Raw genomic sequence first — 72,089 nt, 5'->3', positions numbered from 1 at the left:
CGGCGAGAAGTACAACGGCAAGACCCATCCGTCGGAGTTCCTCAGCATCTACACCATCGCGATGCAAGCTGTCGGAGCTCGCGATGACAAGGTGCTTGCCAATTACTTCCCGTTAGCACTGAAGCCCAACGCCATGTCTTGGTTGATGCACTTGCAGGCGGATTCCATTTCTTCTTGGTCAGATCTGTGCCATGAGTTCGTTGGTGCCTTCACCGGAGGCCACCAAGCTCATGGCCAGGCCAGTGATTTGCACATCATCCCCTAGAAGGAAGGGGAAACCCTGCGCAAGTACATCCAGAGGTTCAGCCGGGTGCAGTACAACATCCCCGACGTTCATCCCGCCGCCATGATTAGCGCATTCGCAAGATGCGCGAAGAGCTGGCAATGAACAAGGTAAAGGATGTGGCCGAACTTTACGTTCTGGCCGACAGATGCGCCCGGGCCGAAGAGGGAAGGAAATACCCCAGCAAGGATGCCGGCGCGGAAACCGACTCTACTGATGAAGACACCGCTGCCCCGACGAAGAAGGGCCGGCGTCGCAACAGGAAACGCAAGGGCAAGACCGTGCTTGCCGTCGAGGGATCCGACAGCATGGGCGCCGCCAAGAAGGCCAAGGCAGACGACCCCGGCAAGGAAATTGCCGGGTGCACCGCTAGCCGGGCCTTGGCGGCTGCCGACAAGCCGGGGGGCTCCGACAAGCAGTATTGCAAGATCCACCGCACCAAGGGCCACGACCTCCAGAACTGCCGACAAGTCGAGCTGCTTGCTGAGAAGCACAAGGCCGAGTATGAGAGGCGGGGCAAGGATAAGGGCCAAGATGGTGCCGAAGGATCCGGCAAGAAGCGTGGCGACCAAGGAGGCCGCCGCGGCAAGGACAACCAGCAAGAGAGGCCCGCTCGGGGCCACGACAAGAATCAGGAAGATGATGATCATGACGAGGACGACGAGTCCGGAGAGCAAGAGTTTTAGAAGGCTACAAAGGCCATGTGCGTCGATGGTGGTGCCTCGCTGCATACTTCTCACCGCCAGCTCAAACAGTAGGCACGTGAGATCACTGCAGCAGAGCCCTCGTTCGACGCTCAGAAGCCGCTGAAGTGGTCCAGCACGCCCCTCATCTTTGACGCCGAGGACCACCCTGACTGCACAAGGTGAACAAGATATTGGTTGACGACGGGGCCGGCCTGAACTTGATCTCGCCTGTCGTGGTCAAAAGGCTGCAAATTCTTGATGGAGACCTCGAGGAAACGGGTACGTTTCAAGGGTTCAACCCGGGGAGGAGCCAGCCGAAGGGGAAGGTCATGTTGCATGTGACGTTTGGAGGCGATCTGAACTACAGGACGGAGAAGATTGTCTTCGACGTAGCCGAGATCCCCTTGCCCTACAACGGGATCCTCGCCCGCCCGACACTAGCCAAGTTCATGGCGGCGGCGCACTACGCCTACAACATGCTGAAGATGCCTGGGCCGATGAACATCATCACCGTCCGCTCCGACAAGAAGGACGCGCTGATCTGCGCCGACCTACTCTGCCGGGAAGCAGTTGCAGCAGCTGCCACCAACGCACTTGCTCCTGTCGCTGAAGCCCCAGGAGGGAAGAAGAAGACCGGCAAGACCTCTCGCACCCACTCCGGCAAGCGCACCTCTTCGGAGTGTTGTGCTACCGTCGAGAACGTGCCAGAGAGCTCCACCGGCAAGAGCAAGAAATCTAGAGCTGCGCCACCAGAGACCAAGAAGGTGTCCGTCAGGGAGGATGGCACGGGAGGGGCTTTTACCATAAGCTCCAGCCTCGACAGCAAATAGGAAGGCGCGCTCATCACTTTCCTGCAGGCGAATGTCGATGTGTTTGCGTGGCAAGCATCTGACATCCCCGGCGTTCCCAGGGAAGTGATTGAGCACCATCTTGCTGTCTGTCCCCATGCGTGACCCGTCAAGCAGAAGGTCAGGAAGCAAGCTCTGGAACGGCAGGAGTTCATCACAGAGGAGATCAGGAAGTTGGAAGCAGCAGGCTTGGTGAGGGGAGTGCTCCACCCGACGTGGTTGGCGAATCCGGTGGTGGTGCGCAAGGCAAACGGGAAGTGGAGGCTGTGTATTGATTACATAGATATCAATAAGGCTTGTCCTAAGGACCCCTTCCTGTTGCCGCGCATCGACCAGATTGTTCACTCCATGGCCGGCTGTGATCTGTTATCATTCCTCGACGCCTACTCGGGCTACCACCAGATCTTCATGACAAGATAAGATGAAGAGAAGGCAGCATTCATCACCCCATGTGGTACGTACTCCTTTTTACGGATGCCTTTCGGGTTGAAGAGTGCTGGCTCAACATTTGCAAGGGCAGTCCAAATTGGTTTTGAACCCCAGCTACATAGAAATATGGATGCCTATATGGATGACATAGTGGTCAAAACCAAGGATAGGGCAACTCTTGTACAAGACTTAGAAGAGACATTGCCAACCTGCGCAAGATCAACCTCAAGCTGAACCCTAAGAAGTGTGTCTTCGGTGTCCCGTCCCGCAAACTTCTCGGGTTCTTTGTGTCGCAGCGTGGGATCGAGGCAAACCCAGACAAGATCAAGGCTATCGAGCAGATTGAGGCGCCCAAGCGGATCAAGGATGTGTGTCGGCTCACTGGCTGTGTTGCCGCCATGAGCCGATTCATCTCCAAGTCTGCCGAGCGCGCCCTTCTCTTTTTCAAGATCCTGAAGAAGGCGGGCCCAATGGAGTGGACCCCAGAGGCCGAAGCGGAGCTGCAAGACCTGAAGAGATACATTTCCTCTACACCGATACTAGTTGCGCCTAAACCACAAGAGCCGTTGCTGCTGTACTTGGCGGCGACGAATCAAGTGGTCACTGCCACACTAGTGGCGCAGAGGGAGGTTGATGAAGAAGCAGTGGCGACGGCGGGGCCGGTGGACAGCAAGTCAGAGACTCCCCCGACAAGGCCTGGTACCGGCGAGGCAAGGCTCCCAGAAGAGTCTGACACCGTCAGGGCAGGGCCCGTGCAGCCAAGTGAAGTGGTGCAGAAGAAGAAGATGATGCAGCACCCGGTTTACTTTGTCAGCTCCCACTTGTAGGGGGCTAGGTCAACATACTCCGGTGTGCAGAAATTGATCTTCGGCCTCCTTATGGCCTCGAGGAAGCTGCGTCATTACTTCCAAGCCCACGAGATCACTGTCGTCACCCGCCTCCCGTTGCAACAGATACTGCACAACCTAGATGCAACCGGAAGGATTGTGGAGTGGGCCTTGGAGTTATCAAGCTTTGGTTTGAAGTTTGAAAGTACCTCGACAATCCACAATAGAGTCTTGGCAGAGTTCATTGCGGAATGGACCTCAATGCCCGACGAAGAAATCCAGGAGACCGCTCTCCCCGGCTAGGAAGCAAGCCGTGACTGGATCATGTACTTTGATGGGGCTTTCTCGCTGCAAGGCGCCGGTGCCGGCGTGCTGCTTGTTGCACCCACCGGAGAGCACCTCAAGTAAGTGATCCAGATGCAATTTCCCAGGGAGATGTCCACAAACAACACTACTGAGTACGAGGGGCTGCTTGCCGGTCTCAGGATCGCGGGAGACCTCGCGGTGAAAAAGCTCATCCTCCGGCGTGATTCACAGCTCGTCGTCAAACAAGTCAACAAGGATTATCAGAGCCCGTTGATGGAGGCCTACGTAGATGAGGTGAGGAAGCAGGAGGAGCGCTTTGACGGTATACAAGCGGAGCACGTTCCCCGAGCGGAGAACGACATTGCTGACTACCTGTCAAAGCGCGCTGCATTCAAGCTACCTGTGGAACCATGTACCTTTTTTGCTTCGGTTGACTCAACCATCCGTCGAACCATCAACGCAGCAGAACATGCGGAGGAAATCAGGCCCCGGCAAGTACTTTCCCGCTGAGCCCCCAGGGGCCGCCGACAAAGGTGTTGCCGTGGACACTGAGCCTGCCGAGGAGCGACCGACTCCGGCAGGCCGTCAAGCCCTGGCCGTAGCGAGACGGCCGCTCCGATGGCCGAAGAGATGCCTTTGGTCCTTGTCATCGAGCCCCAGGCTCCGGCATGGGCACAACATACCGTCTGATTCCTCCAAACAGAGGAACTTCCTGAGGAACAGGAAGAAGCAGAAAAAGTAGCCCGTCGGTCTGCCTTGTACCAGTTCATCGATGACGTCCTATACAGGAAGAGACCGAACGGTGCGAAATTGAAGTGCATTCCCTGGGAGGAAGGACTGGAGCTGTTGGCGGAGATATGCGGAGGCATATGTGGCTCCCACATAGGGTCGAGGGCCCTTGCCGGCAAGGCATTCCGGCAGGGTTTCTTCTAGCCCACTGCCCTCCAGGATGCAACGGCATTAGTAACCAAGTGTGAAGCGTGTCAGTTCCATTCAAAGAAGCTTCATCAACCGGCTCAAGCCCTTCAAACAATCCCTCTCTCCTGGCCATTTTCGGTCTGGGGGCTCGACATACTGGGTCCTTTCCCCCGTGTTATCGGGGGCTTTGAGTACTTGTACGTTGCAATCGACAAGTTCACAAAGTGGCTTGAGGTGGAAGCAGTGAGGAAGGTGACAGCACAGTCAGCCGTCAAGTTCTTCAAGGGACTAGTCTGCCGTTTTGGTGTGCCAAACAGAGTCATCACCGACAACGGCTCGCAATTCAAAAGCCACACCTTCATGCAATACATCCAAGACCTCGGCAGCAAGGTCTGTTTTGCCTCCGTGGCACACCCACGGAGCAACGGCCAAGCGGAAGGGCAAATGCTGAAGTGTCGCGAGGCCTGAGGACAAAGACTTTTGACAAGCTGCACAAGAGCGGAAGGCACTGGATTGATGAGTTGTCGGCGGTTCTTTGGTCGATCAGGACGACGCCAAACCGAGCCACCGGCTAGACACCCTTTGCCCTGGTATACGGGGCAGAAGCAGTTCTCCGCACGGAACTCATATACGGGTCACCCAGAGTGCTCGCTTACGACGAGCTTGAGCAAGAGCAATTGCGGCAAGATGATGCAACGGTCCTTGAGGAAGATCGTCTTCGGGCGGCTGTGAGAGTAGCACGCTACTAGCAAGCCTTGCGCCGCTACCATAGCCGCAAGGTTCATGCCCGAAGCTTTGAGGAAGGCGACCTTGTTCTTTGGCACGTTCAGTCGGCCAAGAATTCCAACAAGTTGACGCCGAAGTGGGAAGGCCCTTATCGGGTAATACGAGTCACGAGGCCTGGCGCGGTCCGCCTGGAGACCGAAGATGCTGTCCCAGTGAGGAACTCCTGGAACATCGAGCATCTTCGCAAGTTTTACCCATAAGGCGCGGCTTGCCGGGCTTCCCGGCAAGCCACCTTTTGTACAAGCCTTGCCGGCAAGGCATGTAACCCTCTGTACAAAGCCAGGCGCAGACCCTGAGCATAAATAAATGAAGCAATGGCACCCTAAGTTATAGCATTCATGCTAGGTTGAGTCTCTCCCTCGGTTAGGGTTGATAGTGCTTAGCGGTGACTAACCCCTAGCCTAGAGGTCGAGTGTGCCTCTTTCTGTCCTCTTTGGTTCGCAGGGCACGTGGACACTTCTCCTGAGCCGCTTGGGAGAAATAGGATGGACCGGCGCTCCGGCCGATTGCCGGGGGCTGAAGACACAAGGATCCAACCACGGCAAGCCCAGGTTGCCGGGGGCTGCGGATTCAGATAAGTCTTTCATCCCCTGTTATGCACTTCTGTATGGAACTGGGACATGTGAAACCTCGCTTATGATCTTAAAACCACCGTGCTCCCCCTTTCCTATACCCGAGAGCTACCTCCTAGGTCGGAATTTGGTAGTAGTCGCGGTGGCGAGGAGATGAACAAGGGGCCATACTGTACTACGCCCCTACCTCCGCCAAGAGCGCGAGAATGGTCGACTGGAGTGGGGAAACGGCAAGGCCTATTGCCAGGCAACAATGTTTATCTTAAAAATAACAAGGATTTGTCCTTGGCATGAGCCTCGCTCATGCATAAAGAACCCGGCAAACACCCTTTTTCATTAAAAACATCCCATACAGGTACAGTTCATACGGAATGAAAAACATGAGCAAGGGGGTTACAAGCTTTAAATCTAACAAGTGCCAGCAGGCTTACAAACTAAAAAGAGATAAGGTGCCCGTGATCCGTTTCTTGTCCCTCTCCTCAGAAGGTGAAACAAGACAGCAGGATGGCGAAAGGAGCGCCTAGGCGAGGTGCGAGAAGCAGAAGGCACCAATAGAGCATCCCGGTGTCGGTGAAGGAGCTGGAAGATGAGGCAACGGCCCGACAATACGTGACGAAGGTGTCGGTGCCCGCGTACTCCGAGTTGACGGCCGCCGCCCGCCTTCTTCGCCTTCTCCGGCCCCCTCCTACGCCAGCCACCCAAGGAGGCGATGGGGGACGCGCCGATGGAGAGCTTGACGAGGAAGGCCCATGGTAGGGCGCGAGGCCAAGGGAGGGGCGACACGATCAGTCGAAGTTGGGGTCGGCATCCTGCCACCCTACTCCCTCGTCATCATTGTCGCTGTCCTCCTCATCACTCCCGCTCGAGGAGGAATCTTCACCGTCGGAGGAGCTCTCCACGTAGCACTTCAGGCGGGTTCCAAGATCTCTGAAGACCTTGACGGAGAGCAGGCCGCCCTCCATTAACTTGAAGTAGAGGACGAGCCCCACCGTCAGGCTATGGATGCGAGCAAATGTCTTCCATCCGCGATGAAGATACATAACATGAGGAGCAGGGAACTCGATGTCGACCCGCCCCTCCCCCCTCCTTATAAAGAGGCGGGGTCGAGGCTCGGCCGCCCCACTCAGCCAATCTAGCCGTCGGAGGCGCAGGGAATCAGGATCGACCCGCTGCCCCAATCAGTGACGGCCCGGTTTCCCGCCTCCACCGCCCGCCACTTGCATGAAGGACGCGTGGCGAGCGAGCAGGGTCGAAAGGACGGGTGAGGCGACCGTTCCCCACCCTGTTATCGGGGGGCGTGGGCGCCTTGAAGACTGCGACCCGAGTCCATCCAGTAAATGAGCCGCACCTCCACGCCTCCCTCTTTTCATGGGGAAGGCGCGAGCCGCCTCTTTACCACGATGTGACGCATGCATGCGGAAACCGCATCGCGCATGACCCCCATGTCACGCACGCCCCTCCACGTCGCGCGTTCAACGCGGGTCGTGGGGATGCGCAGCGGACGGAAGAGTTACTGCGGTGGAAATCCGCCCCGCTTGCCCGCGCACCGTTTTGGGCCTGGCCCACAAACGTGTCGCGCTTATGTGTGGCCCAGGCCCGGGGGCTCTTGTTGGTGTACAAAAGTAGGGGCACCCCTTTGTTCCCCTTTACTTGTGCACGGGCAGTCGGAGCCACGGGCCACGGCCACACTAAGTAGGGCAGAGGAGGGGAGCCAGAGAGAAGCCAAAGCACAAGACGGCCAAGGCAACGCTAAGACAAGTACCACAAAGGACAGAAGGGCGAAGCAGGCTCCCCGGCAAGACCCTTGCCGGGGCAACCTCGGTAGCCCCGGCAAGATCCTTGCCGGGGCGGCATGCCTGACGCCAACAGAGTGAGCCACCCTTGAGCCCACGGGTGCACTCATCGTATGCACGCAAATTCCTTGGCTCATTGCCCGTAACTCTCTCACGGACCACTCTGTCGTCTCGGAGCTCTTCCCCCTCTCTCTCAAACTCTCCATCTACCTGGGTCACACATACACATGCATATCTCACTCGCACTCGATAGGCCCATCTAAAACTCTATCTCTCTCCCTCGTTCTCTCTCCATCTCACACGCACACACACAGACAATCTCATGCCTAGATAGCCAAGTATGATGGTCTCTCACTCAATTGTAGGCACACGCAGTCCCCCCTATATGTATATGACTAGCTAATCTTAGTCTCCATCACAAACATGGGCATGGCATATCTCGATTTCTCTCGGGGCATCTTCCTATCGCGCATGCACCTCCCTCGATCTCCCACCCATATAGTCCCCTCACGATCTCGAGGGGGTCTCTCTATCACAAACACACCCTCTCGCCCTCCCCATGCGTCCATGTTCTCCATGTGTCCCTCTCGACCTTTGTTCCTTGTTGGCCAGACCTCTATTGGAGATGTGCTATAGGGGTGTCTCTCTCCGTTGCAAACAATCACACACTAGCTATCTTTTTGTATCTCCTCGCCTCGCTTTTCTATCTCGGAGATGCATGCGTGATATGTTCGCCTAAGAAACGAAAAAACACACACTCTCTCTCTAATTTGTCGTTTGTTGTCACTTTCTCTTTCACACACATACTCTTTTTGCACACTTACTCATTCTCCTTCACACGCACTTGATCCCTCTCGACTTAGGCACTCTCCTCGGTCCATATAGCATATTGATTTATTGAAAAGTCAAACATCACAAAGTTTGACCATGTACGTGGAGAAAAACAATTACATCTGGAACGGCAAACATATACCATTAGATTCACCATGAGATGTAGTTTCGCATGATGTATCTTTGGTATTGAAGATATAAATAACATTTGTGTAAACCTGATCAAAGTTTCCAAAGTTTGACTTCTAAAAAAATTACATGCACTGCATTATCGAGCGGATGGAAAATCTCTTTCCCCATCTCAGTTATCTGACACACCACTCAACCTTATCGGGGCTCCTTAATCTCTCTCAAACTTTATATCTCCCTGGTTCACACATACACATGTCTCGCTCGCGCTATACATATAGACCCATCCAACACTCTCCGCCCTTGTTCTCTCTCTATGTGACACGCACCCCCCTAATAAGTACCATAATCCCTCACTCCATCATAGGCGCAAGCACTCCCCCCTAAGTATGATTATCTCTCACTAGCCATTAGGAACACACGTATTGTCTCCTTCCATCCATACATCTATCTCGATATCTCTCGGGGTATCTTCTATCGCGCACACACCTTATCACTCGATCTCCCACCCATGTAGTCCCATCACGATCTCTAGGGGATCTCTCTATGACAAACATACACTCTCTCCTCCCCATGTCTGCATTTTCTCCGTACGTCTCTCTCGACCTCTCTTCCTTGTTTGTCAGACCCCTCTTGGCCACGTGCTAGGTGTCTTGCTCCCTCGGTTGCAAACAACCACACACTATCTCCTCAGCTTGCTTCCGTTGTCGAAGATGCATGTGTGATATGTTTGCATAAGACACACACGTTTCTTCTCGACTTTTATCGAGTGTTGTCCATGTCTCTTTCACACACGCACACACACTTTTTTCACTCACTCTTTCTATTTCACTCTCTCTCTCTCTCTCTCTAGTTAGGGACTCTCTCACGTCCATAAGCATATGGATGTTTTGAAAAGTCAAACCTCAGAAAAATTTGACCAGGTATATGTGGAGAAAAACATTTACATCTGGAAAGATCATTAGATTCATCACAACATGTACTTACTTCATACTATCATTTATCTTTGGTGTTGTAGATATAAGTAATTTCTTTATAAACTTGGTCAAAGTTTCAAAAGTTTGACTTTTAGAAAAATGTTGGAACTACATTATCGAACGGAGGGAGTAGCTCTTTCTCTCTCTCTCTCTCTCTCTCTCTCTCTCTCTCTCTGCTATCTCTCACGGGCCTCCCCTCTCACACGAACAGTCTATACCGACGGATTATACGCTCACTGTGTCAGCGTATAGCTCCGTGTATTGTTTTATTGACCGGTCAACCAGTCCACATGCTGCCTTGTCAGCTTGTGTTCTGTATCTTCGTGTGCTGGCCCATGTGGCAGTGGGTGAAAATAAGTAAACTAGAGGCCCATCTGACACACGGTGAAGTAAACAAAGTTGAAACCACTCAAGGTAGCACCCCGCACGCTAGTAAATTGAGGGCGCATTGAGGACACACTTCTTCCGCGTGGAGGACGCACTCGCGCACAATTCACCACTGCACGGCGGCATACACAGAAGGATGCACTCGCGAACACCCAACACACAACACACACCAGCACATGTGTACACCGGTGTCGCCGCCGGTTGAGATGGACGGCTAGGCAGCCAACAAGCGGAGGCGGCTCGAGCCAAAACCGCATCCGGCGAGCCTGGACTTCATCAGCAGCCTCCCCGACGACATGCTGCTCGTCATCATCGGCCTCCTCCCCACCAAATCTGCCGTGCGGACTGCCCTGCTCTCCCAGCGGTGGCGCCCCCTCTGGCGCCGCGTCCCCCTCAACCTCACCGTCGACAGCTGCCTCTGCGACGGGGATTGCAAACGCATGGCCGTAGTCTCCAAGATCCTTTCATCGCACCCTGGGCCAGCCAGATGCCTTGACATCCGCATGTTCAGTACCAACTGCAAGGTCCAACCCAAGTTCGACTAGTGGTTCTTATCCCCCGCCCTAGATCATCTCGAGGAGCTCAGCTTTGAACTGGTCGATGTCGCTCTCTGCCGCCGTCCATGCTCCGCATCGCGCCAACGCTGCGCCGCGCTAGCTTCAGCTCATGCTATCTTCCCCAGATTAATGCCGCGCCCGCCTCCTTCTCCCTCAACTCAAGCAGCTCGACCTCTTCGACGTTGTCATCTCGAAAAAGGCTATGGAGCACCTACTCCGCAGTTGAACTGCGCTCGAGTACCTTCGTCTTGAGCAGATCCACGGGTTCATTAGCCTCCACATCGCCTCCACGAATCTCCGATGGATTTATGTGTCTTGCTGGCCCCGCAACAAGACATCAATTGGGTAGAGATCACTCCAGCTATTCCACGCTATGGTCATTGAGAATGCGTCTTTCCTTGAGATATTGCTTGTATCGGATCTAGAAGGTCCAACAAAAATTAGGGTCATTGACACGCCGAAATTGACAGCGTTGGTGCACTCGTCTGCCAAATTCTCCGAGCTCTTTATTGGATCCGTAATCGTTCAAGTACAGCACTCATCTTCTTCTCCGTCTTCTTGAAATTCACATTTTTAAATTTCTTCTTGATGTATTTATGACCGTCTTTCAGAAAATGATTCCCATAAGCTTGACCCAGTCTATGCGCACAGTGAAGATCTTAGCAATAAAATCTATCGGCCCCAATCTGGATCAAGTTGTTGGATTCCTTACATGCTTTCCGTGCACGGAGAAGCTACTGATCGAGGTGAAACTACTTACCTATTAGTAAACGGTAATCACAACGTAGCTCAAATTTTTCATAATTTTCCCAAATTACGATGACAAGTGTAGTGTTCAAAACTACATCTACGCACTGCACCGAAAGAAATGTTTTTAGTATTTTTCTCACGTGATCACCTGCATCGTTTTTTTGTTGTTCTACTATAGTATCCTAGGCTAGTCATAGTGGAAAGTAACTTAGACTACTCCAGTAACTCTATGGTTACCCTAAGAGCTAGGACTACCTCCATCCTGGTTTACTCTTCCTATTTTGTAGTATCAAAATTTGACCATAGATTTAACTGACAAAATGTTAATGCATGTCACTAAGAACTATATCGTTGGATTCGTATTTGAACATAATTTCAAATGGTGTAATTTTTAGTGACATGCATTGGCATTTTCTTACATAAATATATGGTCAAAATTTTATACTAAATAAGAGGTAGTACAAAAGTGGGCTATAACGGCCCTCCACTATGTAGGCCAAAACACGTGCCAAATTCACTTGTGATGCATTTGGCATCGATGCCCCTCCATTGCTCACCTAGTGCCCCAATCTGGATCACCTACTCTGATCCGATGCCAAGTTAACTCACGCAATGAAAAAACACTTGCGTGGGAGAGAGAGAGGACTGAGGCAATAAAAAACACTTGTTTGGGAGAGTGAGAGGCTGGTGGTTGGTTTGATTGATTTGTTTATACATGTGGGTCTGTGTGCACAGCGGTGCCAATTCTCTCACATCGCGAGAGCGGTGCCAAAATATTTTGATTTGACATCGATGCGTACTATGGCATCGGCCACATAGTGGAAGCCAACAAATGCCCAAGCTCTTCACGTACTCCTAGGTAAATGAGAGGAAAGAGAAAGAGAGAGAGAGAGAGAGAGAGTGAAAAAATATCACTAGCCAGCCAACCCTATCGTATGAGCGAATGATATTGGTACCTCTTGATGACACGGCAATCTTATACAGCCAGCTGCTCTAATATGTTCTCTTCTTCTGCAGATAAAAAAAGACCCGAAAGTGAAAAATGTGTTGCACTATAACAATCTCATCGAATGCCTTGATCTCCATCTTACAGAAATTGATTTGATCAACTACCGAGGCAGCACATCTGAGATTAAATTGGCCAGATTCTTTGTTCTGGAGGCAAGTGTGCTCAAGGTAATGAGGTGTGGCATTCTCCGGCGCAACAATGAATGGCGTGCTGATCACCGCAAGCGCCTAAGCCTAAATGACAAAGTCCCCGCAGAAGCTGAATTTGTTTTTGAAACATCAAGTGGCCAGAGACTCGAAAACTTATTTGCCCATTAGTGACTTGTCAGGGCGGTGGATTTTAGTTTGTACGATAATGCTGCATCCACCTAAAGTAACGAAAGTTCTTACGTAAACTTCCTAGTAATTCCCTCTTCGTAGGTGCAACATTACTCCTAACATTTGTAATATCAGTTTGAAACTTGTAATATTGCCGTGTCCTATTCCTGCATTTTCAAAATCCTGCGAATCAAAGAGGTCCTGAGTTGGTGATGATGTTGTGCCTGCCATCTTTCACCAATAGCCGTCGGATCTAGATCTGACGCATACAAACCAAACTTCTCCAGTTTTGCAAAAAGATGCCCGCACTTGTTCCCTATTTACAAACAACTCCTTGTCTCTCACAATCAGCCTTATCTCCTCCCCACCACATCTAGAAGGCCATGGAAAAATCTGGCGCGATGGCCGCTGCCGGCGCTGTCCACCCCCCAATCTTGGTGTTCCGTGCAATGCAAGAGCATCTACGCATGGGAAATTATGTCGAACACGACTAGTTGTAAGCAGGCTAGGTCTACAGACATGATGATAGTGACTGCAGATGGTGAGGATGACTATGGTCTACCGAACACGGCGCCTATACTCAGGTGTCATCTCCGGCGTAGGGTCTTGTCACTTCACTGTGAGGAGAAGCACGTAATAATTTGACCAACGGGTAGTACAGTGCTACTACATTGGTAGTACTACTACTAGTACTAGCACCACCGTCTGGATTTAGTAGTACTACCACGTCCATCTGGATTTAGTATTTGACTAGCAATATCTAGTAATGCATGTCACAAAAAATGTACTACTCCCTCTGTAAATAAATACATGGTGTATTGTTTTATTCCTATCAGCGACATAACTTAATGTGTTTTTGCTACTTAATAGGATTATATGCAATGAACTAACCACTGCATGTGATGTTTGGTAGTCTCAAGTCATTGAAAGCATGCACGGGCACGGAGGGGGACGCAACTTCATTGACTTACTGCACCTGCCTTTGGGTGTATGACACGTGGGCCCAACGGGTGGCTGGCCAACCTGTCATACAGCCAAAGGCGGGTGCAGTAGAGGGGCGAGGAGTAGGTGGCCAACACGCACGTGAATTCAACGAGTCTGCACTTCTCATATAAAGGCTCCCGCCAGTCCAATCTATGAAATTCTATGCACCTACGCACCCAAGGGCAAGAGTGATCACTCCAACCGCAAGATCAGTTGACTAGTAGCTAGACCCATGGAGGCGATGAGTGCGAGCATCAGCCGGCTGTGCCAGATGGTCCACGACGCCGGCCTGCGGCCCGGCACCAAGGAACATCTCCAGGTAGTGCTTGAGGCCGCCAGGGCGAGGGGCCGCTTGGACGACAGCTTCGTCTCCTTGTTCGACGAGGTCCTCGTCGGCTTCCTCGACAAGTTCACCGTCGTCAAGAAGCTCGCGGACGACCTTGACGTACGCCTCCAGCCCACGCGCCCAGGCTCTGCGATGCCTACCACCCTCAACGGCCTCTATGGTGACAACCTCTTCGACACACTGGTTGCCCTGCGACTGCCCGCCGTCGCGCCGGAGAATGTGCACCTCGAGGTCGTGCTTCCCGCGCAGCGCCTGGCGCAACAAGACACCATCGACATAATCACCCACATCTATGCGCAAGTCGTCCACAAGGACTACTACATGCAAGACGAGGACGATAGGACGCTGGCCTTCTTGGAGTGCAGGGCAACCTTGGAGGGCATTGTTCAGAAGCACGTTGAGCTTGCCACCAACGCCGCTGCTCCTCACATGTCGGTTGGTGACCCGGTGCACTAGGGCGTGAGGATGTCGTCGATGGATCCGTATGTATCTTTATCTTTCCGTCAAATCCATGTAGTAGTATATGGTACTACTAGTAATTATCTTACCTTTCGCATCAACTTCATAATTTTCCTACGTACTCCATGCATGAACCGCGCCAGAACCAAACTTCTCATTACTCTAGGGAAAATCGTTATTTCTATCTATGTGCCGCGCCATGGAGCAGAACCAAATTTTACAAGTTACAAGTTCAAAAGGAAAAGCCTGCCGTGTTCGCGTCGCACCCCCACACGGTTGGTCCGGCACGCCGCTCAAGGGGGAATGCGTGTTGTGTTGCATTTTCACTTACAAGTGGGACCGCAGTTGAGCAAACCGACTATCGGCAAACCCCCACCCCGCCCACCGTGCAATGGCTGAGAAAACAGGAGGGAGAAGAGATGGTTGTAGCACGGACTCCAAGAAAATTGGTGTCGGATGGGACTCGTTTGGGTGGCGTGTGCCGTACTTCTAGACATGAATGCTAGTTATGGCCCATGCCACCCCACTATATCAAGGTGCTGGTTACGTAGAACAAATTTCCTGGAGTCCGTGCTCAGCCCTCCTCTATCTCTCTTCTCAGCCAGCCAGTAGACGTGCGGAGCACATCGACTGTTTGCTCATATGTGGTCCCACATGTCAGTGAAAGCGCAAGAGGACCCACTGAACCTGCACATCTTTCACCTCGACGTGCTGGTGATGAAAAACAAACCCAATAAAGATCTTCGGTGGCCGCTTTTGGAGTTACTCAAGAGTAGTAAGATTCTATTTACAGTTTAACCCAAGATGCACATCACGTGGCTTCAACTACCACTCTATTTTCTTGCATGACACGACCTGGATGCTGGATGTCCCACGTGTCGGCAAAAGGAGGAAGAACTCGACCAAATCTTCGGTTGTGCTCTCGGATTAGACTAGTTGTGCTAACTTAAAATTTTATTGTGTAGAATGGATGCAAGTTTTGGTATTGGGAAGAAGAGTACAACAATATATTGGTAGAGCGCAATTTAGTAGATGTTCTAGCACTTTCAGCTAGCATAGAGGCTAGAGATGAGACTAGTGCACTTGTTGATAGAATAGAGGCTAGACACGTCTACTTCTTTACACTCGAAGAAGAAAGAAGCACGCAAGATCAAGCCTCCGCAGATCAACAATGAATGTATCAAGAAGGCACTAATCCAACTTACAGGAGCAGTTATGGAAGTTGGATATCTTCTAAAATGTATTCTTGTGGTTCTTGTTTTTCTAGTCAAAATTTTGGTGATGTATTTCCATGTACCAAAAAATCAATGATGAAAAAAAGATATGTGTTTGCAAAGAAAAATGTACGCGGTCGGGATGCGTCCACGCGTTTGGCACACGGCCACCGCATCCAAGAAATGGCCCGGACATGACCCCATTTCCCTACCCAAACGGACAGAATCCGGGCAAAACGGAGGTCCGTTTGGGGTCGTGCGTTGGAGTTGGCCTTACAAGTGGGACCGCAGTTGAGGAAACCGACTATCGGCAAACCCCCACCTCGCCCGCCGCGTGATGGCTGAGTTAGAGAAACGACGAGGTTGAAGAGATTGCAGTAGCACGGACTCCAGGAAATATGGTGTCAGATGGAAGTCGTTCTGGTGGCGTGTGCCGTACTCCTGGACGTGAATGCTTGTTCTGGCCCATGCCACCCTACTACTCCTACTACTTATAGTAGTAGTATCGAGGATTCGAGGTGCTCGTTACGTACAACGAACACATTAACATATGGCCCACCTCACACTGTGGCCAAATTTCCTGGAGTCTGTGCTAGGTTAAAAAGTGTTCTTTGTGAGGATGGGTGGCTGGTCTCAAGTTTAAAACTTGTTGTATTACGTACGTAGACGTAGAGATAGTGCAGCATGTGAAGCTAGTACAAATAGTGTACTATTGTTGATTGGCCTCATCCGATAACCTGTTGCAATGCACGTACAATTATGTATTCGGAAAATATATTTTTGCCTCGTCGCAACACCCACTCAGAGAAGCGACTCGAAAGCCATTCATAAATTTAGTATGTTTATCACAGGCATATCATTTTATTACATACAACAGGTCATCAACCCACAATGACAACGAGGATACATTACAAATACTAAAGTTTTCATCACACAACAAATAACAAGCAATGAAATGAACTTCAACTCAACCAATCCTCGGCGTTGGAAACGCTTGCTTTGAACCACAAGCGATTCTCTGGGAAGAGCCAGCTACTGCCAATCTCAAGACCAACGCAGGACTGATCATCCAGGCTGAAGCGGCCTACTATATCACGACCAGGGTAGGGAACCACCGCAATGTCCGACGTATAGATACAGTTGCTTCTCATAAATGGTAGTAACATTGTGTCAACAGCAGTTGGGTCGCCTTTCAGCATCAGTGGATAGTTTTGTCCAAGGAAGAGCGTGTTTGCTCCAAGACTATCAATACTGTACCAGGGAGAAGGTGTTGGCGCTAGCACACTAGTATCCATCCTGAATACCATGCAACGGGTGTTGGAATAGGTCCGAAGAGTGCGACCATGGGAGACAACACCTGCTCCCTCAGTAGTAACATCAGCAGTGGGCTGTATACAGACAAGAAGTGGTGATCCATTGGAATTAGTTGCCAGCCGCCAGTGAGCATATGGGCCCTGCTCGTGATCATCACCATCGTCATCTCCCCCTTGGTTATAAAAATTTTCAAGTATAGGTGGTGGAATGTTCACAGGACCTTGGAAACACAAGAAGAAGGTTAACTAGTAGAGAAGGGAAACTTGCTAAGTCGCATGCATGTGGATGGAATAATTATAATTACGGTGGAAGACAAACATACCGAAACTACGAGGATCCCATGCAAAAACAGTGCCACGAGTGGTGGCAGCAAACACAAGACCCTCGTATTCAATTGCATCACAGTACACATCCGTGTATAGAAACTGATTTTTGAGCAATATCCATCCAGTCGAACCACGAAGGACGACAACAAACTTGTCGAAGATAGCAACAACTTGATAGTTCTTGTAATTCCAAGAGCGGTTGGGAACTCGAGAAATTGCTATCTTCCATAGACGACAGTCACCATGATCATATTTGAACGTACGTAGATCATCCATGTGCTCAACCTCAGGGCACTCGGAGATTTTTGGAAGTGGAATCCGCTGATGAGTGTACACATTCACAAGTTCCCACTCGCAATTGTACCCAATATAAACAACCCAATCTCCATTTGCGCCTGCCCAAGCCTTGCCCTCAAGCGATGGCATCTTAACATCATATGTATCATTATCAAGCGGCATCAACTTGCACAAGGCGAGGCTTCCCTCTTCCCCGCGCTAGTAGCAGGGTCACGGCGAAGAAGATAGGGGAGATCAAACCGCTCCTGGACCCTTGGGTTCCTTGTAATGATGTTATTAGTTGAGTCGAGAATGTTCTTGAACGAACCTGCCATGCTAGCCGAGGTGATGACGTCGCATCGATCAATGAGTTCCCCCACTACGTCATCTTTCAGATCGGGGCAAGAATAACGGGGTCGTTTCCGGCTTGTTCCCTCCATGGAGAAGACGATCGAACAATGGCAGAAGGAAGGGTGATGGCAAATGGAGGAGGGAGGAAGAGTGTGCGACAGCAGTTCCAAATCGAGAGGGAAAGGCGAAGAGTCGGTGGACGGTTGCTAGTTTGCCACGGTACACGAAGAGGCACCCCAGCCTACACGTCCTTTCGGAAATTGTACAAAAGGACTCGCCGTCATCTCACTGACATGTTGGAACGGGACCACATGTCAACGAAACATGGTGTGTAATTTCTCGTGCAAAATGTGATCTGGCCGCGTTGGCCCAAAGTGCCGCATTATTTCTCGACTTTATTTTTTTAATGGCGTGCCGTTCAGTTTTGAAGCACGACTAACTGGTACTGTTTGCAGAGAAAATATAAACTACTCCACCTCTAGTACTAGTAGTATAAAAAAGATATATAGGCTGGAGCTTCAGAGCTTTCTTGCAAATGGCTGCCCACTTGCTTCTTACACTATCACCCTCTCTCCAGATCCAAAAAAGACGGTCTCTCTCTCCCTCCTCACCGGTGGTCACAGATCCGCCGGGGAAGAAAAGGACGTGCAGCGTTGACGCACTCGTCGTCAGCGAGCGAGGTCACGCACTGACAACAAGGCCGTCCTCTCAGACCTAGTGCCCGCACGGGATGGCCTCCGTCCGCTGTCGTAGTGCGTGTAGAGGACGGCGACCACGAGCGAAGCCACTTCCCGCCGACCCTCAGGTATGCTACCTCTTTTCGAACCATACCCTTGTTCGATTGCCACATCTGCCACGTCGCTGCACGTGGATCTTTTTCCACTCCACCATCTTCCCAATTTCCTGTCCTCTGCTCTGCTGGTCACTCAGACAAAAACCTTAATTTGCACTATTAAAGGAAACCCTACTTCATGCAGACTAATCCATGTCTGGGTTGAATATGGAAAGGAAGGGAGACTGTACTGTCCAAGAGAGTACGCATCGAACCCGCATCTAGGTTGAAAAGGGGAAAATCAGTAGCTAAGGAACGAGTCTCGTGTATCTTGGTTGAAGAAGGGTAGAAAGGCATGACAACGCAATAGAGAATGACCAGGTTGATCGGTTTGTTGTCCTCACATAGGAAAAAGGTAGCTAAAGAGAACAAAAATGGGACGTAATCCACATATGCTGCCTGGATATTTGTTGCTCTGGGCAACCATACCTCCCTCACCACTCTATGCGTCCGTGGAGGTACATCGTACTGGTGCGCCCACTGTCCGAATGGGCCTACCATGTCCCTTAAACCAAACACATCCTTATTGTCACTTTTTTGCTGTTAGTATAACGCCAGCAGTCAAGTCAAGCAATGCTACTGCTAAAGTGATGCCACATTTAACTAACGTCGCACTCACTCTAATGCCACCGATATTTTTTTTACGAAAAGCCAGGGCCACTGCTTTTCATTGCGTATAGAAGAAATAAACAGTTACAAAAACAAGATTAGAGAAGGTGGATTGGAGTTAGAGATACATCAGAAGTACATCAGTCTGGTACTAGGGGGTGCTCTACAAGAGCCATTGCACGCTTACGCCCAGCGTCAACCCAGTCTTTTGCTTTGACCTGAATCTTCAGAAACAGTTGTGTGGGCTGACAAGAAATATTTCTGAATGTTCTATCATTTCTTTCTTTCCAGAGGTTCCACCAAACCAGGGCCAAAATTGATCTCCAAGATTTCGCTCTTTCCTTACCCATGGAAGCATTTGTTCGCTGCCACCAGCTAACTAGGGAATCGTCATGAACTGCCGCCATAGTCGGGCTCATGTTCAGCTTGCAGAGTGTCAGGTGCCAAACTTCCTTCGCAAAAGAGCAAGAAGTAAGCAGGTGGGCAGAAGTTTCAGGCTCTTGTAGACATAGCAGACACGGCGGATTATGGGTCCACCCTCGCTTAGCAAGGTTATCCGCCGTTAGACATCGATCTTGAGCAGCCAGCCAGACGAAGAACTGACATTTGGGAGGGGCATCCGAGCTCTAGGCCAGCTTCGCATAAGATGGCCTAATGTTGGCAGTAAGAGTGGCAGCGTACGCCGAGCTGGAGGAAAACTGACAATCGTTTGTCCATCTCCAGGTTAGTGAATAATCTTGAGCCTGAGTGAGTTGGATCGGCTGCAACTCGTTCCAAAGGTTCATGAATTGCGCGATGGCCTCTTGAGTTAACCACCAATAAATTTAAGCAATGCCATTTAATGTCACTGGATTATTTCAGGGTTAGCTATTGATTGTGGATGTATTAAAGATTTTTCAGCTAAGGCATTCTAATGCTGTTGCGCAGCCAGTATACCAACGATGAAACTTGTTACTACCTTCAGATTTTTGCACTGTTAATGCTTATAGATTACATACCTCACTTTCATGAGATAAGTTAATTATTTTTGTACAGTGTCACCAAAATGCCAAGGCACTGATGTCATTTTATTTTGGTTAAACTGCATAAAAAATTATGAAGACAAGAGGAAAGGTGAAGAGTGGGCACCTCCTGCTCCGGCTATTCTCTTGATACGTTCGATCAAGTTTTTATGTTTGATCGATTATCAAGATTGGGATAGCAATTTTTAAGCTCCCCCCGAGTTCGAAATGATATTTACCTTGGAGGTACATGGTTTGCAATTTTTTTATACTGTCATTAGTTAATAATGCTAGTTACCTTCAGACTTTTGTATTTGGTTTAATGCTCATGCACAGCTAGTATACCAATGCTGAAACTTGTTACCTTTACATTTTGTATTGTTAATTCTTATAGAAATCTTCTAGTGCTAGAGTTTATTGAAATCTATTCAGTAAAACCATTGTACTGTACCCTGTAATAAAATAACTACTCTACTATTGCACTAGCCACTGGATTAGAGTATATTTGTAGTATTCGAATGGTGTTGCATTAGCGTATGGACATAAATAAAGTGTGGCAAGCTTTCCCAGATATGTGCTCAAGAAAACTACTACCTGTTTTTCTAAATACTAGACATTTGGGTACTTTAAATTGAACCGCGAAAACATCTTATATTAAGGAACAGAGGGTGTAGAGTTCACTCAAATTATCCCGGTAAAGCTAGTCACACCTTTGTTAAAATTAATTTTCATTATGTTATCGGAGGAGGTCTGTAAGTTTGTCTCTAATGCATGTCAACTACATACCTGACATCATGATGTAATGTTAAGTCATTTCCTGTTGTCACAATGTCACTGAATTGTCAAGGCGGTGATGGCATTTTATTTTAGTTGAACTGCACAAAATATGCTTAAAAGAAGAGGAAAGGTCAGGAATTGATCATTCTTTCAGAAAGAACTATATATTCCTTTCTGACATCAGTCGTTGTTGCCTTATTTATTCCTTCAAACAGGTGGTTAGAAACAGTCTTGCAACCTTTTCCCATTAAGAAATTGGAATGCTTATATTTGTGAGTCTATGCTTCAACTAGTGCCACTTTTATAGTAATCACACTTTCAATATCTATGCAAACAGGGATGCTGGATTTTAGTGGAACTGCACAAAAAGTCCAACTGGTTCAACATTAGGAGCATGTTTTCTTCCAAACCTTTATATCCAATTGGTGGCACTATGAGCTGTTCATTAAGAAGGTACATGGTTTGCTACTATCTTGCTACTCTTTTTGTACAGTCATTAGATAGTAATACTAGTGGTTTGCATGTGAATTTATTGGCAGGGTGGACCTACATTGGAGGTGCATGACAGGATTCAATGATTGGATGCTCAATTTCGGTTGTATCAATTTCACCTCTTCCATCACTGCGAACATGGATATCCTTGGTCTGATGAAGAATAGGCGCTGTATTTCTGCTCTAAACAAGCAAATCAATTCAGTATGAAATTGTCCAGGGCAAAACATGACTGTATCAAATTGTCCAGTGCAAAACATGACAGATGCTAAGCGGAAGAGACATGTTTAAACCAAAAATACAAGGTGGGGTATATGTTTACTAGCTGCTTGATATTTGTGCAGACAAAGATGTCTGCCCGTTGCTATTTGGCAAACACACAAAGTGACCGCAATTTTGGTTGAACTTCACAAGAGAATAGTATAGTCACTGCATGCAGTGCCATTTGAAAATAGACACAGAAAGATTGGATAGTCACTTCATGGACTGCAGAAAAGTAGTATTGTACTATTTATTGGCCAACACTAGGTGCTTCATTGCTTTGGCCTGATTATACAATGGGTATCATTTTGCCTAAGTTAAAGTTTGTATTCTGAAAATAGTCTCGCCGTGTGATCGAGAGAAGACCAAAGCATATTGCAGTAGATGTTCCTCCATCATGTGTGGTTCATTCTCATGGTTCGAGCTGTTGGTGAAACCACTTATGTTTGCAAGAGGAATTGTAGACTTCACAAACAAATTTTTCTTTCAGTCTGTACTGAATGTTGGCCAAGAGAAGCATCCATGTTAGTAGGAAGAACAAATGTTTTTTCTAGATCTTTGCTTTTGGAGCTACATATTTGTATATGATCTGTGGATCATTGAGATGCATTAACATGTTGATCTTATGTATGGGAATCGTACTAGTTGGTTTTAGTTGTGACTGATCTTTGCTTTTGGAGCTACATATTTGTATATGATCTGTGAATCATTGAGATGCATTAACAGTTCCTTATATCTGTTCACTCAGTGTTTACAAGTTACTGATCGATCACTAGCTAGCCTAGTAATGCGCTCCTGGTAGTTTTAGTTGCGATGCAAGATCCGAAGTGGCAGTTTTTTGAATAAAAATGCCTACCTCTGAAGAAATAGACAAGCTGCTCTGAAGAAATTGCCATGCGAATCTGAAGAAACTGCCAGTGAAAACGTTCGCAAATGCCTTATCTCCCAGCTAAAGTTCATCAACTAATGCCCTCTGCTGCGACTCGTTGCATGCTGCTCCGCGTACTGGTTGCGAGCGATTTTGAGTGCCTGCATGCAGCCGGCCGTAATTAAGGCAGCTAACTGATGCGAAAAAAGATGCGCTTTAATTGTGGCGGGCGTTTTAAATCTGTGGAATCATTATTGACAAGGAGGGAGATGATTCAAGTGCACTCGTTTGACCGTCATGCCGGCGTGCGACCCAGCACGGACGGGACGGGACGGCACAGTTAGAATTTCAGTTTCTCTAGTTTTCCAAGGCAAGCTGGCACACTAAGCCATGCCTGCTTAATTATGCATTGAATTCCGATGACCGTCGCGCTACCTTCCGCCTATAATTACTGTTTCCCGACCTTCTATGGTGGCACCGTGACCCAACTCGCCCTATCCTCGTAAGCCCCCACCGGCCGGACATCGCTCGCCACTTATCCTCGCTCTTGCCACGTCCGCCATGCCCCCGCCCGTCCGCGATAAGCGAGGCCGGAGGCGGTCACCGCTGGAACTAGTGTTTGATTTTTCACCGGAAGGCAGTTGAAGGGAGGAGGCATTCTATCGGTCTTTAGATGGCAATGCGGAGATCGAGGACTTGTTGGAGCGCGACCGCCTGGCGGAGGATCAGGAGTTGTTGGAGCGCGACCGCTTGGCGGAGGAGCAGCGTACCGATGCTCTGAGTCGCGAGCAGAGCGCCCGCAACTGGGCCGACTACGTGGAGGCCGGCGCCCAGCAAATAGCCCTGGAGGCTGTCGGGCACGCACGCGTTGGCGACGCCGATTTTTACTACCAGCTCGTCAAGTGGGTTTCCCGCTTAGAAGCCGAAGCTTCGGTGGACCACGTCGGCATGTAAAGGGCCAACGCGCGCGAGGGATGCGCCCTATCGCACCCCTGGCAAGTCTAAAGCGAGGCGGAGGACGCCGGTGCCGGCGTTTAGCGTGTACCGCAGATGGCGGCCGGCATCGTCTAGTTAGCTAAGAGTAAGTTAGTACTTGTACGCTACTAGAGTATTAGTGGGAGTAGATAGTTAACTTGGCTATGATGGTTGTCAACGCGGATATTTAGTACTCTATATGTGGATCAGACCTGTTACATTGCTCTGAATGTTGAACTTTCCGTTTGAACGTATGGAATGGGTTGTTATTTTTTTAAATGGGTTGTATTTGTCCTCCACGGGTTTAGAGGCAGACTTGTGGGCCTACCAAGTTTACGCATACACAATCAGGAGATGATTGTACGTGGAGAGGATGATAGCAGGGACCCGCCAAGGTCATGGCAGTACGCAAGCAAGTGCCTCCTTATTTAGAGCCAATAAAAAAACGGCTCCTCCTAATGGATTTCTGACATCTGGGTCCCATGCCATTGTCAACGTAGTCAATAAACGAGAGAATTGCACAACGAGCGGATGACACCAGGGACCCAGCAGCTCGCCCAGTTATTTTTGTTTTGGATTAATTTGATAAATGCCACTCCAAATCTGGTGTTTCTGTGAAATGCCACAGCAATTTCCAAACTTTGAAAAATGCCATTTCATGCCATTTCCAGTGGCATTTTTCGAAGTCTGGAGTGGCGTTTTTCAAAGTTTGCAAATTGCAGTGGCGTTTTCCAAAGTTTGCAAAAATTGCAGTGGCATTTCTCAAAGTTTAGAAATTGCAGTGGAATTTTTATGAATCTCCATAATTGGAGTGGCATTTATCTAATTTGTTTTTGAGACGGAAGCAGGGTGTCAACTCGGTTGTGCGGGGCACTCTGGCCTGTCTAGACAGCCTTCTCTTTTATGTTTACCACAGACCAGCCCAGTAGTTTTTTTTTCTTTCTGAAAATGGCTAGCCCAATTTTTTGTGATTTGCTAAGTAAGTCGCTTTGTCATGCCTGTTGGGCTACAAATCTTTCAAGACGAGGAGAGCTTCATTCGGCTAGACGAGGAAATGGGCTGGAAATTATAAAAGCACATCAAACTGGCAATTAGTTTCAAATTTCTTTTTTTCATTTCGAGATTTTAAATTGCATTAATTTTTATGCGTGGATAATTTGTTGGATTTTATATTGATATACATTTATTTTTAAAATCAGTTTGAATGTGACTCAAAATTTCGGGATTAAAAACAGTTCGGACCGCACCGAAATATGCAAAATTTCGTATAATTTTTTAACCGTGGCCACAATATGGGTTGTAATGCTAACAAAAAGAATATGGGCTCCAAAAAAACCTGAAGAATTATCAAATGGGCTGTAGATTATTAGAAATAATGGCAGATGGGTTGTATGCTGTTTTCCACATATTTGAAGCTTTCCTAAAATAAAGGTTGACGCACAAGCAGTGACTGTTGGATGTCCATCCAACGGCCATCGTGCTTCTTCAATCTCTGCTCTTCCTGCTCCAGCCGCTCAAACAAGCGCCGGCGGGACTGCCTGCTCCCTCCTCCCCACTGTCGGCTGTGCTGCCGCGCAGGCCTCACCACCCCACCGTACTCCCATCGCTGGCCTAGCCATCCCTCTACTCACCCACACCTGCTGTTATTCTCCGGCGACGGCAGACGAACCAGTAAACCCTCGTACAGTCATACTCCCCTCCACGTGGGAAACAACTGCCGAGTCTTCCCTGCCTCCGTGCCGTTCCCTTCCTAGGCCTCGCCGTCGTCCATAGCCCTAGTGCTCTCGGCGCGGCCTGGTCAACATGGTCAACGACCGACATGCATCTGAAGTGGACTGTACGTGGAGAGGCTGACAGCTGGGTCCCCGGCCGCACGCAAGGAAATGCCTCCTTATTACGCGCAAAATGATGATTCCTCCACCTGACAACTAGGACCCACCAAAAGGGCATCTGTATTTCACGAAAAAAAAACGTTACCGCCGCTAACAGCTCGGACCCACCAGCTATATCTTCGCACGCAAGGAAATGCGTCCTTATTACGCACAAAAAAATGAATACTCCCCCTGCTTGCTGAGACCCAGTATAGTGGCAGGCTGACTTGTGGGCCTACTAAGTTGACGGGGACGGAGGGCTTTGTCAACTTAGTAAATATGCACGATTCTAGCTCCAGTGATCGTACGATGTCCATCCAACGGCCGTACGTAGTGCTTCTTCAACCTCTGGTCTTCTTGCTCCAGCCGCCCAGACCAGCGTCGGTCGTGCCTCGTGCTCCTGCCTCCCGTGGCCGGCCAGCTGCGATGCGGCGAAGGCCTCACCGCCCCCTACTACTCCCACTGCTGGCCAGGCCATCCCTCTACTCACCCACACCCCCTGTTATTCTGCGATGACGGCAGCCTCACACCACAGCGAACCAGTGAACCCTCATACTCCTCTACACGTGGGCATCCACTACCGCGTCTTCCCCGGCTCCGCGTCGTCTCCTTCCTAGGCCTCGCCGTCGTTCACCGCCCTGGTGCTCTTGGCGCGGCGTGGTCAATGTGGTCAAGGAAGGACTTCCATCGGAAGAGTACTGTACGTAGAGAGGCTGACAGCTGGGTCCCGGCAGCCGCAAGGAAGTGCCTCCTCATTAACCGGAAAATAATTGTTCCTCCACCTGACAGCAGGGACCCACCGGACGGGCCACCGTTTTGGCGAAAAAATGTTTCCCCCTGACTGCTGGGACCCACCGGATGGGCCATCGTATTTCGCGAAAAAAACGTTCCCCTGTCAGCTCGGACCCACCAGTAGTGCCGCCTTATTACGCACAAAAAAATGAATACTCCCCCTACTAGTTGGGACCCACCTTGGTGGGTGGCTGACTTGTGGGCCTACTAAGTTGACGGGGACGGAGTGCTTTGTCAACTTAGTCAATATGAACGATTCTAGCTCCAGTGACTGTACGATGTCCATCCAACGGCCGTAGTGCTTTTTCAACCTCTGGTCTTGTTGCTCCAGCCGCCCAAAGCAGCGCCGGTCGTGCCGCATGCTCCTGCCTCCCGTGGCCGGTTGTGCTGCCGTGGAGGCCTCACCGCCCTACTATTCCCACCGCTGGCCAGGCCCTACGGCGACGGCAGCCTCACACCGCAGTCGAACCAGTGGTCCCTCGTACTCCTCTCTACGCGGGCTTCCACTGCCTCGTCTTCCCCGGCTCCGCGTCGTCCTCCTAGGCCTCACCATCGTCCACCGCCCTGGAGCTCTCGGCGTGACGTGGTCAACGTAGTCAAGGAACGACTTCCATCAGAAGAGTACTGTACGTGGAGAGGCTGACAGCTGGGTCCACGGCCGCAGCAAGGAAGTGCCTCCTTATTACACGCAAAATAATTATTCCTCCACCTGACAGCGGGGACCCACCGGACGGGCCACCGTATTTCGCAAAAAAATGTTTCCCCCTAACTGTTGGGCCCACCAGCTTCATCTCCGCAAGCAAGGAAGTGCGTCCGGGCAAAAAAAGATTCGCCCCTGACTGCTGGGACCCACCAGCGACATCTTCGCACGCAAGGAAGTGCCTGACAGTCGGGACCCACCTGGTCGAAGCGTATGTAGCGTTGTCATTCTGGTCGCGAACGTCTACATACATATTGGTCGATGTAGAGGCACGCACGTGTCGTAGTAGAGGCGTGCACGTAGCATGTACACGTACGTATAGCGGCCAGAGTGTAAGAAAGTAAATACGGCCACGTACGTACATATGGGCGGGGTCTCGAACGCCTACTCGCGTGTACATATGGCCATGGCTCATGTACATGGCTGGGTCGGAATGGAGAAACAGCGTCGTCGTCATGTTCATTGGGAGCCAACCGGCTGGGTTAGAACAGAATGCATCGTCGTGTTCATCGGGAGGGCTTGGACGGAACAGCCGATGGAAACGAGGCCTGGCGTACCACAGAACGGAGGAAACGGCCTTGTGTTCGACCGGCCATGTTCGAAACGGGATCCTGTTCATCGGGAGGGGTCTGGCGTACCACAAAACAGAGGAAACAGACCTCCTACGGTCGAAACGAGGGTCCTGTTGATCGGGAGGGGTGTGGCGTACCACAAAACGGAGGAAACAGACTTGTGTTGGAGCACTATGGTCGAAACGGGGGTCCTGTTCATCGGGAGGGGTGTGGCGTACCGCAAAACGGGACTCCACGGGATACTGTTCATCTCCACCGTTGACCCCCTCCAGCCTCCACGCGCTCCTGTACATCCACCGTTGACCTCCTCCAGCCTCCACCTGTGACTGTTCATCCACGGGCTCCTGTTCATCCAGCCTCCACCGCGTGCTACTCCACCGGCTATTGTTCAACCAGCCCTCTCCACGGGCTCCTGTTCAACCACCCCTCCACGGGCTACTGTTCATCCAGCCATCCACCGTCTACTGTAATCCTGCCCTCCACGGGGAGGTCCTGTTCATCCAGCCCTCCACGGGGTCCTGTTCATCCAGCCCCAACCGGCTCGATCGATCAGGCTCCTGTTCATCCAGAGGCAACACCACGGGGTCCTGTTCATCCACCCCCACCGGGAACTATTCATCCAAACCTCCCCCCCCCCCCCCCCAGCAACGCTCACTGTTCATCCAGAGGCAACACCACGGGGTCCTGTTCATCCACCCCCACCGGGAACTGTTCATCCAAACCCCCCCAACAAAGCTCACTATTCATCCAGAGGCAGCATCGATCGTCTTCAGTTAGCAGCAGTAGCGAAGGAATCACTCGATCGGGTTCAGTTAACAGCCATCGATCCATCGCTCGGGTTCAGTAACGTGTAGCCTGCAGTGCAATCGCTCGGGTTCAGTTAGAGCCCAACGCCTCGCACCCACGCGTGTGCGTGTACGAGAGAAACGCGCATCGCTCGGCCCCGACCACCCACCGTAACTGGGAACACCCCGATATTTTCCTCGCCCTCGCTTCTACCACGGTTTTTTCCGTCATGGACGGCCCAAAGAATGTCATGCAGCTGCGTCTCCGGCCCGCTCAGGACGAAAAGCCCATTTTCTATCATGATTTTTTGTCATAGAAGTAGGACCCCACCACATCTATGATGATACCGGGTTTTGTCACAATTATCATCATAGAAGTGTCATATCTATGATAGAAAAAAAATTCGTTCGGCCCAAAATGTCACGGATGTGTCTTTTTTTGTAGTGATATCACTATAGATGCTGCCGCTTTATTACCATTTGCTATTTTTGGTGGATGTTAACCTTGTTGTAGTTAACATTGGCTCTCCATGTACTTACAAACTGGTACAATGGGCGATGTTGTTGTTTGCCGTCGAGGTTAGCTGCATCCCATCTCTCATACACCATCTATTCCTAAATATAAGTATTTTTAGAGATTTCAATATAGACTACATAAGGAGCAAAATGAGTCAATCTAGATTCTAATCTAAACTATATCTGTAATTCTATATACATCTGTATGTAGTTCATATTGAAATCTCTAAAAATACTTGTACTTAGGAACGTAGGTAGTTGTGTTTTACATCATTTGTGCAATCTCGGTTTAGCTTCTATCATTTACTAGTTTCTTGTAGGTACATATCTGAGCGGTAATGCTCCACGCTTCGATCCCTTTTGTGTATGGGGCAATGAGATATTCGTGAACAAGCGTCAAGTGAGGAGACTAAGAAAGATTGTTAGGCGAAAGAAATGGGTGATGGGAATTAAGCTCTTTATTTACACTTCGTCCAAGGCAACATTGAACTTTAGGATGGTAAGTTATGTGTTGCCTTTTCCCCCTGTCCACAACAAGTTACTCTATTAGACCTCAGTATATGATATTTTTCTTTTTCCAGTGGTTTCCGAAGATATTTACTAATGACTACCTTGCAAACTACATGACCGGAGTGGAGGCAACTAAGGTTAAAGTATATAATTCATGCTACCATGATAATGCTCTAGAAGTCTTCCTGAAGGCGGTGAAGGATGGGCGGGCGAGCATCACGAGGGGTTGGACAAAAGTTGTTCGTGCCTATGGCATGCAGGAAGGCACATTATGGGCATTTCGCTTATTCAACACCATCGGCAGTCAAAATGATTTACACTTGTCTCTTCACCTTTACCGCCTGTAAATATTGTGGTTCATAATAGTTAATTGCTAATCCTGTAACTACTAAACATATTGTACGGACAATTTTATTTATTGATTCGTTGTTGAACCATTGTGCTGAGAATTTGAATTGCATGTTTCATATTTCAAAATTTCCAATTCGAATAATAAATTACAGGCAAAAATAAAAATATACAGGAGCGAATAGAATAATGTGCACACGGTTAGAAAGAAAACAGCGTGTGCGCTGAAAAAAAGAGAACAGACGGTTCTTTCAAGTGAAATTTTTGAGATGCCCGGCGGACGCACACACGGTTTCGTCTCATATGCGTGTGTGATTCATGGTAATACGGCAAACATTTCAAACCACTGTGCGTGTGTGATAGGAATACCAATCGCACACAGTTATGAAGATGGACACATTGCCGTTAGTAGAGGTACCGCACACATTTTACTTTCTTGAACCGAGTGCGATAACGTACCTATCACAAACATATCGATAAATTAAATGTTGATGTCCACCTTTTTCACACGACTATGGCGGCGTAATCGTTTGGGATGTCTCTCTGATCAGAAACGTAACATCGAGATGTACCGTGAGGGACTGGGAAGTCTTCTCATATGTTTATTCTAAGGCGATCGTCAGTAGCCGCTCGCCCATCCCCGACGGTTTCTGGGTCGTGTGGGAAGGACCCCCTATCGCCCACACTCACTTGGCGACGGTTCCAAATGCCTGTCGATGTGGAACGACACCTATGGGATCACAAGAATCCCTACTACGGTTGCCGGGGCGCAGGGTTGCGAGAAGAGCAGGATTAGTAACCAGCACGAGGATCGTTTACCCAGGTTCGGGCCGCGAGGATGCGTAAAACCCTAGTCCTACTTAGGTGGGTGTATTTCAGAGAGTTCTTGAGCTCTCGAACTAGCTGTGGTGAGTGTGTGGTTCGAAAGAGCCGAATCCTTCTCCAGTATGCCATGGGCCTCCTTTTATAGTCGAAAGGGGCTGCCACAGTGGCACACAGGAGGTGGGAAGGCACACAGTGCTATGAGCTTATCGCTCGTCTTACAGGACAAGATGAATTTAATGCGTAGCTTAGGTGTCCCCTTGCTTTATCGGGAACGGGGGCGAGGCCCGTCACGCCCGTCGCCGCTCCTCCTTGCTCCGAAACGCGCCCTGGCTAGCGACGCATGCGGCACCACGTAGGCAGGCAGGCAGCTGAGGTGGCATGGTGGTGGAGCCTCCACGAAGATCTGCATGCTGCCATGCAGGCGTTTGATGAGTTGGCCTGGGAGCTGCATGTTGCCACGCAGGTGCCCGCCCAGCTGGTTGGGCTGGCAGCCGCATGTGAACGGTGGTGGAGACTTGGTTGGTGCGGGCCTGGTAGTGGCCCTGCTGGCGTCCTCGGTGAGGGCCTTGCTGGGTGGCCAAGCAAGAGTCTTGCCGTGGCGCGCTGTCGTCCCCGGCAAGGACCTTGCCGGGGGTCTGGTGGCCTTCCTCGGCAAGGATCCTGCCGAGGATCGTCGTCTTGTAATCCTCATCTGATCTTGAGTGTTCCTTGTCTTCACAAAGATCTGCATCCCACCATGGAGGTGCTTCCCGAGCCCTGGCCCAACGTGATGTTGGAGACCGTGGGCTCAAGGGTGGCTCGCTCTGTTGGTGTGGGGCGAGCTGCCCCGGCAAGGGTCTTGCCGGGGGAACCTGCTTCGTCCCTCTACTCTTTGTGGTCTTGGCCTTGGCGTTGCTCTGGTTATCTTGGGCTTCGGTCTTACCTTGGCTCACCTCCCCTGTCCGGCTTGGTGTGACCGTGGGCGCGGCTTCGACTGCCCATGCACAGTTAAAGGGGTACAAAAGTGTGCCCCTCCTTTTGTACACCGATAGGAGCCCCCGGGCCTGGGCCACACATAAGCGCGACACGTTGTTGGGCCAGGCCCAAAACGGTGCGCAGGCAGGCGGGCGGTTTTTACCGCGGTAAAACTTTTCACACGCTGCGTTTCCCACGACCCGCGCGCGGCGCGACGTGGCGTGGAGGGCTGCGCGTGACGTGGGCGGCATGCGTGGGGCGGTTCCTGCATGCATGCGTCACATCGCAGTAAATGGGAAGTTCGCGCCTTCCCTATGAAAGGAGGGAGGCGTGGAGGCGCGGCTTATTTACTGCGCGGGGCCGGGTTGCGGTCTTCAAGGCATCCACACCCCACGATCACGGGGTGGGGAGAGGTCGCTTCACCCATCCCCTCGATTATGCACGTTTGCCACGCGTCCTCCATGCGCTTGGGGTGGCAAGCGGTGGAGGCGGGAAACCGGGCCGTCGCTGGTTGGGGCAGCGGGTCGGTCTCGATTCCCCGCGCCTCTGGTGGCTGGATTGGCCGAGTGGGGCGGCCGAGCCTCGACCCCGCCCCTTTATAAGGAGGGGGAAGGGGGAATGGCATCCCGCACTCTTCTGTCATCTATCTCCTCCTGCTTCCGCTTCTTCCTTTCACTTGCCATGGAGAAAGGGAATCCTGGTCCTTCGTCGGTGGCGGCGAGGGTCGCCGCTCGATAGCACGTCCCTCCCCCTCCTGAGCCCGCGGTGGTGGCATCGGCCGCGAGGGGAATGGGGAGGGGGCGAGGCCGTGGGCGAGGCCGGGGCAGAGGTCGTAGTGCTCGGCGAAGAGGAGGACGGGGCGGCGCGCCGGCTTCGCCCCCGCCAATGATGCCTTTTCAGATGGAAGGCCATGTTGGAGACCAGCCCCGCGAGTTCTTCATCAGGCTGCGCCGGCCTCCGCGTCGCCATCTTCGTCTTCCCGCCCCGTTTGCTCGGGAGATGGAGCGTGACCCGCCCCAATCCCTCAGATTGGACATGAGGGGCTATGGGAATGGGGGCACGCGGGCCGACGTCGACTTCCCGGCTCCTCGGGTCATGTACCTCCGTCGTGGATGGAAGACGTTCGCTCGCATCCACAGCCTGACGGCAGGGCTCGTCCTCTACTTCAAATTAATGGAGGACGGCCTGCTCTCCGTCAAGCTCTTCGGAGACTTCGGGACTCGCCTAAAGTGCTGCGTGGAGAGCTCCTCCGACGGAGATTCCAACGATGGAAGCTCTTCCTCGAGCGAAAGTGATGAGGAGGACAGCGGGGTAGAAGATGGGGACAGCCCCGCGCCTGGGCGGGTGCGGCAGCAGCAGCATCTGCACCTGGCCGCTCCTCCGGCAGAGTTTTGCCGGGGGTGGGGCCAGCTCCTTGAACTTCTCGTGGTCGTCTCCTTGGGCGGCTGGCGTTGGGAGGTTGCGGAAAAGGAAGAGGGCGGGGGGCAAGGCCGTCAACTCGTAGTACGCGGGCACCGACGCCTTCATCGCGTATTGCCGGTCCTGCCGCCTCATCTTCCAGCTCCTTTCCCGGCACCGTCATCACCGGCCCACCCGTGGGCGGCCACCGAGGTGTTCTCTTGGTGCTTTCTGCTGCTCGAAGCTCCCTAGGCGCCCCTTTTGCCCTTTCGCCTCCTTGACCTGCCTCCTGAGGAGAGGGACAAGAAAGGGATCACGGGCATCTTATCTCTTTTTTAATCTGTAAGCCTTCGGGCCTTGTTAAATTTAAAGCTTGTAATCCCCCTTGTTCATGTTTTTCATTCCGTACGGACTGTACCTGTGTGGGATGCTTTTAATGAAAAAGGGATGTTTGCTGGGTTTTTCGTTCGTGGGTAGACCCCGCGACAAGGAGCGAATCCTTGTTACAATTTTAAGATAAACGTTTTCACCCAGCAACAAGCCTTGCCGTCCCCCCACTTCGCTCGACCATTCTCGCCCCCTTGGCGGAGGCAGGAATGAAGCGGGCTTAGGCTCCTCGTTCTACTTCCTTGCCACCACGACTACAACCAAATCCGGGCCCATGAGATAATCCTTGGGTATAGAAAAGGGGAGCACGGTGGCCTACAAATAAAACGAGGTTTCACATATCCCAGTTCCATTCCGAAATGCATGATAGAGGATGAAAGACTTATCTAGACCTGCAGCCCCCGGCAACCTTGTCTGGCCACGGTTGGATCCTTGTGCTTGCAGCCCCCGGCAACTCTGGTTTGCCGGGGTCGGTACGCCGGTCCGTTTCCTTTCTTCCAAGTAGCTCAGCAGAAGTGCTCATGTGCCCTGCGAACCAAAGGAGGACAGAAAAGAAACAAATAGACGCGCACTCGACCTCTAGGCTAGGGGTTAGTCGCCGCTAGGCACTATCAACCCTAACTAAGGAAGAGACTCGACCTAGCATGCATGCTATAACTTAGGGCGCTAGCGCTTCATTTATTTTTGCTCAGGGTTTGCGCCTGGCTTTGTACAAAGGGTTACGTGCCTTGCCGGCAATGCTTGTACAAAAGGTGGCTTGCCGAGAGGCCTGGCAAGCCGCGCCTTATGGGTAAAACTTGCGAAGATGCTCGATGTTCCAGGAGTTGCTCACTGGGACAGCATCTTCGGTCTCCAGGCAGACTGCGCCGGGCCTGGTGACTCGTATTACCCGATAAGGGTCTTCCCACTTTGGCGTCAACTTGTTGGAATTCTTGGCCGACTGAACGCGCCGAAGAACAAGGTCGCCTTCCTCAAAGCTTCGGGCATGAACCTTGCGGCTATGGTAGCGGCGCAGGGCTTGCTGGTAGCGTGCTGCTCTCATAGCCGCCCGAAGACGATCTTCCTCAAGGAGCATTGCGTCATCTTGCCGCAACTGCTCTTGCTCAAGCTCATCATAAGCGAGCACTCGAGGTGACCCATATATGAGTTCCGTGGGGAGAACTGCCTCCGCCCCATATACTAGGGCAAAGGGTGTCTGTCCGGTGGCTCGATTTAGCATCGTCCTCATCGACCAAAGAACCGCCGGCAACTCATCAATCAAGTGCCTTCCACTCTTGTGCAGCTTGTCAAAGGTCTGCATTCTCAGGCCTCGCAACACTTCAGCATTTGCCCATTCCGCTTGGCCGTTGCTCCGTGGGTGTGCCACGGAAGCAAAACAGACCTTGCTACCGAGGTCTTGAATGTATTGCATGAAGGTGTGGCTTGTGAACTGCGTGCCGTTGTCGGTGATGACTCTGTTTGGCACACCAAAATGGCAGACCAGTCCCTTGAAGAACTTGACGGCTGATTGAGCAGTCACCTTTCTCACTGCTTCCACTTCCAGCCTGTCGGGGGAAACGACACCTATTGGATCACAAGAACCCCTACTACGGTTGCCGGGGCGCGGGGTTGCGAGAAGAGCAGGATTAGTAACCAGCACAATGATCGTTTACCCAGGTTCGGGCCGCGAGGATGCGTAAAACCCTAGTCTTGCTTTGGTGGATGTATTTCAGAGAGCTCTTGAGCTCTCGAACTAGCTGTGTCGAGTGCGTGGTTCGAAAGAGCCGAATCCTTCTCCAGTATGCCATGGGCCTCCTTTTATAGCCAAAGGGGTTGCCACAGTGGCACACAGGAGGTGGAAAGGCACACAGCGCTATGATTTTATCGCTCATATTACAGGACAGGACGCATTTAATGCGTAGCTTAGGTGTCCCCTTGCTTTACTGGGGACGGGGGCGAGGCCCGTCCCGTCCGTCGCCACTCCTACTCGCTTCGACACGCGCCCTGGCCAGTGAGGCATGCGGTGCCATGTAGGTAGGCAGGCAGCTGAGGTGGCGCGGTGGTGGAGCCTTCATGAAGATCTGCATGCCGCCACGCAGGCGCTCGATGAGTTGGCCTGGGAGCTGCATGTTGCCACGCAGGTGCCCGCCCAGCTGGTTGAGCTGGCAACTGCATGTGAACGGTGGAGGAAGCTTGGTTGGCGCGGGCCTGGCAGTGGCCCTGCTGGCGTCCTTGGTGAGGGCCTTCCCGGGTGGCACGGCAAGGGTCTTGCCGTGTGGCCTGGCAAGGGTCTTGCCGTGGCGCGCTGTCATCCCCGGCAAGGGCCTTGCCGGGGGTCTGGTGGCCTTCCTCTGCAAGGATCTTGCCGAGGATCGTCATCTTCTAATCCTCATCTGATCTTGAGTGTTCCTTGTCTTCACAAAGATCTGCATGCCACCATGGAGGTGCCTCCCGAGCCCTGGCCTAACGTGATGTTGGAGACTGTGGGCTCAAGGGTGGCTCGCTCTATTGGTGTGGGGCTAGCTGCCCCGGCAAGGGTCTTGCCGGGGCTGCTGAGGCTGCCCTGGCAAGGGTCTTGCCGGGGGAACCTGCTTCATCCCTCTGCTCTTTGTGGCCTTGGCCTTGGCGTTGCTCTAATTATCTTGGGCTCCGGTCTTACCTTGGCTCACCTCCCCTGTTCTGCTTGGTGTGACCGTGGGCACGGCTCCGACTGCCCGTGCACAGGTAGAGGGGTACAAAAGTGCGCCCCTCTTTTTGTACACCGACAGGAGCCCCCGGCCTGGGCCACACATAAGCGCGACACGTTGTTGGGCCAGGCCCGAAACGGTGCGCGGGCAGGCGGGGCGGTTTGTACCGCGGTAAAACTTTTCGCGCGATGTGATTCCCATGACCCGCGTGCGTGGCGCGGCATGGAGGGGTGCGTGTGATGTGGGCGGCATCCGTGCGGCGGTTTCCACACGCATGCGTCACATCGCTGTAAAGAGGCGACTCGCGCCTTCCCCGTAAAAAGAGGGAGGCGTGGAGGCGTGGCTCATTTACTGAATGGGGCCGGGTCATGGTATTCAAGGCGTCCACACCCCATGATCACAGGGTGGGGAGAGGTCTCTTCACCCGTCCCCTCGGTTCTGCACGTCCGCCACGCGTCCTCCATGCGCCTGGGGTGGCAAGCGGTGGAGGCGGGAAACCGGGTCGTCGCTGGTTGGGGCAGAGGGTCGGTCCCGATTCCCTGCGTCTCTGGTGGCTGGATTGGCCGAGCGGGGCGGCCGAGCCCTGACCCCGCCTCTTTGTAAAGAGGGGGAAGGGGGGATGGCGTCCCGCACTCTTCTGTCATCTATCTCCTCTCGCTTCTGCTTCTTCCTTTCACTCGCCATGGAGAAGGGGAATCCTGGTACCTCGATGGTGGCGGCGAAGGTCGCCGCTCGACAGCGCGTCCCTCCTCCTCCTGAGCCCGCGGTGGTGGAACCGGCCGCGAGGGGAAGGGGGCGAGGCCGGGGCAGAGGTCGTAGTGCTCGGGGAAGAGAAGGACGGGGCGGCACGCAGGCTTCGCCCCCGCCAATGATGCCTTTTCCGATGGAAGGCCATGTTGGAGACCAGCCCCGCGAGTTCTTCATCAGGCTGCGCCGGCCTCCGCGTTGCCTTCTTCGTCTTCCTGCCCCGTTTTCTCGGGAGATGGAGCGTGACTCGCCCCAATTCCTCAGATTACACATGAGGGGTTATGGGAATGGGGGCACGCGGGTCGACGTCGACTTCCCGGCTCCTTGGGTCATGTACCTCCGTCGTGGGTGGAAGACGTTCGCTCGCATCCACAGCCTGACGGCGGGGCTTGTCCTCTACTTCAAATTAATGGAGGACGGCCTGCTCTCTGTCAAGGTCTTCGGAGACTTTGGGACTCGCCTGAAGTGCTGCGTGGAGAGCTCCTCCGAGGGAGATTCCGACGATGGAAGCTCTTCCTCGATCGAAAGTGATGAGGAGGACAGCGGGGCAGATGACGGGGATGAGTCCGACTAGGCGTCGGACGCCCCGCGCCTGAGCGGGTGTGGCAGCAGGAGCATCTGCACCTGGCAGCTCCTCCGGCAGAGTTTTGCTGGGGGCGGGGCCAGCTCCTTGAACTTCTCGGGGCCGTCTCCTTAGGCGGCTGGCGTCGGGAGGCTGCGGAAGAGGAAGAGGGCGGGCGGCAAGGCCGTCAACTCGGAGTACGCGGGCACCGACGCCTTCGTCGCGTACTACCGGTCCTGCCGCCTCGTTTTCCAGCTCCTTTCCCGACACCGTCATCACCGGCCCACCCATGGGCGGCCACCGAGGTGTTCTCTTGGTGCTTTCTGCTGCTCTTAGCTCGCCTAGGCGCCCCTTTTGCCCTCTCACCTCCTTGACCTGCCTCCAGAGGAGAGGGACAAGAAAGGGATCACGAGCATCTTATCTCTTTTTTAATGTGTAAGCCTTCGGGCCTTGTTTAATTTGAAGCTTGTAATCCCCTTTGTTCATGTTTTTCATTCCGTATGGACTGTACCTGTGTGGGATGCTTTTAATGAAAAAGGGATGTTTGCCGGGTTTTTTGTTCGTGGGCAGACCCCGCGACAAGGAACGAATCCTTGTTACAATTTAAGATAAACGTTTTCACCCGGCAACAGGCCTTGCCGTCCCCCTACTTCGCTCGACCATTCTCGCGCCCTTGGCGGAGGCAGAGAGGAAGCAGGCTTAGGCTCCTCGTTCTACTTCCTTGCCACCGCGACTACAACCAAATCCGAGCCCAGGAGATAATCCTTGGGTATAGAAAAGGGGAGCATGGTGGCCTAGAAATAAAACGAGGTTTCACATATCCCAGTTCCGTTCCGAAATGCATGATAGAGGATGAAAGACTTATCTGGATCTGCAGCCCCCGGCAACCTTGTCTTGCCGTAGTTGGATCCTTGTGCTTGCAGCCCCCGGCAACTCTGGTTTGCCGGGGTCAGGACGCCGGTCTGTTTCCTTTCTTCCGAGTAGCTTAGCAGAAGTGCTCATGTGCCCTGCGAACCAAAGGAGGACATAAAAGAAACAGATAGACACGCACTCGACCTCTAGGCTAGGGGTTAGTCGCCGCTAAGCACTATCAACCCTAACCAAGGAAGAGACTCGACCTAGCATGCATGCTATAACTTAGGGCGCCAGCGCTCCATTTATTTATGCTCAGGGTCTGCGCCTGGCTTTGTACAAAGGGTTGCATGCCTTGCCGGCAAAGCTTGTACAAAAGGTGGCTTGCTGGGAGGCCTGGCAAGCCGCGCCTTATGGGTAAAACTTGCGAAGATGCTCGATGTTCCAGGAGTTGCTCACTGGGACAGCATCTTCGGTCTCCAGGCGGACTGCGCCGGGCCTGGTGACTCGTATTACCCAATAAGGGCCTTCCCACTTTGGTGTCAACTTCTTGGAATTCTTGGCCGACTGAACGCGCCGAAGAACAAGGTCGCCTTCCTCAAAGCTTCGGGCATGAACCTTGCGGCTATGGTAGCGGCGCAAGGCTTGCTGGTAGCGTGCTGCTCACAGCCGCCCGAAGACGATCTTCATCAAGGAGCGTCGCGTCATGTTGACGCAACTGCTATTGCTCAAGCTCATCATAAGCGAGCACTCGAGGTGACCCATATATGAGTTCCGTGGGGAGAACTGCCTCCGCCCCATATACTAGGGCAAAGGGTGTCTGGCTGGTGGCTCGATTTGGTGTTGTCCTGATCGACCAAAGAACCACCGGCAATTCATCATTCCAGCGCCTTCCGCTCTTGTGCAGCTTGTCAAAAGTCTTTGTTCTTAGGCCTCACAACACTTCAGTATTTGCCCTCTCCGCTTGGCCGTTGCTCCGTGGGTGTGCCACGGAAGCAAAACAGACCTTGCTGCCAAGGTCTTGGATGTATTGCATGAAGGTGTGGCTTGTGAACTGCGTGCCGTTATCGGTGAGGACTCTGTTTGGCACACCAAAACGGCAGACGAGTCCTTTGAAAAACTTGACAGCTGACTGAGCAGTCACCTTTCTCACTGCTTCCACCTCCGGCTACTTTGTGAACTTGTCTATTGCAACGTACAAGTACTCAAAGCCCCCGACAGCGCAGGGGAAAGGGCCCAGTATATCGAGCCCCCAGACCGAGAATGGCCGGGAGAAAGGGATTGTTTGAAGGGCTTGAGCTGGTTGTTGAAGCTTCTTTGAATGGAACTGACATGCTTCACACTTGGTTACTAGTGCCGTTGCATCCTGGAGGGCGGTGGGCCAGAAGAAACCTTGCCGGAACGCCTTTCCGGCAAGGGCCCTCGACCCTATGTGGGAGCCACATATGCCTCCATCTATCTCGGCCAACAGCTCCAGTCCTTCCTCCCGGGGGATGCACTTCAATTTCACACCGTTCAGCCTTCTCCTATACAGGACGTCATCGACGAACTGCTACAGGGCGACCAAGAAGAAATGGAATCCGCCGGCAAGTGCATCAACCAAGACATAACATTGGGCTTCAGTGCCAGCGGGAAATAATTGGCAAGCACCTTGTCGTCGCGAGCTCCGGCCGCCTGCATCGCGATGGTGTAGATGCTGAGGAACACGGACGGATGGGTCTTGCCAGTGTATTTCTTGCCAACGTCGGGCTTGAACATGTAGTGGGATGGCCACTAGAACTGCCGCAGCTCACGGGTAAAGGCCGGACAGCCCACCTCGTAAGGTAGGCCGCCAGAGCCCCCCGGTGCTGGGTGGTCCATAGCGGGCCCCGCCTGCTTGTCCGACTGGTGGCGTGTATCACGCCGGCGCTCAATAGTGGTCCGAGCATCTTCGTGAGCTCGTTCTCAAAGAACTTGGCGCTGGTCGCGGTGGGTCCGCGGTTCGGACGATGATATAGAGATGCTATCACAAGCGTCGTCACGACGGGCAGACGCCTGCGGCGGCTGGCGAGGAGAAGGAGAGTGCACCGTGGCCGCAGCTTCCCCGGTCCTCCCAGCGCCAGCATGTGGTGGCTCGGTGGAGCGCCGCCCCGAGGGCCCCGCCAGTCGCGGATCATCTTTGTTGGCGACGGTGACGAGGCTCCAGATGGTGGCCCTCCATTCGTCGAGCTTCTCTGCAGCAGGAGGGAAGTCGAGGAGCAGCTGCGCGTGCGCCAAAGCTTCCGCTGGCATGGGTGGTGGCGCTAGCTGCGTGGACCGTGGCGTGCTTCGACTTCTAATCATGTTAGAAGGAGCTCCACCACGACCCAGCGGCTGCGCGCCATTTTTACCAGCACTTCGGCGGGCATGCTGAACTCCTTCATCCCGCGAACGACGCACAGGGATCTTCCCACGGCGGTGCCCAGGGTCGCCGGCGTGGTGATGCTGTTCGTCGCACACACCATGGGAAGAGCGCGCAGTGGTCGCCGGTGTGGGTGTCTTCGAGGTCGCTGCGCTGCCCGGAGCTGGCACAACGACACCCCTGGAGGGCCCCACGCCACCTGCGGGGGGCCTAGCTCCATCTTTGGATCTGGCGATGTGCGGCCGGTCGTCGGGCGTGCGAACGACGCCACTCGCCAGGCTCTGACTACCAGGGTGATGCTGGTGCTCGCGGACTGCGGCTCGGGTCCTGTCCGCGACCGGGCCGCTGCTCGCCCGTAGTGGTACGGGCTGTTCGGCCCCCGACGAGCCGATCGCCGCGGCCATCTTCTTCTTGGGAGCCATGGCGATGAAGAAACTCTAGGCTAGCTACTAGACCAGATTCTCACAATTGCGCCCCCTACCTGGCGCGCCAAAGATGTCGGTGTGGAACGACACCTATGGGATCACAAGAATCCCTACTACGGTTGCCGGGGCGCGGGGTTGCGAGAAGAGCAGGATTAATAACTAGCACAAGGATCGTTTACCCAGGTTCGGGCCGCGAGGATGCGTAAAACCCTAGTCCTGCTTTGGTGGGTGTATTTCAGAGAGTTCTTGAGCTCTCGAACTAGCTGTGGTGAGTGTGTGGTTCGAAAGAGCCGAATCCTTCTCCAGTATGCCATGGGCCTCCTTTTATAGTCGAAAGGGGCTGCCACAGTGGCACACAGGAGGTGGAAAGGCGCACAGTGCTATGAGCTTATCACTCGTCTTATAGGACAAGATGCATTTAATGCGTAGCTTAGGTGTCCCCTTGCTTTATCGGGGACGGGGGCGAGGCCCGTCCCGTCCGTCGCCGCTCCTCCTTGCTTCGACACGCGCCCTGGCTAGCGATGCATGCGGCGCCACGTAGGCAGGCAGGCAGCTGAGGTGGCGCGGTGGTGGAGCCTCCACGAAGATCTGCATGCTGCAACGCAGGCGTTTGATGAGTTGGCCTAGGAGCTGCATGTTGCCACGTAGGTGCCCGCCCAGCTGGTTGGGCTGGCAGCCGCATGTGAACGGTGGTGGAGACTTGGTTGGTGCGGGCCTGGTAGTGGCCCTGCTGGTGTCCTCGATGAGGGCCTTGCCGGGTGGCCCGGCAAGGGTCTTGCCGTTGCGCGCTATCGTCCTAGCAAGGACCTTGCCGGGGGTCTGGTGGCCTTCCACGGCAAGGATCCTACCGAGGATCGTCGTCTTCTAATCCTCATCTGATCTTGAGTGTTCCTTGTCTTCACAAAGATCTGCATGCCACCATGGAGGTGCCTCCCGAGCCCTGGCCCAACGTGATGTTGGAGACCGTGGGCTCAAGGGTGGCTCGCTCTGTTGGTGTGGGGCGAGCTGCCCCGGCAAGGGTCTTGCCGGGGCTGCTGAGCCTGCCCCAGCAAGGGTCTTGCCGAGGGAACCTGCTTCATCCCTCTGCTCTTTGTGGTTTTGGCCTTGGCGTTGCTCTGGTTATCTTGGGCTTCGGTCTTACCTTGGCTCACCTCCCCTGTCCTGCTTGGTGTGACCGTGGGCGCGGCTCCGACTGCCCGTGCACAGGTAAAGGGGTATAAAAGTGCGCCACTCCTTTTGTACACCGGCAATGCCGTTGCGGAAAGGGGTTAAAAACCATTTGTATAGCACCTTACGGTACCATGCGTGTTGACGAGCCACTCCATCTACTCTACTCAATGTATTACTGCATTAAATCAAGATATGGGACAAAGCAAACAACCGTTGATGTTTCAGGCTATCGACTTATGCTTTCTAGTCCAGGTTGCCAGTTCGAATCTCGTCTTTCAGATTTGTTTGTTTTAGGTCCAAATTTGATCAATGACAAGTGGGACCCCCGTGTGTTGTTCTGATATTTCAGTGTAGGATGGTTTTTTTTTGAACAAACACTTTACGCAGTTAGACAAGTAATGGCACGAGTTACACGTATTTTGCAAGTTTAGGAACAAAAATGACAGCTGCATAGAATATCACATCCACCCCGCATCTTAGATGCTATGGTGATACGAGTTTTTACGTAGTTGGAACTGAGATCTAATGGCTTGGGAGTAGTCTTTGTAATTATGTGCAATTTCTAAACTCTCCAAGGATTTTTTTGCAAGTAAAACATTCAGGCCTCATGTGTGTCGCTGCATCTTCGATCCAACGGCTCCCAGTTGCTCATATTAGGTGCTCCCTGTAGCTTAATTAGCCGCTACGTTGATACAAACATCTAGTTCGTATGATCTGTGATCAGATGCCACATGCATATTACTAGTACTTTCTGCGCAATTCCCAAACTCTCTTAGGCGTATATTGCAAAAACAATCAAACCTCCTACTGTGAGCCGTTAGATCTCTGGGAACTCGTATCACCATAGAATCTACGATGTGGGAGCACCTCATATTCTCCCATGCGAGAAAACATCAGGTGCTCTCGCAGGTTGGATGCTAGGTGATACGAGCTTCGAGGTCATTCGATCTGAGATCCAATGGCATCTAAGCAGTCTTTGTGCTTGTAAGTAGTGGCCGAACTCTTTGGGGGATTTCTGCAAAACACAATTCGAACCACCGAGGAGTTGTTGGATCACAGATCTAACGGCTCCGAAGAGCTTGTATCACCAAAGCATCTAAGGTGTAGTAGCACATGATATTCTTAAATTCAGGAGAATATGAGGTCCTCCTTAATCTTAGATGCTATGGTGTTACGAGCTTTGAGGTCATTGGATATGGGATCCAAGAGCATCTGTGTAGTTTTTGTACAAATTGTGTGCAATTCTCAAACTCATTAAGGTTTCCTATAAAAATATTAAGACATCCTGTTGCTACCTCTTGAGCACTGCGTTGGTTTTCCCTTGAAGAGGAAAGGGTGATGCAGCAAAGTAGCGTAAGTATTTCCCTCATTTTTGAGAACCAAGGTATCAATCCAGTAGGAGACTACATGCAAGTCACCTTGTACCTACACAAACAAATAAGAACCTTGCAACCAACGTGATAAAGGGGTTGTCAATCCCTTCACGACCACTTGCAAAAGTGAGATCTGATAGAGATAATAAGATAAAAAAAAATTGGTATCTTTTATGATATAGATTGAAAGTAAAGATTGCAAAGTAAAATAGATTGGAAACTTATATGATGGAAAATAGACCCGGGGGCCATAGGTTTCACTAGTGGCTTCTCTCAAGATAGCATAAGTATTGCGGTGGGTGAACAAATTACCGTCGAGCAATAGATAGAAAAGTGCATAGTTATGTGAATATCTAGGCATGATCATGTAGATAGGCATCACATCCGTGACAAGTAGACCGAAACGATTCTGCATCTACTACTATTACTCCACACATCGACCGCTATCCAGCATGCATCTAGAGTATTAAGTTCATAAGAATAGAGTAACGCATTAGGCAAGATGACATGATGTAGAGGCATAAACTCAAGCAATATGATATAAACCCCATCTTTTTATCCTCGATGGCAACAATACAATGCGTGCCTTGTTGCCCCTGCCGTCGCTGGGAAAGGACACCGCAATATTGAACCCAAAGCTAAGCAATTCTCCTATTGCAAGAAAGATCAATCTAGTAGGCCAAACCAAACTGATAATTTGAAGAGACTTGCAAAGATAACAAATCCTACATATAAGAATTCAGAGAAGAACCAAATGTTGTTCATAGATAATCTTGATCATAAACACACAATTCATCGGATCTCGACAAACACACCGCAAAAAGAATTACATCAAATAGATCTCCAAGAAGATCGAGGAGAACTTTGTATTGAGATCCAAATAGAGAGTGTCGGAGTAAATAGCCACGGGTAGCCTAACCGACTCCCCCTGGTTTCTCAAGAAATTATCAGGCCATTGGAGCCTTCAAGCATTCGAAGCTCAGGGCCGCCTTCCCCCGGCCGGCTATCCCAGGGGCCGACTCTTAGAAGGCGACCCGTTCCCAGAAACCTCCCCCAAGATAGCTACGAGATGGCCGACTCCAGGAAGCCGTCTCCAAAAGGACCGACTCTCAAAAGCCGGCCATGAAGAACACCGACTCCCAAGAGCCGGCCATGAAGAACGCCGACTCTAAGAAGCCGGCCAAGACCGCACCCACCAAAACTACGCCAACATAACGGAGATAAGACGGGGCATGGCCACAGTACAGCCCACTACCCCCGAATCCCGAAGCAGGCATGGCCACAGGACGCCGTAGGGGTCAGCCATCTCCCGTCCGGCGCGGCACTGTAGCCATGTTGGCCTCGACGTCATCCACGACAGACGCCAGTACGGCCCGTGGGCGGCGGGCCCCTCTAGCCAGAGAGACGCTCGAAGGCAGCCCGGCCTCCCCTAGTCGGCCAGGGGCGTAGCCGGCCCCCAGAAGCCGGCTACCCCCTCCCTCGAAACATGTGCCACATTAAGGAGACAAGACGATGTAAGGCTACAGTGAGAGCCCACAAGGCGGCACACTGTAGCCACGCTCACCTCGACAAAGCCCTCGTCATCAGGGGCGAGGCTACAGTAACCAGCCGCCGACAAGACCCCCAAGCGGTGGGGCCGGCCTGTCGACCAAGAGGTCGGCAGCCAGCGGGACCCACCAGTCGGCGAGCCCCAAAGGCCGGCGGAGAAGTCGGCTAGCACAGACACTGACGGCTGGGGCCCGCACCCAGCCGGATTACTATTGTACCCCTGGGGGGTAAGCCTATATAAACCCCCCGGGGCACCCATACAAAGGGTTGGTCTCATAGAGTTACACACACACCATACAGAGAGAAAAGGGAGAGCTAGCCTTGCTCTTCTTCTCCCTCGAATCCGACAGCTCAAGGAGCACTTGTAGCTACTCGTTTTGATCTAGTGATCATGCGGAGACCCCGCAGAGCAGGACTAGGGGTGTTATCTCCACGGAGAGCCCCGAACCTGGGTAAGATTCGCCGGCGTGCATGTCTTCGCCTCATCCCGTTTCCAGGCACCGGCGACGTCTTACTGGCTCCCAGAATGATAAGCCACCCGTTGGCAAACGACTCCTACTACCTGATCGACGCGCAAAAACCAAGAGCACGCAAGAGCGACCATGGAACACGAACCTCCTGAGAAGATTTTACAGTTAAAAGCAGTATGTATCATGCTACCCTTTTGTATTAAGTATGAAAACAACAGGCCCCCCGAGGGGCACTCGGGGACTGCCTTCATTTAGCTATGAGTGACGAGTGTCATATCCATGAATGTATTATTACATTTGATTTTTTGTCTGGCACCGGGTTCGACTAGTTGGCCCGGGGACTGGCCGCCTTAAGCTATATTAAAGTTCTACCTGAAGTCAGACAAGTAGTGTGCCGGCTCCCGAGTCCCCTCTTGTTGAAAGTCGCAGCTCGAAGAACCGACTGTCCGACTAGCAAGAGCCAAGGCAGAAAGGATGCCCACACGAAAAATGGCTAAGGACTAGTGAACTTGTATAGCGAAAGGACGGCCTCCAACCACGCTTGCCGGCTGTCAGAACAGCCGGCTGGCCGGCTTCCCAAACACTTTGCTATAATCCAACAAAGCTAGAGTACTTGCCCTCCCAACTGGCCAAGCACTTCTCGAGCCACAGATTGCAGCACAACTGTCTGACTGGGGAGGCGGCAACCAAGAGAGGGCGGCAAAGGAAACAGCAGAAGGATGAAAAGCAAAGAACAAGGAAAAGCCAAACACATGCATAGTCATATCTACATATAAAGCCCCCAACAGGCCGGCAATCAACATAGTTCGAATACAACCCCAGTGGGTGGAATTGTGCAAACTTAACAAAATATTGTTCTAAAAGTGATAAGACAGGAAAATAAAGATAGCAGACTAGACTAAAGGCGCGGTGTGAGATCCGGGTTGGTCAGTGGAGACGGCGTCACCAGCTGAAGGAGTGGCCGGCTAGCGGGTCTCGGCTTGATCATTGCCGGCGGCAGGCGGCGCACCCGCGCGTGCCGTGTTGCTCGAGGAACGGTCAAGCTGAGGCTGGCCGGCCGCTCCACCATCCGGCCCTGCGTCTTCACCCTCCTCCTCCTCCTCTTCGCCCTCGTCGCTAGAGTCGATCTCCTCCGCCGAGTCTTTGCTGTCTGCCGGGTTCAGCCCGAACCATTCCTCCGGCTGGGCAACACCGTTGTCGTCCACCTCAAGGGCGAAGGCGCTGGTGTCGGTGTAGTCGGCGATGGCTGAAGCCCGCCGGATGATAGCCGGCCGCGCCGGCTCCAGCTCCGTGTCGGCCTGCTGCCGCCAGGTGGCCAGCTGGTCCAGACTCAGCTCGGGATACCAGGCCTTGACGAACTCCAGCGCCCGCCTGGCGCCGGACCAAGCCGCCGAAGCCTTCCAGACTTCGAAGCGGCCGACCGCCACCTCCAGCCAGTCGGCAGTCCGACTGGGGGTGCGGGGAACCACTTCGCCAGGCCAGAGGGCAGCCAACATCTGCGCCCCGACACGTTGAAGCCGGCGGAGCAGGCGATGAGCCGGCTGGAGGCGGGCCTGGATCGCCAAGAGTTGCTCCTCCAGCGACCGGCAAGCGTTTGGCGCAATCTCGGCGCCAGCCTGCCTCTGTGCCTCGCGGCGGGACTCGATGATCTGGTTGGCGGCGGTAGAATAGCCAGGGAAGTACTCTGGGCAAGAAAGAAAGAGAAAGAAGAGAAAACACCAAGTCAGAAAACGAGCCAAAAGCGGCAAGCGGCAAGAAAGGACGAAGAGGAAGGCGGCTTACCGTCAACCAAATCTTCGATCTGGCCATAGCCATTGATCAGCGTCTGCTTCGCTTCGGCCCAGCTAGCCGCCTCTGTCTCGTACTCGGCCTGGAGGGCGGCCTCGCTGTCCTGCACCGCCTTCAGGGCCGCCTTGTGGCTCTCCTCCTGGTAGGCCAACCTCTTGGCCAGGCGAGCCTGGGAGTTGAAGGGAGCCACGCGGAGGTTGTGGTAGTCCTGCAAGACAGGCTGAAGAGCGAAATAAGAGCAAGAATAGCAAAACTAGATCCGCTAAGAAGTTCCAAGCCGCCTGCTAAGCAGCCGACTCGGAACTCGGGGACTACACCCAGTGGGTGCGCTGACGCGCCCCCACGGAAGAAACTAAGATCAAAAAAGCAAGACAAGAAGACTAACCCGGATGGCCGCCCGCGTCGCAAGGAACTCGTCGTTGTACTTCCTCAGCGCCGTAGCCTGGGCTTGAACCCGGGTCCGGACGTCCTGCGCGGCCACATTCATCACGGCCGTCCCTCCGCCTGGCGTCCACCCCGAGCTGGCGCTGGCCGCCTCCATATCCTGGGCCGACGAGCTGGAGCCCGTGGCTGGCTACGGCTCTGATGCAGCCTTCTGCGGCTCTGATGCGGCCTTCCCCGTCCGCTGGCGCGACGGCGTCCGGACCACCAGATCAGTCCTCGCGGCCGGCTCGCCCCCGGCCGATTGCACAGGCGGCAGGTCAGGCCGGCCGCCTTGAGTCGCCCCAGTCGGCGGGGCCGGTGCTGCCACCCTCTCCAGGATGACGATGTCGTCCTCCCTCTCCAGCCCCGCCGGGTCATCGCCGGCTTCTTCTGGCGAGGGCTCTGGGGCCCCGGGCGCCGCGACGCGTAGTGGGGTGACCAGCAAGGCCCCCTCCGCCATCGCCGCAGCCGCAGCCTCCGCTTGGGCCTTGGCCGCGGCGTCAGCGCGCGCCTTCGCCGCCTCCTCCTCCTGCGCCGCCTTGGCGGCGGCCGCCCTCAATGCCTCCACCTCCCGCGCCTCCCGCACCTCCCGCGCGTTCCGCTCCGTCGCCGCCTGAAGATCGGCACGGGGGTCCACGCGGCGAGTAGTGCTCCCAGATCCTCCCGACGACCCAACGACGGAGGCGGCAGCAGCTCGCTCGAGCGACAATGGAGCCCTGGTTTTTTGGAGAAAAGACAAGGACTCAGGAGCTACCAGAGAAAAGAAAAAAGAGTACACGAAGGAGTATATACTTACGCCGACACCGTTTGCGGCTGCCTCACCACCTTGTGGAAGCGGGCTGCCTTCGCGGCCGCCTCCTCCCACCTGGTCGCCGCTGCCCTGCCTCTGGGCTTCTTCGGCCGACTGCCGAACAAGCCCGGCGCGGCACGACGCTTTTGCCCGCCACCCCGAGCAGGCGACGCGGCGGAGGAACCCGCGCCGTGGCCAGGCGCCGGCTGGCGGCGTGGGACGACTTCCGCCTCGTCATCGCCCGGCCAGTCGTCGAAGCTGACTCCAAGCCCGGAGCCACCTGCCTCGCCGCCGGCTTGGCCACCCGCCCGCCTCGGTGTTGTCGTCCATGGCGGCCGCCCCCAAGTCAGGGTCCTCCAGATCGTGCTCCGCCCGGTCGGGGACGAATCGGCGCTCCGCGTCCGACCCGCCTGCAGGCCGAAGAAGGGGGCTCTGTCGAGACAAGCCGACTAGTCAGAGTCGGCCAAAAGGAACTCGGCGACAAAACTGAGAGAGGAGAAAGAGAAAAAGAGAACATACCATGGGCGGCGGGTGAGCTCGGCAATATGGCTCCTTGCCAAACTGCCACTCTGCGGAGAGCTTGCAGTTCGCAAGGTAGTTCACCATATGGGCCACTTCATCGTGCGGCATGTCTTTGCTGCACATCCGACTCGGATCAAGCTGGCCGCTCATCTAACAGATCAGATCAGGGCGGCTCTGGAGCGGAAGCACCCGGCGCGTGACGAAGGCGGCCAGCAGGTCGGGCCCCGATAGGCCCTCCGACTGGATCATCACCCGCAGTCGGGCGACAGCTGCGGCTCCAGCCGGCGTCAGCGTCACGGCCCGATAGGACCACTGGGGCCGACTACCCACCGGCGGGCCGGCTTCGTAAGCCGGCAGATTGACGTTGTCGCCCTGCGGGGCGACGTTCTTCACATAGAAGTATGACTTCTGCCATAGCTTCACCGACTGGATCAGCGTGATGACGGGGAAGGGGTTGTCGGCTGTCACCCTCCGCATCGCGATGAAGGCGCCACTCTGAGCCGGCACGCCCTGCATGCGCGTGCCCAGCTTGGACTGGAAGAACTCCCCCCAGAGCTCGAGGGTGGGGAGGACGCCGAGGTAGCCTTCGCACAAGGTGACGAAGGCGGACAGCAGCACCACCGTGTTCGGGGTGAGGTGGTGCGGCTGGAGCTGGTAGAACTCAAGAAAGGAGCGGAAGAAGGCGCTCGCCGGCAGGCCGATGCCGCGCAAGAAATGCGAGCGGAAGACCACCCGCTCGCCCTCCTCCGGCTCCGGCGTGATCTCCTTCTCTGGCGCGAGACAGACCCGCACCTTGTCCGCGCCGGGCAGCCGCCGCGTCTTGCGGAGGAACTCGACGTGATCCTCGTGGACGTTGGAGCCGTCCCAATCCCCGTCGTACTGCATCACGGCGTAGGGCTGGCGAGAATGAGCGTGGCGGCGGAGAATCGAGTGGTAGAATGGTGCGGCGGCGAGGTGCTGTTGCAAGAAAGAGCAGAAGGAAGAAGATGGCGGAGAGGAGAGGGGCGTGCGGGCGCCTGCCGCTTCCCCCCCTCCCCCTACTTATAGCTTCGCACGGTGAAGCCGAGGAGGCGAGGCGTGGGGTGAGACGTGGGATTAACTGCACCCACTCCCCCCACGCCCCGCGATTATTACGCCCTAAAGGCGTGCCGAAACCGCCGCAGGAAGACGTGCGGGCGGCTTTGGGCCGCAGAGAATCCGCGCCTGGGCCCAGGCGAAGGAGTGGTGGGCCCCCGACCTGTGGCGACGTCTTGTCGCGCGCGTGGGCTGGCAGGCTTTTTAGCCAAGGGATGCCACGTGTTTCGCAGGCGGCAAGTGGCCGGTGCGCGCGCCGGCAGACTCCCGCCCTCCGACTTCAACAAAAAATTCGCCAAGACGGAGCACCTAGCCGAAGCTGGCTCCCAGCTGCCGCTTTGTCAAGATAGGAAGCTGACCGAGCTTCTCGACTCCCACCCCGCCTCGAAGCTCAATCAGCTTCGGGGACTACTGTCCGAGTAAATAGCCACGGGTAGCCTAACCGACTCCCCCTGGTTTCTCAAGAAATTATCAGGCCATTTGAGCCTTCAAGCATTCGAAGCTCAGGGCCGCCTTCCCCCGGCCGGCTATCGCAGGGGCCGACTCTCAGAAGGCGACCCGTTCCCAGAAACCTCCCCCAAGATAGCTACGAGATGGCCGACTCCAGGAAGCCAGCTCCAAAAGGACCGACTCTCAAAAGCCGGCCATGAAGAACACCGACTCCCAAGAACCGGCCATGAAGAACGCCGACTCTAAGAAGCCGGCCAAGACCGCACCCACCAAAACTACGCCCACATAATGGAGATAAGACGGGGCATGGCCACAGTACAGCCCACTACCCCCGAATCCCGAAGCAAGCATGGCCACAGGACGCCGTACGGGTCAGCCATCTCCCGTCCGGCGCGGCACTGTAGCCATGTTGGCCTCGACGTCATCCACGACAGACGCCAGTACGGCCCGTGGGCGGCGGGCCCCTCTAGTCAGAGAGACGCTCGAAGGCAGCCCGGCCTCCCCTAGTCGGCCAGGGGCGTAGCCGGCCCCCAGAAGCCGGCTACCCCCTCCCTCGAAACATGTGCCACATTAAGGAGACAAGACGAGGTAAGGCTACAGTGAGAGCCCACAAGGCGGCACACTGTAGCCACGCTCACCTCGACAAAGCCCTCGTCATCAGGGGCGAGGCTACCGTAACCAGCCACCGACAAGACCCCCAAGCGGTGGGGCCGGCCTGTCGACCAAGAGGCCGGCAGCCAGCGAGACCCACCAGTCGGCGGGCCCAAAGGCCGGCGGAGAAGTCGGCGGGCACAGACACTGATGGCTGGGGCCCGCACCCAGCCGGATTACTATTGTACCCCTGGGGGGGTAGGCCTATATAAACCCCCCGGGGCACCCATACAAAGGGTTGGTCTCATAGAGTTACACACACACCATATAGAGAGAAAAGGGAGAGCTAGCCTTGCTCTTCTTCTCCCTCGAATCCGACAGCTCAAGGAGCACTTGTAGCTACTTGTTTTGATCTAGTGATCATGCGGAGACCCCACAGAGCAGGACTAGGGGTGTTATCTCCACGGAGAGCCCCGAACCTGGGTAAGATTCACCGGCGTGCATGTCTTCGCCTCATCCCGTTTCCAGGCACCGGCGACGTCTTACTGGCTCCCACAATGATAAGCCACCCGTTGGCATATGTCGCACCTACCACCCGACAGAGAGAGAAGAAGCCATCTAGCTAATAACTATGGATCCGAAGGTCTGTGGTAAACTACTCACACATCATCGGAGGGGCTATGGTGTTGATGTAGAAGCCCTCCGTGATCGATTCCCCCTCCGGCGGGGCGCCGGAAAAGGCCCCAAGATGTGATCTCACGGGTACACAAGGTTGCGGCAGTGGAAATAGGGTTTCGTGGTGCTCTCGGATGTTGTCAGGGTATATGAGTATATATAGGCGAAAGAAGTCGGTCAGGGGATCCACGAGGGTGGGGGCGCGCCTACCCCCCTAGGCGCGCCCTCTTGCCTCGTGGCCTCCTCGTTTCTTTCTTGACGTCCACTCCAAGTCTCCTAGATTGCGTTTGTTCCAAAAATCACTCTCCCAAAGGTTTCTTCCATTTGGATTCCGTTTGATATTCCTTTTCTGCGAAACACTAAAATAGGCAAAAAAATAGCAATTTGCACTGGCCTTTGGTTAGTAGGTTAGTCCCAAAAATAATATAAAAGTGTATAATAAAGCCCATTAAACATCCAAAACAGATAATATAATAGCATGGAACAATCAAAAATTATAGATACGTTGGAGACGTACCAAGCATCCCCAAGCTTAATTCCTGCTCGTCCTCGAGTAGGTAAATGATAAAAACAGAATTTTTGATGTGGAATGCTACCTAGCATATTTTTCAATGTAATTTTCTTTATTGTGGCATGAATGTTCAGATCCGAAAGATTAAAGATAAAAGTTTAATGTTGACATAAAAATAATAATACTTCAAGCATACTAACTAAGCAATTATGTCTTCTCAAAATAACATGGCCAAAGAAAGTTCATCCCTACAAAATCATATAGTTTGGTCATGCTGCATTTTCGTCACACAAGAATGCTCTCATCATGCACAACCCCGATGACAAGCCAAGCAATTGTTTCATACTTCAGTAATCTCAAACTTTTTCAACCTTCATGCAATACATGAGCCTGAGCCATGGATATAGCACTATGGGTGGAATAGAGTATAATGATGGGGTTTATGTGGAGAAGACAAAAAAGGAGAAAGTCTCACATTGACGCGGCTAATCAACGGGCTAGGGAGATGCCCGTCAATTGATGTCAATGCAAGGAGTAGGGATTGCCATGCAACGGATGCACTAGAGCTATAAATGTATGAAAGCTCAACAAAAGAAACTAAGCGGGTGTGCATCCAACTTGCTTGCTCACGAAGACCTAGGGCATTTGAGGAAGCCCATTGTTGGAATATACAAGCCAAGTTCTATAATGAAAAATTCCCACTAGTACATGAAAGTGACAAAACAAGAGACTCTCTATCATAAAGATCATGGTGCTACTTTGAAGCACAAGTGTGAAAAAAAAGGATAGTAGCATTGTCCCTTTTTATTTCTTTTCTCTTTTTTTGGGCCTCCCTTTTTTGGCATTTCTTATTCTTATTTTTTTCTCTTTTTTTTATTTGGGACAATGCTCTATTAATGATGATCGTCACACTTCTATTTATTTACAACTCAATGATTACAACTCGACACTAGAACAAAATATGACCCTATATGAATGCCTCCGGCGGTGTGCCGGGATGGGCAATGAATCAAGAGTGACATGTATGATAAATTATTCATGGTGGCTTTGCCACAAATACGATGTCAACTACATGATCATGCAAGGAAATATGACAATGATGAAGTGTGTCATAATAAATGAAATGGTGGAAAGTTGCATGGCAATATATCTCGGAATGGCTATGGAAATGCCATAATAGGTAGGTATGGTGGCTGTTTTGAGGAAGATATAAGGAGGTTTATGTGTGATAGAGCGTATCATATCACGGGGTTTGGATGCACCGGTGAAGTTTGCACCAACTCTCAAGGTGAGAAAGGGCAATGCACGGTACCGAAGAGGCTAGCAATGATGGAAAGGTGAGAGTGCGTATAATCCATGGACTCAACATTAGTCATAAAGAACTCACATACTTATTACAAAAATCTATAGGTCATCAAAAACCAAGCATTACGCGCATGCTCCTAGGGGGATAGATTGGTAGGAAAAGACCATCGCTCGTCCCCGACCGCCACTCGTAAGGGTGACAATCAAAGAACACCTCATGCTTCAAATTTGTTACACAACGGTTACCATACGTGCATGCTACGGGACTTGCAAACTTCAACACAAGTATTTCTCAAATTCACAACTACTCAACTAGCACGACTCTAATATTACCATCTTCATATCTCAAAACAATCATCAAGTATCAAACTTCTCATAGTATTCAATGCACTTTTTTTGAATGTTTTTATTATACCCATCTTGGATGCCTATCATATTAGGACAAATTTTATAGCCAAAGAAAATTACCATGCTGTTCTAAAGGACTCTCAAAATAATGTAAGTGAAGCATGAGATATCAATAATTTCTATAAAATAAAAACACCACCGTGCTCTAAGAGATATAAGTGAAGAACTAGAGCAAAATTATCTATCTCAAACGATATAAGTGAAGCACATAGAGTATTCTAATAAATTCCGATTCATGTGTGTCTCTCCCAAAAGGTGTGAACAGCAAGGATGATTGTGGTAAACTAAAAAGCTAAGACTCAAATCGTACAAGACGCTCCAAGCAAAACACATATCATGTGGTGAATAAAAATATAGCATCAAGTAAAGTTACCGATGGACGAAGACAAAAGAGGGGATGCCTTCCGGGGCATCCCCAAGCTTAGGCTTTTGGTTGTCCTTGAATTTTACCTTGGGGTGCCTTGGGCATCCCCAAGCTTAGGCTCTTGCCACTCCTTATTCCATAATCCATCAAATCTTTACCCAAAACTTGAAAACTTCACAACACAAAACTCAACAGAAAATCTCATGAGCTCCGTTAGCGAAAGAAAACAAACCACCACTTCAAGGTACTGTAATGAACTCATTATTTATTTATATTTGTGTTAAACCTAATTTATTAAAACTTCTTTATGGTTCATACCCCCCCCCCCCCCGATACTAGCCATAGATTCATCGAAATAAGCAAACAGCACACGAAAACTTAATCTGTCAATAACAAAACAGTCTTTAGTAATCTGTATCAAACGTATACTTATGGAACTCCAAAAATTCTGAAATAAATTGTTTGACGTGAGGAATTTATCTATTAATCATCTGAAAAAAGAATCAACCTAAAATCACTCCCCAGTAAAAAATGGCAACTAATCTCGTGAGCGCTAAAGTTTCTGTTTTTTACAGCAAGATCATAAAGGCTTCACCCAAGTCTTCCCAAAGGTTCCACTTGGCACAAACACTAATTTAAAACATAAAAACACATCTAAACAGAAGCTAGGTGAATTATTTATTACTAAACAGAACCAAAAAGCAAGAAACAAAAATAAAATTGGGTTGCCTCCCAACAAGCGCTATCGTTAAACTCCCCTAGCTAGGCATAAAGGCAAGGATAGATCTAGGTATTATCATCTTTGGTTGGCAATTCTTCAATAGAACACTTATAACCCTTAGAAGTTTACTTCTTTTTATTAATGATCAAACTCCTAGGCAAGAAATCAAGAAATTCATTTGTAGCAAAAGGTTCCTTAATGATAGCGAAAAAGTTGGGTCAACACTTATTGATTTGAGATCCGCATGTTCCTTACTAGAAGATTCACCCTTATTTTTAGGAACATACATTAATTTGGCAACTTTGGTAGTAGGAGGTTTTGGAGTATTTTCCACGGATGAAAAGGCAGACCCTAAGTTGGTAATAATATCCTCAAGTTTACCAATTCTTGTGGAATCTAGATCTATTCTTTCGTTAACTATAGGTTCCTTTTCTTTGAAATTTTTCAGAGTAACTCCTACCTTAGATCCATATTGGGTAATTTGGTTGTGGATCTTTTTATCCAAATTTTCAATCGACTCTAAAGTGGCGACTTTATTTTCAATAATTTCAAGCCTTTGCATTACATGTTCCAAAGTTAAAATAGTTCCATTAACCAAAAGAGGTGGTGGGCCAAACAAATCTATCATAGCATTATAAGAATCAAAATTATGGCTACCCAAGAAATTCCCTCCGGTAATGGTATCAAGAATATATCTGTTCCAAGGAGTGATGCCTACTTAAAAATTGCGAAGAAGAACGGAAGTAGATTGCTTCCTAGTAGATCTATTCTGAGCTTTGCAAATTCTATGCCAAGCATATTTTAGATTTTCTCCCTCCCTTTGTTTAAAATTAAGAACTTCATGATCGGGAGTACTAACAATGATAGAAGGAGTAGCCATGACGACGAACGATCTAGCACATGGCGACGCAAAAAGCAAGTGAAAAAGAGGCGAACGGAAAAAGAGGGCGAATAAAACGGCAAGGGTGAAGTGGGGGAGAGGAAAACAAGAGGCAAATGGCGAATAATGTAATGTGAGGGATATGAGTTTGTGATGGGTACTTGGTATGTCTTGACTTGACTTGACTTGGCGTAGATCTCCCCAGCAACAGCGCCAGAAATGGCTCGTTGATGGGAGATCAAATTTTGATTTGACTTGGTGTAAGCCTCCCCGGCAACGGCGCCAGAAATCCTACTTGCTACCTCTTGAGCACTGCGTTGGTTTTCCCTTGAAGAGGAAAGGGTGATGCAGCAAAGTAGCATAAGTATTTCCCTCAGTTTTTGAGAACCAAGGTATCAATCCAGTAGGAGACTACACGCAAGTCGCCTCATACCTACACAAACAAATAAGAACCTTGCAACCAACGCGATAAAGGGGTTGTCAATCCCTTCACGGCCACTTGCAAAAGTGAGATCTGATAGAGATAATAAGATAAATATTTTTGGTATTTTTTATGATATAGATTGAAAGTAAAGATTGCAAAGTAAAATAGATTGGAAACTTATATGATGGAAAATAGACCCGGGGGCCATAGGTTTCACTAGTGGCTTCTCTCAAGATAGCATAAATATTACGGTGGGTGAACAAATTACTGTCGAGCAATTGATAGAAAAGTGCATAGTTATGAGAATATCTAGGCATGATCATGTATATGGGCATCACGTCCGTGACAAGTAGACCAAAACGATTCTGCATCTACTACTATTACTCCACACATTGACCGCTATCCAGCATGCATCTAGAGTATTAAGTTCATAAGAAGAGAGTAACGCATTAGGAAAGATGACATGGTTTAGAGGGATAAACTCAAGCCATATGATATAAACCCCATCATTTTATCCTCGATGGCAACAATACAATGCGTGCCTTGCTGCCCCTGCTGTCACTGGTAAAGGACACCGCAAGATTGAACCCAAAGCTAAGCACTTCTCCTATTGCAAGAAAGATGAATCTAGTACGCCAAACCAACTTGATAATTCGAGGAGACTTGCAAAGATAACAAATCATACATATAAGAATTCAGAGAAGAACCAAATATTGTTCATAGATAATCTTGATCATAAACCCACAATTCATCAGATCTCGACAAACACACCGCAAAAAGAATTACATCAAATAGATCTCCAAGAAGATCGAGGAGAACTTCGTATTGACATCCAAAGAGAGAGAAGAAGCCATCTAGCTAATAACTATGGACCCTGAAGGTATGTAGTAAACTACTCACACATCATCGCAGAGGCTATGGTGTTGATGTAGAAGCCCTCCGTGATCGATTCCCCCTCGGGCGGAGCGCTCGAAAAGGCCCCAAGATGGGATCTCACGGGTACAGAAGGTTGCGACGGTGGTAACAGGGTTTCGTGGTGCTCTCGGATGTTTTCGGGGTATATGAGTATATATAGGCAAAAGAAGTCGATCAGGGGAGCCACGAGGGGCCCACGAGGGTGGGGGCACGCCTCGCCCCTGGGCGCGCCCTCCTGCCTCGTGGCCTCCTCGTTTCTTTCTTGACGTCCACTCCAAGTCTCCTGGATCGCGTTTGTTCCAAAAATCACTCTCCCGAAGGTTTCATTCCGTTTGGATTCCGTTTGATATTCCTTTTCTGCGAAACACTGAAATAGGCAAAAAAAACAATTTGCACTGGGCCTTTGGTTAGTAGGTTAGTCCCAAAATAATATAAAAGTGTATAATAAAGCCCATTAAACATCCAAAATAGATAATATAATAGCATGGAACAATCAAAAATTATAGATACGTTGGAGACGTATCACGTGTGAGCTGCTATATCTCAGATCTACAAGCTCCCAAGCAACTCGTATCAGCATATAGCATATAAGGTGTGGGGGCACATGATATTCTTTCGGGGAGGGGGGTGCCAACCAATCGGTGTTTTGGAGGGTGGGGACAAATATAATGTTCAAATAATATAATCTAAACAATCCTAAATAGAGCTTTACAATTTTACCTAAGGTCGAGGGTTTAACCTCTGACAATCTACATAGCTCCGCTAAACACAACATTTGCATGTATGTAGTGCTAGACTTAATATTCATGTTTCAGTTTTCTGTTCATTTTAAATATTGAATTTAGGACCATGCATGTCTTGCATTTTACTCCCTTCATTCCTAAATATTAGTCTTTTTAGAGATTTTAGATGGACTGCCACATACGGATGTATATAGACATATTTTAGATTGTAGATTCACTTATTTTCCTCCGTATGTAGTCACTTGTTGAAATCTCTACAAGACAAATATTTAGGAACAGAGGGTGTATTTTTGAATTCGTGTCATACATGCATGGTTTGGAAAAATGGATGCACTATACTTACTGGATTGTTGTGGTATTCGTGTGTGTGTGTGCATGTGTGGTGATATGCTTGATACATACAAAGTTTTCTCACCACCATACCAGTCATCTTTTAAATTTGAATTTGCAATGAAAAACTTACTAGGGATACCACGAAGTGTGAAATCCACGTTGAGATCACTATATCACAACTCACTCTAATTCAAGAACTCGTCATAAATCAATTATCATGTTGAGATTATTATTTGCAAGGAAAATCAGGGCATTGTAATACACATAGATTCGTTCAGCAATTTAAAAGATTCCTTTCGTATTCTTGAATGGTAGCACCCAACGGCGTACCAGCCAGACCCTGGCTCGTGTTGATCCTAAAAAAAGGGATCGTGTCCTTCTGGTGGTGTGCATGGTACGCACATTAGCCAACCCAACCAGTCGAGCCCCCACGTTTCGAGTCAAAATATCTGGCGGCCAGGATTCCAGCCCTAGGAAATTTGCCTCATGTCCCCGGGCCATAATGACTACCGATTAACAATGGAGGGATGCTTTAGTAACTAGATAATGTTACCTACCGTGCCGAGCATGGTTCAATTCCCTCGGTCGCTGCTACCGAAGGTCACCCGTCAACTCCATTGCCTAGTACTAATAGGAGCACTACACCAGGATGAGCACAGAATTGAGCCCCGTTTGTCCGTGCCTATGGTCTGTTTGGTTGGAGACTAGTGTGGCCAGCCATACAAGTATGACAAGCCACACAAGTGTGGCTGAGAAATTGGATGCCAAACTTTGGCAAAAGTTGGCAAAAAAATCGCCTCTATGACAAGTGAACCATAGGGGCAATAAAGCATGGGAAGCCAAAGTGTGGCAAAAACCAAACACATACCAACTAAAGTGTGGCTGCCAAATTTTGTCTTGGCAAACTGTGGCTGGGAACCAAACATGCCCAAGTACTTGAGTTAATATATCAGGCAATGCACTGGTACGGGGGGGGGGGGGGGGGGGTTATCCTTTTACTCCGCATATATAACTTGTCTGGAGTCTAACTAAGCAGAATGTTTGACCAAATCCTTTCTTAAGAAATATTAACATCTACAACAGTAAAGATGTATCGCTTGAAAATTTATTGCATGATGCAGGTTATGATATAGTTTCGAATCCTGGATTTTAAATTTCCGAAAATCCAAAAGTGACCGGAAATTCATGAAACTGAGCATGGTCTCGTGATATGGCACAAATATTCCTACGTAATTTTTTTCTTCAATTTGAGACAAGCTACTTATGAGAAGTTGCACAAAAGAAGAGCAGGGTATTTTGGAACAAAGACCTATCACGTTAAGGCAAACACTTTCACTATTCAAACGACAAGCATTTATGTGCCGCCACGAGTCCCGCTTTGGTGGATTGATGGTGGAAAGGTGGTGGTGGAGCGTAGTACACTTGCCCGGCAAGGGTTGCCTCAGGGCGGAAGTGGCTACACGCGTACGGGGGTGTGAGTTATCCAACCTTCTAGCCCTTTCTATGGTTGCCACAGGCCTCCTTTTATAGATCAAGGGGTTACCACAATGGCACAATAGTCATTACACACTGATAAGATAGCAACAGTGCTATCATACATAACTCTCTGGGCTGACAGGGCGCATTAAATGCACCGCTCAATGTCACATCACTGGTTGCCCGGCAAGGCTTGCCGGGCTATCTTGCCAGCTCCGTGCCTGCTCACTTGACACGTTGGAGGACGAGTGTCACCTGTGGGTTTTTCCTGTAGGGAGAGGCTGCCATTTGGCGAATGGCTGCCACTTAGTCACTCTGCGGCTTGATACTGCACTGATCGACGACGTGAGTCGTGGTGGAGTGGTTGGTGAGGTGGTTTTGCCTCCGTGAGTCCCGGCAGGCCCTGCCGGGACGCCTTGGTTGTCTTGTTCTAGGAGTGGCCTCCCCCCTTGCCGGGATCGCCTGCCCGGCAAGGGAGGCATTTCTCTTGACGATATCTTGCTTCTCTTGCTTGGTCTTGGTCCCTCTGATCTGCTTGTTGGTTCTTCATATCTCTTGGTTTCTTGTACTCTGACTTAGGCCAGTGCTTCAATCTTGTTCCCGTTCCAGTGCACAGTCAGGGCAACAGACCCAGGGTTTGTTGCACCGACAGAAGCCCCCGGGCCTGCCCCGAACGCGCTGTCGGGCATCGTCGGGGTAGGACCTAATAAGTGCACAGGCGGTGTTGCTGAAGAGGCTGGTCTCTTGAGGTCTTCTTTTCTTCTTTATTAATCTTGATTTCGGGCCAGTTTGCGCTCTCTCCGCCCGTTGTGTAAAGCAAATAGTGGTGGGGCCGCTCCAGTAATGGCCCGTGAATGACTTTAACGCACGGGGTAGAAACTGCCAATTCACTCTTCCCACCACACCCTTATCCTTAGCCATGTATGTTGCATGCATCGCGCGGGGTAGGTAACGGAGGCGCTTGGCGTGGGAGAGCATCAAGGCGAGGGCCCGGCCATCTTGAATTGGCAGAGGGGGATGATGGCCACGCGTTGCGGGAGCGGCTCTCCTCCCCGGCCCACCTATAAAAGGAGGGGTGAAGGAGGAGGACGGAGTCACCCATCCTCGGATTCTTCCTCCTCTGTCTTCCGCTGGTTATGTTAGGAAAAAGAGCCTGTGGCTGCGCCCCGGGCTCCATCTTGAAGTTTCTCCTGGGTTTGAAAGGGGGACTCAGGCGGCGTGGAGACAACACCGGGGGTGGCAACTCTGGTGTATTCGCGTCCGGGCCGCCCGTGGCCTTGACTTCAGTGGAGGGGACGCGAACGACACCACGTCGAGGCTTGGAGTGGGTATGGCACGTGGTAGTCGGTCGCTCCCCATTCTTCTTCCCCTCGCGGCGCTGGAGAGGAGTTAAGGAAGACATTCGTCGCTAGCAGAGGCGGATCTGCCTCCTCCAGGCATCGTCTTCTTGCCGTGCAGGGGGCTTCTTGCTCCCATATGCGTCCCCAGGACATGCGGTGACTTCGAACGCCAGGGATCCTGGGGACGACCATGCTCTATGTGGGAATACCCAGAGAGCATGATGTACGGCATGATGGCCGTGCCGAGGTCTTCAGGTGGTAGTAATGCGGATGGCAGTGGCAACCCAAGACACGTCAAGAACGGGGACGACCGTTTCGACGAGTCGTGTTTGGCGGTGACTCCATGCCCCCCCCATCTGATCCTCCGGCAGCGTCACCATCCACGCCTACCATCCGGTTTCTTCCTCCTTGCTGGGGAGCGGCACCGTCCTAATCCTGGGGAGGCGCCGAATCCCAGCTGTGCCCGCCTCCGGCCACTTCTACCTCTACCTGTAGGAGATGGACACGGGCAAAGGCATCACGGGGCACTTATCTTTTTTCCATCTTAAACTTTTAGGCTCCTGCGAAATTTTAATTCAAATAATGTAATCTCTCGAGTCCGTGTTTGTGTTCTGTAATGCTTGTACTTGTATCAGCATATTAATGAAAAAGATGAACCTTGCCAATGAACCCGTGCATGTGTATGTCCATGCAGAGGTGAGATGCATCTTTAATGTAAATAAACGAGTTTTCCCGGCAAGCTATCCTGCCGGCACCCTTTTTGTCTTCCTGAGAATCACATCTATCGAGGAATAGACAAAGGGGCCAGCCCCCCGCCAACTTATTATTTACCAAAGGCCACTACAACCATCATGCTCGAAGCAACGTTCGAGTCAGGGATGGGAGCACCTAAGTCTCAAAAGAGTGGCGAGGTTTTCCTATGCACAAATTATAGCTTACAGAACACTAACGGACAGGTAAAACTTATCTGTTTGGCTTTCTGGGGTTCGCAGTGCCGGGAAATCTTCTCAACTCCTTGTCGAAGCCATGTTCACGGCAGGAACCTGCAGCTTCATGGAGCTGAGAGTGAATTATGGGTGCAATCCTATCTATCTGCATACGCAAATGCTCATGAAATGCTTATTTAGTGAACTTGGAATGCTCATGCATGCATGCAATCTTGATTGAGGGCCCCCACAACGCTTCTTTATTTTCTCTTGCACGGGGTCATCGCCCCGGCTTTGTAGAAGGGGTTACATGCACCTAAGGCAAGGCCTGTACAAAAGGGTGGCTGCCGGGCAGGGCCCGACAGTCGCGCCTTATGGGTAGAACTTACGGAGATGCTCAATATTCCATGAGTTTTGCAACTGATTGCCATCTCCGGTCTCCAGACGGACTGCGCCAGGTCTGGTGACTCGTACTACCCGGTAAGGGCCTTCCCACTTCGGTAACAACTTGTTTGTACTCTTGGTGGACTGAACGCGCCTAAGGACAAGGTCACCTTCGTGAAAACACCAGGCATGAACCTTGCGGCTATGATAGCGACGCAGGGCTTGCTAATATCTTGTAGCACATGTAGCAGCCCAGAGACGGTTCTCCTCGAGTATCACAGCGCCATCACATTGGTGCTGATCTTGCGCTACTTCATCGTAGGCAAGCACTCGAGGCAACCCGTAAATGAGTTATGTGGGGATAACTGCTTCTGCCCCGTATACCAGAGAGAAGGGAGTCTGCCCGGTAGCTCGGTTTGGTGTCATTCTGAGAGACCCGAGAACTACCGGTAGATCCTTGATCCACTGCCTGCCGTGCTTCTGCAGCGTATCAAAAGTTCTTGTCTTGACTCCATGCAGCACTTCAGCGTTCGTCCTCTCAGCTTGTCCATTGCTTTGGGGGTGTGCCACAGAGGCAAATGAGATCTTGCATCCGAGGGCATGAACATATTGCATGAAGGCGCGGCTCGTGAACTGGGTGCCGTTGTCGGTAATGATCCTTGCCTGAACTCCAAAATGACAAACCAGATCTTTCAAGAACTTGATAGCCGACTGAGTAGTCACCTTTCTCACGGTAGTCACTTCCGGCCACTTTGTAAACTTGTCCATAGCTACGAACAAGAATTCAAAGCCCCCTATTGCTCGGGGGAAGGGGCCGAGGATATCGATCCCCCAGACAAAAAATGGTCATGATAGAGGGATTTTCTGAAGAGCTTGGGCAGGCAGGTTGGTTTTCTTGGAATGGAAATGGCAGGCTTCACATTTTGTGACTAGCTCGACCGCATCTTGGTGGGCTGTGGGCCTATTGAATCCTTGCCGGAATGCTTTCCCAACTAATTCCCTTGATCCAATGTGGGAGCCGCACATGCCTTTGTGAATCTCGGCCAGCAGTTCCTTTCCTTCTTCCTGGCAGACACACTTCAATTTCACGCCGTTGGGCCTCCTTCTTTATAGAGTGTCATCGAAAAACTGATACATACTGGCCCTCCAGGCTACTTTTTCAGCTTCATCTTGGTCGCCGGGAAGCTCTCCGGTTGGAGGAAGTTGACAATGTGCCTTGCCCAAGTAGGAGCCTGGGGCTCAGCAACAAGGACTAGAGGCACCTCCTCTGTTGTGGGAGCACAAGCCTCGTTCGCGGGGTCCATGGGCCTGGCTGGAGGTGGTGGTCCGGGAGGCTGCGAGGAGTTGTTTCCAGCAGGGTCTCTGCCAGGAGCGGACGGCTATACCGGGAGAGGCTTACCATTGTCCAATTTTCTCCTTTTCTAGGCCATTGTTGCTGGGGATACGGTGGGCTGAGTGAGATGGAGAACAAAAGTCCCTGGTTCCACAGGAAGCTTCTGCGCAGCACACTTTGACAGATGATCAGCTATGCTGTTTTCTACACGAAGTACGTGCTCTGTTTGCAATCCGTCAATGTGCTCCTCCAATGTCCTCACTTTCTCGACGGATGCCTCCATCAATGGATTTTGGTAATCCTTTGTTGACTTGTCTCACCACAATCTGTGAATCTCCTCAATGATCAGTTTCTTGATTCCCAATTCAGCTACAATCCTCAACCCGACAAGGAGCCCTTCATACTTAGCTATATTATTGGTTGCTTCTTCCCGGGAAAATGCACTTGGACAACGTACTTCAAGTGCTTCCCGGAGGGGGCAACGAGAAGCATGCCAGCTCCTGCACCTTGCAGGGAAAAAGCACCATAAAAATACATTATCCATTCCTGGGGTGATTCCTTGCCTGGGATAATGATCTCTATCACTTCCTCATCAGGGGTTTCCGTCCATTCTGCAATAAACTCTGCCAATGCCCTGCTTTGAATGGTTGATGTGCTCTCAAACTTCAAACTAAAGTTGGATAACTCCAAAGCCCACTCCACTATTCTGCCGGTAGCCTTAGGGTTTCGGAGTATCCTTTGCAATGGGAAACAAGTGAAAACCGTGATCTCCTGGGCTTGGAAGTAGTGGCGCGGATTCCTTGAGGCCATGATGAGACCAAAAATCAACTTTTGCATGCCAGAGTACCTCGATCTAGCCCCCTGTAACAGGGAGCTGACAAAGTACACTGGGCGCTCCACCACTTTCTTCCTTGCCGCGTCCTTGGTGTTGCTTTCGTTGTCATGCTTACCGTTGTCCCGATCCTTCTCTGACTCTGCCGGTCTCTGCTCACTCTCTGCCTCATCCACTTCTCGCTATGCTACCAAGGCTGCACTGACCACTTGGTTGGTTGCCGCTAAGTACAGCAGCAATGGTTCCTGGGGTTTGGAAGCAACCAAGGTAGGCACAGAGGACAAGTATGCCTCCATCTCTTGAAAAGTTGTATCCGCTTCCGGGGTCCACTTCATGGGCCCTTCCTTCTTCAAAATTTTGAAGAACGGTAGGGCACGCTCGGCAGACTTGGAGATAAATCTACTTAGCGCGGCAACGCATCCCTTCAGACGCCTCACATCCTTAACTGTCCTTGGTGCTTGGATCTGCTCGATAGCCTTGATCTTGTCGGGGTTGGCTTCGATCCCACGATGGGATACAAAGAACTCAAGAAGCTTACCGTAGGGAACACCAAATACACACTTCTTCGGGTTGAGCTTCAAATTGATCTTGCGGAGATTAGAAAATGTCTCTTCCAAATCCTGAATAAGGGTGGCTCTGTCCTTGGTCTTGACCACAATGTCATCCATATAATCTTCTATGTTTCTGTGCAGCTGTGGCTCAAAACCAATCTGGACTGCCCTTGCAAAAGTGGACCCGACACTCTTTAATCCGAACGGCATGCGAACAAAGCAGTACGTACCACATGGAGTGATGAACGATGTCTTCTCTTCATCTTCCTTGGACATGAAGATTTGGTGATTCCTAGAATATGCATCCAGAAAGGAGAGCAGATCACAACCTGAAGTGGAATCCACAATCTGATCAATACGCGGCAAGGGAAATGGGTCCTTCGGGCAAGCCTTGTTAAGATCAGTTCGGCAGTTGCGTGCTGCTACTGAAGAATTTCAAAGTTGATTTGGACCAGCTCTCCTTGCCGAGAAAGTTCGATTTTGATATCATCCCCTACCGCAAGATATGATTTAGATTTGAACCTTGACCATCCTTTAGCATCAATCATCATGCGACCATCCTTTGTACTTACGGTATATTGAGCAGGTTCATTCACACATGGGCTGCGCATGGTAAGAGAAACTTGGCCACGGTCGCCCGGGTTGTTGAACGACTCCCTCGTTGCTCTAGGAATTCTCTGTTTGCAAACAAGAAGACATACACAAACAATTAGATCAACACAGTGAATCATGTGAAACAACATGGAAATAAAAAAAGAATGAAGCACTTGGGCAGCTAATGCTTACCAAGAAGGTGGAGATGTCGGTTTTTGTAAGGACTTTGGTATGTGTAGTGCGAACTACAGCCCAGTCTGCTGCCGGTGCAACTGATGGTTCCGTTGCCGTTGCACGGGCCGGAGGAGATGAAAGTGCAACTTCAAGTGTTGGTGCAAGTGTCGGAGTCGTTGCTGGTGCCCGTGCCGGTGCAACTGGTAGTGGCGCTGCTGCTGCCAAAGATGGTGCTCCTTGTGGAGCTGGTGCCGGTGTCGGAGCAGGTGCCGGTGTCGATGCCCGATCCTCCGATAAATCAGCCTGATCCGCTGACACAATCGGTGCCCAATCCTCAGGTGGATCAGACTGAGCTGCTGCCGCTGTCGGTGCTAGAGCAATTTCCATCGAAGAAGGTGCCGGTGCTCGATCCATTGCTGAAGCTGGTACCGATGTGCAAGACAGCTGCAATCGTCTCTGGTCTACTATGATCAGCTTTCTAACTTGACTAGGCTCCATCACCTTGATCCATTATTTTTCTTCATTTCTTTCAAACGCGAGAAGGACTAATTGTGGTGTCATTGTTAAACCAAACTGAATTCATCATAGGGCTTCAGATTGTACTCAGACAACAGACTGATCCAACTGTGTCCAGTAATATAAGTGATGGACCGTGCCTTCATTACTGACACGACATAAGAAGTGAAACTTGCAAAAATAAACATCATAGAGCAAACCAAACAGTTTATTTTGTGACGAATGTCACATGGCAAAACCTACATCGTAAAACTGCAGCAAAAGTAAACATGACATTAAATCAATAAGATTTAGATAGTAAATCAGTAAGATTTACTTGATGTGACACGAGTGAATCCTTACCAGGAAATCACTATGTTCAAGTTCTAAACAGAAGATTGATCGTCCAATTACGTGTGGCATGCAGGGCCCTCACTTACTCCCACAAGCAGGACAGCCCGAAGGTCGTGACAAATCGTATGGACCAAACATCCATGGGACTGGAAATACTGGTGGGTGCGATAAACCCTGCAATGCATACATATATTGGAGTGTAACCATAATTGATAAACCGTCCTCACAAAAAAGATGATCTGGATACTTCAAAATATACAGACTGAATTGAGTGGACAGACATTAACATAGACTATTCTCGGGACTCACCACGCAACAAGAGTGGCAGTACTAAACAATACAGGGTTCACACACACAAATCAAGTACTCAACAATAGTACTTACCACAGACAAGCAAAGTTGCACTAACTAAACTCTGCAGACTATTTCTTGCCACCGACCTACGGGATGAACCCCGCATAACTGACTAGGCCATTGACTTCATGAGAGATGTCTACCAGCACCATCACCATCTCCTCAACCTTGGAGAACCTAACAGAGTGGTCTTTCCAGTCATAAACATGACGATGAAGATAGTCTGCGTCAGATTTGTCGGGAAGCTTTACAAGAACCACACCCTTCGTATTCAAAGGCATAGCCAGGAAATTTTTGTTGTGAAGTACACCCTCGACAACATGCCTGACAACAATGCTACAGGAAAACACTAGTTCAGGACACGTGGCGACAAGGACACACTAGCTAGATAGTTTAGCAGCAGAACTCATCCTCAGGTCTTCCTGTTCGCACGGCATGACTTTGAGAACTTCATCTCCACCGCAGACCTGGTTCTAATTCAAACAGAAACCAAATATTTTATTACTACCTCCGTTCAGAAATATAAGATGATTTTCGATATTTTAATCCATATAAGACAACATATACATACAGAAATGAGTAAACAAAGACACTACAACATGTCTTCAAAGGCATGAGAGCAGAGGGATTACTTGCAATATCCATAACACAAGTTACTAAGGCTAATATACTCTCTTCGAAGGTAGCATTGATGTTCATAAAGTAGTTGAAAGTAATCTATAAGAAATCAGTGTCAACCTCTCGCATGTTTTGGTCAAAAGAGGAATTTAGCACCGTCATCTGGCACACAAAAATCACATGCAAGATCACCCAGAAAGTTGTACTACTAGTACTAGTACTTCATGTTAGATGAAAAAACACGATCAAGATCGAGAAAAAGATCGTCAAGATGAGATATTACCTGGACTTGCTTAAAGAGGGATCCCGGAGATGGGGCCTTGGACAGGGCCATGGCCTTGAGCTTGTCTGCGGTAGTCTCGGTGGGGTGCTTGTGCTTCTTCATACCCTGATCCTCAACAGTTTTGGCCAGAGCCATAGACATCACTTCGGCCGGTGCTCCAGGGTCCAACAAGAAACTGTCAAATATAAATAAAAGAAACCATAATCACAAACCCAAAAGAAGAATAGAGAGGGAGTTATAGGATCAGTCCCGGGGTTCCAAGAATCAACACCATTGATGCACTCACCTTGAGACAAGAACAATCACAGAAGCAGGTCAGGGTTTTCTTGAAGAAATGAGGAACAAGATGAGGGAGAAGCGAGTTGGGGTTTTCTTCAAGAGAGGAAGCTGAGGGAGAAGAGTGAAATGATGGTTTCTTCGTCCGTCCAACTTATTGCTGGAAAGGTGGGGGTTTTGTCATTTGATGGCTCATTCGGCATTACTGCGGCGCTTTGATCGGGGTAGTCTACCATGCAGTTGGGCACTCTAGTATGGAGTAATTTAATGGATGGCTAGTGGTCCCCAATGCTGGCTGTCCCACACATCGGCGGAAGTGAGTAGCAAGGTTCCCGATGACCGTCGAGGAGGATCCGCACGGTGGAGTGTGTCCACTGTTTCTGAAGAAGAAAAAATGATTACAGCAAGAGTTTCCACTCTTACGACGGAGGAGTGTAAAACACGGCAGCCACTTGAACTTACATAGTGCTCCTACTACTAGGCATGTGATGTGCTTCATACGTCAGTACTACATAATCTTGTTGCTGGAGTAGTAAGATATGACGATAACAAATGATGTTGTGCGCATGTCAACTATATGAACAGTAGTGTAACATAGTACCCCTTCTATGATCGTCCGGTCGAGAATGAACGGTGAGATCAATGTGAACAGAACTAGGTCTACAGCGCACAGAGAGTACGATGATGCAGTACTCCATGGAACATGAACCATATGAAGCACGAATCAGTGTTTGGCAAGGTGTATGAAGGGGTGGATGGGAGGGGAGCAAAAGTCCCTTCTCGACCCACTTTTGGGTGTTTGGCGGAGTGCATGAAGGGTGCATGAGTCCACACTAGTTGGTTAACACAAATACATTAGGAGCATGCATGAAGAGAGGTGCTGAGATGAGCATGCACGAAGAGGGAACAACTATATTGACATGAGAATGCAACCAAACACACCCACATGCTTTGTATTACAATGACCGATCTGCACCGTCTGAGTTTGATCCAATGGTCATGTTGTGCCGAGACATGGGCATGCCCATGCAGAGGACGCCTAAACACCACCGAAGTCCCTCTTCTTCTCATGGTGCACGCACTACTGGAATCAGGATCTTTGCCGTCTGCTAGCTGACGGCAAAGAAGGTCTTTGCCCTCAGCTTAAAAAAGCGGACGACAAAGAGTATGTTTACCGTCAGCCAGTTCTTTGCTGTTTGCTAGCATACGACATAGAAGCTTTGCCGTCTGCTAGCAGACGGCAAAGAGGGAGGGTGGCTCACTAACGAGAACCACCTAACGACCACCTTCTTTGTCGTCCGCGAGAAGACGCAAAGAGAATAGCCAACCTAACTGCCGTTTCCCCCCATCCCCACCCCACTGGCTACGCTCTTTGTCGTCTGCTAGCAGACGGCAAAGAAATTAAACCTAACTAAAAAATGGTCGGACCCGCTCCCCGCCCCTCTCTCTCCCCCCTCTCTATCTCTCCCTCACCTCACCTGCGCCGCCCCTATGCCCCGCCGTCGACCCCCACCGCGTGCCCCGCCCCTAACCCCACCGACCCCACCGCCCCTGAACACCACCACCGCCGACGCCCCCGACCCAGCACCGCCCCGCGCCCCCGACGCCCCTGACCCCCCGCTGCCCCGGAGCCCCGGCGCCCTGCCGCTCAGGTTGCGCGCCGCCCCAGTGCCCCGCCGCCTGGCGCTCCGCTCCGCGCCCCGACCCCCCGACGCCACGGCGCCCCGCCGCCCGTCGCCGCTCCGCCCCTGGTGAGGCTTCTTTTTCCTTTTTTGTGTCTTTTTATTGCTATTTTTGATTTAGGTTCATTAGTTAGTTATTTAGTTAGTTAGCTTCTTTAGGTTAATTAGTTACTTATTTTACACTACTGTACATAGGTTAATTAGTCAGTTAATTTTTTAGGTTAATTACTTAGTTAGTTTCTTTAGGTTAATTACTTAGTTAGATATAAGCCCAAGAACAAGAAAAGAAAAGAAAGTAAGAAAGAAGTCCTAAAAGGACTAGGGAAGAAAACATAGAAAAAAGAAGAAGAAGAAGAAAAAATAAAATAGAAAAAGAAGAATAGAAGAACTAAAGTCTACTGTCTATCCACTATTCATGTTAGTACTCCCTACTACTATTAGTACATTGTTTGGTTTTGATGCCCACTTTCTTTGTCCCTAAAATGTTGAGCTTGTCTTGACTAAGCGTATTTAACAACTTGACGCATTTATGAGTAGATGGTGATGCTGGCATGCACATTGACAAGACATGTATTTGTTGTTAGTTGGGTCACTCTTCTTAAGTTTTCACTGGTCAGGCTGTCAATTTGCTTGTGGATTGTGGGTGTTCAGGCGGACTTGCTGTTAGTTGGATCATGCTTCCTTTGGTTTAATTGGCCAGCCTGTCAATTTGTTTTTTGCCATGCTGATTAGGTCTCTGTTTGGCCTCAATATGCTTTTAGCTCTGTTTTGTCATGATGATATGGACAGTGCTATTTTTAGTCTATATAATGGTTACCCAGGAAGTTGGTCTCCTTCTTTACAAATTTTAGATGAATGGACAGTACTCTTCGGTTTATTCAACCAAGAAGCAATTTTCCACAATGAAAACAATAAAGAGGCAAGTGAAAATTAAAGCAGTGGCAAAGAGAAATTAGAGAAAGACAAGCCAGCCTACCAAGCAAAGCAGGAAGCCATGCTTTTACGTTAATAGATTTTAGTTGATTTTAGGTTAATAGATTTTAGTTGATTTTAGGTTAGTAGATTTAGGTTAGTAGAATTTAGCTTAGTAGATTTTAGTTGATTTAGGTAAATTATTTGATTTAGGTTGATTAGTTGAAGAAGAAAAAGAAGACAAGAGGAAGAAGGAAAATAAGGAAAATGAAGAAGAAAAATAAGACAAGAGGAAGAAGGAAAAGAAGGAAGAAGAAGAAATAAGTGGAGATGAAAAAAAATAAGTAGAAGTAGAAGATGAAAAAAAGAAGTAGGAAAAGTAGAAAAAGAGGGTCGCTGAGGGAAAAGAGGGTCGCCGAGTGGTCGAGGGCTCGATGATCAAGGGGAAAAGGAGTCGAGGGTCTATGTGACGCCCCCGATTTGACCGTACACTAATCATGCACGCAAATGTGTACGATCAAGATCAGGGACTCACGGGAAGATATCACAACACAACTCTAAAACATAAATAAGTCATACAAGCATTATAATACAAGCCAGGGGCCTCGAGGACTCGAATACAAGTGCTCGATCATGGACGAGTCAGCGGAAGCAACAATATCTGAGTACAGACATAAGTTAAACAAGTTTGCCTTAAGAAGGCTAGCACAAACTGGGATACAGATCGAACGAGGCGCAGGCCTCCTGCCTGGGATCCTCCTAACTACTCCTGGTCGTCGTCAGCGGCCTGCACGTAGTAGTAGGCACCTCCAGTGTCGTAGGAGTCATCGTCGACGGTGGCGTCTTGCTCCTAGACTCCAGCATCTGGTTGCGACAACCAGATAGAAAGGAAAAGGGGAAAAGAGGGAGAGAAGCAACCGTGAGTACTCATCCAAAGTACTCGCAAGCAAGTAGCTACACTACCTATGCATGGGTATATGTGTAAAGGGGCATATCAGTGGACTGAACTGCAGAATGCCAGAATAAAAGGGGGATAGCTAGTCCTGTCGAAGACTACGCTTCTGGCCATCTCCATCTTGCAGCATGTAGAAGAGAGTAGATTGAAGTCCTCCAAGTAGCATCGCATAGCATAATCCTACCCAGCGATCCCCTCCTCGTTGCCCTGTTAGAGAGCGATCACCGGGTTGTATCTGGCACATGGAAGGGTGTATTTTATTAAGTATCCGGTTCTAGTTGTCATAAGGTCA

The sequence above is a fragment of the Aegilops tauschii genome, chromosome 4 (genome assembly GCF_002575655.3).
Source record: "Aegilops tauschii subsp. strangulata cultivar AL8/78 chromosome 4, Aet v6.0, whole genome shotgun sequence".
Classification (NCBI taxonomy): domain Eukaryota; kingdom Viridiplantae; phylum Streptophyta; class Magnoliopsida; order Poales; family Poaceae; genus Aegilops; species Aegilops tauschii.
Note: the sequence above shows the minus strand (reverse complement) of the source record.